General features: G+C 34.6%; 1 protein-coding gene across 3 annotated transcripts; it reads right to left on the bottom strand.

Annotated features, from left to right (window-relative positions):
* Nucleotides 1–7202: 7202 nt before the first annotated feature.
* Nucleotides 7203–59956, bottom strand: LOC127549918 (cholesterol 24-hydroxylase). 3 transcript variants are annotated; one of them, XM_051978398.1, is made up of 15 exons: nt 59757–59956; nt 57889–57969; nt 54868–54949; nt 53306–53379; nt 48764–48850; nt 44163–44301; nt 36742–36852; nt 35132–35288; nt 29124–29183; nt 26882–26954; nt 24668–24752; nt 20318–20428; nt 18620–18708; nt 14435–14501; nt 7203–7301 (listed from the first exon to the last, which is right to left on the bottom strand). In XM_051978398.1, exons 1-15 carry the CDS (start codon nt 59897–59899, stop codon nt 7266–7268), a joined length of 1395 nt encoding a protein of 464 aa, XP_051834358.1. In that variant the 5' UTR covers nt 59900–59956; the 3' UTR covers nt 7203–7265. The 3 variants fall into 3 exon arrangements, with proteins under 3 accessions (XP_051834358.1, XP_051834357.1, XP_051834359.1); XM_051978397.1 differs by lacking the exon at nt 7203–7301 and adding an exon at nt 9367–12848 and having other exon boundaries at nt 59757–59955; XM_051978399.1 differs by lacking the exons at nt 7203–7301; nt 14435–14501 and adding an exon at nt 16384–16792.
* Nucleotides 59957–72089: the final 12133 nt, after the last annotated feature.

Here is a 72089-nt window from a genome sequence, read left to right on the forward strand (position 1 = left end):
GAGATAGAAGCAGAAGTAAATGGTGAAAAATGCAGAGACATTTCTGATGCATGTAAAGAAACAATTCCTTAATATCAGAAGTATTCAGAAGCGGTATGGATTGCTTTAGGAGACAATAAGTTCCTCCTCCTTACAGTGTTTCAATTAAAGACTGGTTGAGCACATGCCATATATGTTGTAGTAGCAATTTTTGGGGGGGTGGGGGAGGGTCATAGGCTAGACCAAATGACTGCTGAGTTCCATTCCACCTCTGAAATGCTGTGAGTCATGGGATCATAGGATCATAGAATTGGAGCTAGAAGGAATTTTCCAGGTCATCAACTACAACTCCTTCATTTTGTAGATAAGAAAACTAAGTCATTGGGGAAAAAGAGGCAAATCATGATAATTTTATCATATATTTAAAAGAAATAGCAAGTTAAACATAGTAGATTTGCAGTTTCATATGCAATCTTTTTTATTCTGTTATAGAAATACTTGTTTTATTCCAAAAATTGAAAATAAATAAAATTTTAAAGAGTGAAATTTCCCCCCCCAAAACAAGAGAGAAAAGAGATTATGTGATTTTTCCAAGATCACTAAGCTAGTGTTAAAGAAACACCATCCAAATCCAACACTCTCTCTACTACATGATACTAACTCTTGATTCTGTGAATGCCAGATATATAGGACTATTAGAATAATCATACATAAAATGTTTTTAGTGAAAGAGGCCTTACAGATCTTCTGGTCCAACTCCCTTATTTTGTAAAGAAAAACATTAGAAACTGACAAATACAATGACTTATACTGAGTCACACAACTAGCAAACATTTTTAAAAGGTTTCCTAACATTCAGACTGCCTATGGAGCTAGAGCAAATATCCCTGGGGGCTTTCTAAGAATCAGAGAAGAAAAAAAAAACTGAAGGCAAAATGGAAAGAATTAATCCAACCACAAACCACAAGAGCTCTAGGGGGAGGAAGTACCCCCACAATCTTGTGACCACAAGAATGGTTCTAAGAATGTTTTTTTTTTTTTACTAGCTGTGTGACCCTGGGCAAGCCACTTAACCCTATTTGCCTCAGGTTCCTCATCTATGTAGTTCATACTTTATTTCAAAGAGAACTAATGACATCTTGAGTAATGTCTTGACTTGTATGAATTAGATTTAAGTGAGTCAAATTGCACAAAGTTATCAATCTCACTATCTTGTCCAGAGTCACCAAAGACCAGTGCCAAGGTGAAAAATCAAGATGGTTGGTGATGGTCTAGGATGCATAGATGATCTTAGATGTCTTAGGTGTCTTAGACGTCTAACCAAGCTCTAAGGGCTCCATAGTGGGTGGAGGAAGGAAGAAAGGAAGGAAGGAAGGAAGGAAGGAAGGAAGGAAGGAAGGAAGGAAGGAAGGAAGGAAGGAAGGAAGGAAGGAAGGAAGGAAGGAAGGAAGGAAGGAAGGAAGGAAGGAAGGAAGGAAGGAAGAAAAGGTTATTGGAACAAATTATTCTCATCTACCCATTTGTGGGGATGAGGGGAAGTCTTCATATAAGTTAGAAAGGAAAATGGCAAAGCACACTAGTATCTTTGTCATGAAAATCCCAAATGGTGTCACAAGAAATCAGACACACATGAAAATACTGAACAACAATATATGAAGATACCATTGGAAAATGGAGAGGATAACCACATTTCTGTTAGCAAAAGAAAATACAAAACTGAAGAGAAGAGGAGCACTGAAGAGGCAAGAGAAATGTGGAGGCAAGGGGGAAAAGTTGCTAAGTGATAGAGTTCACACTTTCTTGCTCAGATTCTTGTTGCTATAATCTATAGAAATCCAGGTCACTGCTTCTTCTCCAGTATGCTTAACACCTGGGCTCAAAATCTTGTTCTCCCATTTAACTTTTGTCCCATTTGGACAATCTGGCCTCAAAATAATCACCTGTGACCTTTGTACCAACTCTTCCAGAGCCATCTATAAGAATGATCATAATTTAGCCCTCTTCCTTACTCTTCTACTCCCTCTCTCTCCCCCCCTTCTCTCTTTCTCTTTTTCTCTCTCTCTTCCCCCCGCCCTTTCTCTCTCTCTCTCACATTCTAATAAAGTAAAGGGTCCTTAACCTGGGACAGGATCTCTTAAAAGTTCATAAATCTGAGGAGATCTACCAATTTGAATGAGAAAAAACATTATATTTTCATTTCATAGTCATTGGTTTCCTTTGTAAATCTGTACATTTTATTTATGTTTCTAAAAATAGCATTCTTAGAAGAAGTCTATAAACTTTACCAGATTGCCAAAAGAGTCCATGACACACAAAAAACTGAAGAACCTCTGTAATACAGGGATATAACACATATGAGAAGTTTTCAAGGGCAGGGCAGCTTAGTGATTTGTCCATAGTCCAGTTTGGCTAAAGTGTAGAAGGGAAATGTAAACATACAAATATATCTTATTTCATGTATTTCAGTGGATAAAATCATACCAGTTTTTACCTTGAACCTTTTGACAATACTAAGGACTTTGGTGAAGAGATTTCTTTGTAAATCTTCAGGAGTTGTAGTTGGCAAGGAGGTAGTTGGCAGTATCTGTAGAAGCAGTTATCATTGGGTACTATGACTCTGATAATGTTTGAAATACCATTTTTTTTTGCCTGCCACATTTCCCTTTGCTGTTCCCCTAATCTTCACATACTTCTTTAGCTACAAGTTCTCACTGTTAAACTGTTTTCTTTTTAAACCCAAGAGAAGGTCATTATGATTACATATATTAAATTTCATTATTTGATTTGATCCTCATATTCTAGCTTCTCAAAATCTCTTGGATCCTATTGACTGATATATTATCTATCCCTACTGGCTCTATGTCATTTGCAAATAGGATAAGCATGCTGTCCTTGATTTAAAATGTTTAAATTTTAAATTAAATCTTTAAATGTTAAATAGCATAAAATTAGAGATAGATTTCTAAATTCTTTCATTACAAACCTTTAAGATAATACAGAGCCATAATAAATATCTTTTGGGCCCAGTCAGCAATCAGTTTTGAATCCACTTACTTTCACTTTGCCATTTGGAAACAAACTGTTTAATTAAATGTAACTAATCTAAACCATAATCGATCTTGTTCACAAGGATAAATTGTCAGTTGATAAAATAATTGTAGTAATACCAGAAGTAAGAACTTCTGAAAGTAACCACACTGAATTTGGAGCCAGAAAATCTTGTTCAAATCCTAACTCCTATAAAACTTGGAAAAGTTTATCAATTTCAGCTCAGTCACTGAACTCAGCAATACCTCAGTTCAAATCCTGCCTCAGTCACTTATTAGCTGTATGACCTTGAACAAATTACTTAACAGTTTTGTCTTACTTCCATCTCTCAAGTAGCTAGATGGTATAATGGATAGAGTGCTGGATTTTAAGTCAGGAAGGTCTGAGTTCATACATAACTCAGGTACTTACTAATTATGTCTTGTACCATATCAGCTATATAATCACATGATCAAAACATTATGAATACTTTCATTCTTAATGTGAAATTGTTAGAAAATGATGATTACTTGGGAGGAGAATGGGAGGAGGATGTGCCTTTACAAGCCACACTTTGAAATCATCAAGTACCATTGCAAGTATCATTACAAGTGGAAAAGAATTCAGATTATCTAATAGAAATCAACTTCATATTACCTTTTATTTCAACATTAAGGCTGTTTTCTTATTAAAATTTTGTCTTCCAATTATGTTTCTGTTGTTCTCTCTGGAAAATATAACTAGTGTGAAAATATAACTAGTGTGTGTTACATTGTTGGTGGAATTATGAATACATCCAGCCATTCTGGAGAGCGATTAGGAACTATGCTCAAAAAGTTATTAAACTGTGCCCTTTGATCCAGCAGTGTTATTACTGGGCTTATACCCCAAAGAGATCTGAAAGAAGGGAAAGGGACCTGTATGTGCAAGAATGTTTGTGGCAGCCCTCTTTGTAGTGGCCAGAAACTGGAAACTGAATGGATGCCCATCAACTGGAGAATGGTTGAATAAATTGTAATATATGAATGTTATGGAATATTACTGTTCTATAAGAAATGACCAGCAGGATGATTTCAGAAAGGCCTGGAGAGACTTACATGAACTGATGCTGAGTGAAATGAGCAGAACCAGAAGATCATTATATACTTCAACAGCAATACTGATGATCAATTCTGATGGACATGGCCCTATTCAACAATGAGATGAACCAAATCAGTTCCAATAGAGCAGTAAGGAATTGAATCAGCTATACCCAGCGAAAGAACTCAGGGAAATGAGTGTGAACCACTACATAGAATTCCCAATCCCTCTATTTTTGTCCGCCTGCATTTTTGATTTCCTTCACAGGTTAATTGTACATTATTTCAAAGTCCGATTCTTTTTGTGCAGCAAAGTAACTGTATGGACATGTATACATAGATTGTATTTAACATATACTTTAACATATTTTTTTAAAAACAGTTAAAAAAAAAGAAAAAAAGAAACTATAACTAGTGTGACAGTAATGGAAAAGTAGAAAGTCATGATTTAAGAGAATCTTTCCTTACAAAGTGTAAGTTGCATGTAAACACTGTTGTTGTTTTTTTAAGTAGTAAATGCAATTGTATTTAAGTTCATTTAATACAGTGTTTTTCATTAGCCAGGAAAAAAAGTAAATATTTTATATCATAACTAAATATTAACTTTCATCAATTGGTTAGAGAGCTAAAAATGAAAAATGATTTTCCATTTCTCAGCAAGAGATCTTGTAAAATTCTCATAATATTTTCTATTATATATTTGTGTGAGAGAACATTTTTGCCTCATTCCTATTTTAAATCAAAATACAGAAATAAATATTTTATATCATAACTAAATATTCATTTTCATCAATTGGTTAGGAGGCTAAAAATGAAAAATTAATTTCCATTTCCCAATGAGATAGCTTATAAAATTTCATAACACTTTTTACAATATATTTGTGTGAGAGAGCATTTTCATCTCATTCCTATTTTAAATCAAAATACAGAAATAAGTTTAATAAAGAACTATATTTAAGACTATTTTTGTCAGGTCTTGAACCTCATATTGTAAAACCATCCAAATTAGAGTCTAACATTGAAATGAAACATATGTATCTGCTAAATATATATATATATGTAATACATATTTATTACATACCCATATAATTAGTGGAATTTTCCACATAAGATAATTATAAGTATTTATAATTTTAGCTTGTAAGTTTAAATTTAGAGTTTTTTGTAATTATGGGCAGAACAAATTTTTATTTTATATATAATGTAATTCTAGAGCTTTTAAAAAGATTACTGTTATCATTATAGTTTTTGTAAGTAGTTAGCAAATACATTAAAAATGATTAATATAACTATGAATAAACTCTGGGGGGTTAAAACACATTTTTATTGTTATTGAAAGAGGTCCATGGAACAAAAAAGGATGGGAACCATTGCAGATGGTGCATGGCTTTTTTTAAAAGTCAACCTGCTAGTCCTTTTCATCTGCAATACCCTCTGCATCTTATACTAAGGGGTCTACCAGCCCACCTTAAGAAATTGTCCAACTCTAGGCTTCCCTGTCATACTTGATGTTTGTATATTTTATTATCCAAAATGGTGCTTTATGCCAGATGCCACTCAGAGGATGATCTAGAATCATAGTATATTAGAGTTGGAGCTGACTTCAGAACACAAAATATTAGAGCTGGAGGAGGTCTTAGAAATAATTTTGCGAAACCCATTCATTTTACAGATATGAATGGGGGCCCAGAGAAGTGACATCAAATAAGTGGGTCAAGGTAAGGAATGTCAAAGTGAAAATTCAAATTTAGGTCTTTTTTTGACTTACCTCACTCTACATAAAGTTTAATTCATTGAACAGTACAACAAGATGATACAATAAAGCAGGATCATGGTAAGAAACCCAATAACATTTCCATTGCAGCATGCTGCCTCCAAAAGAAATAAACTTCTTGATTATTTAGTTTCTCTCAGCATAATGTCATTCCTTGCACATAATATGCAAGTAGTAAATGTTTATTGAAATAGATTGCTTTCTTCTCCTGTAAAATGAGGGAATTAGGAGAGGTGATCTGTATAGTCTCTTCTAAATCTAACATTAGGTGTTAGACAATGCTAATAAGGTCCTTCTAGCTCTAACATTGGAATAGTAATTTAGTGGTTTAGTGTTCAGAGCTCCCAGACTGAAGTCAAGAAAACCTGAGTTCAAATTTAGTCTTAGACACTTCCTACCTGTGTTTCCCTGTTTGATTCACTTAATCCTGTCTGCTCACTTAACTCTATAAATCTATAAAATGAGCTGGAGAAGGAAATGTCAAACAAACCCCCCCAAGTAGTCATGAAGAAGCAGACATGCCTGAAAAATGATTAAACCACTACAATTCTATCCCCCACAGATCATGATTGTCTCCTCAACCAATCCCAAAATATTTCCTGGGTAGCTTCATTTTACTTAATCCAATGGCTTTTGCTTCTTCCAAATTAAGGTGAAGAGAATAGCCCTTTGATTGATTAATTGATTCTGTAGAGGGGTTCTCACCTGACAAATATATGAGGGGGAGGCGGGTGGAGTGATTGATTGATTCAATCAACCCCTTACAGGGATATAACTTTTTCCCTAAGCACTTCTTTGGCCACATTTCAAATGTTTTGGTTTATTGTCTTATTGTTATAATTTTCTTTGATTAAAATAATTTATAATTCTTATGATTTGTTCTTCAATACACACATTCTTTAGTATTGCATTATTTGAGCTGCATTTCAATGTGACTTTTCTTTATTTTTTAAACAAAAGCAATATTGCCTATAACTATAAAGGATGAGTTTAATATTTCTGAATTTTTGTATTTGTTAACAAGTTTTTTGTCTCCTTTTGTAAAGGTGCCATGCAAATCCTATACTGTTTTACTCACTAACTGTCATAAATCTAGCATTTCTGCATTTTAAAAAGTTCTATCTAGGTCCCTAACTTCTTTGTGGCTCATCTTTCTGTTAGATTTGTCTAGGCCTCAAAGGGTCACATTAAACTACCTGTAATTATTAGCTGTCTATTTTTCTCTGTAATTTGGTTAGTTTTTGCTTTAAGTGTTTAGATCCCATGCAATTCAGTGAGTGAATGTAGAATACTGATATTGTTTCATTATTTATGAAGCATATAGTCATAATGTAATTTCCTTGCTCATTTTTTTTGGATATAATTTTATTGGTGTCTTTTGTTTTTAAGTTACATTCATTTCCAGATTATCCATTCCTTAGCCAGTGGGCCTTCCTTTGTAACTAAGACAAAAAGTGAAAAAACAATTAAGAAAAAGAAATCAATAGATCAAACCTTTCTGCCAAAATATAAAATATTCCACACCCATTGTCCCCAACCTTTCTTGTTCAATTCATTTTGGGAAATTATTTGTTATTCCTCCATTTTTGAATTTAGATAATAATAATATTAATAATGATAGCCAACATTTATATAGCCCTCACTGTGTTCCAGGCACCATGTCATGCAGTTTATAATTATTATCTCATTTAATCCTCATAACAATTGTGGGAGGAAAATTCTGTCATTATCTCAATTTTACAAATGAGAAAATTAAGACAAGCAGAGATTATGTGGCTTTCCTAGGGTCACACAGTTAACAAGTTTATGAGGCTGATTTGAACTCTGGAATCTCACTAAAGGCAGTAAAGTAGCACAATGGGTAGGCGGGGCTTAGAATCAGGAGGATTCAAGTTCAAATCTGACCTGAGACACTTCCTAGCTGTGTGACCCTGGGAAAGTCACTTAACCCTTTTTTGCCTCAGGTTCCTCAGTGTAAAATGAGCTGGAGAAGGAAATGGCAAATGACTCCAGTTCTTTTCCAAGAAAAGCCCAAATAGGGTCACAAAGAGTCTGGAATGATTGAACAGCAATGATACTAAAAAACCTTTAAACTGTACAAACCCTATGAACTAGGTACTTACCTCAAGAAAGTCAAAGAATAAATGTCCTTACATACAAAAAGTATGTATGTATGTATGTATGTATGTATATATATATATATGTAATAACAAAGAACTAAAAAAAAGTGAATTTCAATCAATTGGGGTATGGCTGAACAAAAGAGTTGTATATAAATGTAATAGAATATTATTGTACTATAAGAAATGGCAAATATGAATTCAGAAAATTTTGGAAATATGAACTGATGTGGAAATAATAAGACAAGCATTTTTATATACTAGAGTTTGTTTTGCTTGATTGTGCATAGTTGTTACAAAGGTTTTGTTTTTTTTGTTAAGGGAGAGGTGACAGGAAAATAAAAATATTTGCTGGTTGATGAACTAAAATAAAAAATTAATTCCGGGAGGGAAAAAAAAAGAGCAGAATAATTTAGACAATGACCACAATTATGTAAAGGACTACAAAACAAACCAGATGCAGTGATGGCAAATTATATTTCCTGCCTAACAAAAAAGTTTGCTCTCGTTCAGTTGTGTATAACTCTTTGCGACCCCATTTGGGGTTTTCTTGGCAAAGATACTGTAGTAATTTAATCATTTCTACTCCAGTTCATTTTACAGATGAGAAAACTGAGGCAAGCAAGGTTAAGTATCTAGCTCAATGTCACATAGCTATTAAGTATCAAGGTCAGATTTGATTTCAGGGAAATGATTCTTCCTGATTTCAAGCCTGGCAATTTATTCACTATGTCACCTAATTTCATTAAAAAAAAAAATAGATAGTGGACAATAATAAGTCAGGAATAAAACATGTATTTTCAAACATGGTTAATACATTGATTTGTTTTGCTAGGTTTTGTTTTGCTACTGCATTGTTATTAGGAAGGTTCTATTGTGTGAGTAATCATTAGAAAGTGACAATGATGCTTAAAAATAAAAGAGCAATAATAAAATATTTTAAAAGTTAATTTAAAAAACAAATACCAGCAACAGGAAGCAAAAGTGAAAAAATGCTGCCACTATGTGGTGTCATGAGGTACCTCATATTGAGCCTACAAACAAGAAAAAGTGAATCACAAGTCACTGGTAACTTTAGTGAATTCCAAATAAAACCCAAAAGAAAGAAAAAGCCAATACTATGCTCATGCCTCCTTCAGTGATTCCCAGGCAGGCAGGAAGAATTATGCTGATTGTAAAGCGATTTACAGTTATATTTCATCATAAGGATTCCAATGAAGTCTTTCTTTGGTGTTTCCACATTGGGATAGAAGTGATCATGAGAACTTGAAGACCCTAATACCAGAGATCAAAATCTTGTTGACATACTAAGCTGGAAAGGCTTTGAGTCTAGGCCATGTGCCTCACTAAATTCAGAAAGATACAGCACGAGATTGACCACAGAGTATTAGATTTTTAAAGACAGAATTCAATTTATTAACAAAATTCACACAATAATTATAAAATAACTTCTTAAGTTATTATTATTTTTATACAATGTCAGAACTGTTTTAAATTCATTCTTATAAATATATTGTAGCATTATATCCAACCTGAATACTACTCTTCAAAATAATGTATTTTTACTTGTATCAATTCTGCATCATGGTTAAATCCTATGTCATGGTATTCTAGTTCTACATCCTAAATTTTAAAAATATATACTTCTCTGGATCTTCCTAACCTTGTTATAATGAAATAGCAGGAACTATATACTAGATTATGGGGGTGTTGCAATTTGTAGCAAAAATAGAGGGGTTGCAATTTGTAGCAATAAAATACTTATACCAGTGAAATTATACATCTTTCAATTATTGGAAAATAGTAACTAGTATTATTTCATAGAATCATAGATATATTTTATATGTGAAGAACTCAGAAATCTTTATAGAAAACACATGTACAAATAGATAGGAACAAGAATACTTTGAAAGTCTTTCCTCCAAGTAGAATCTTCCAAATCTACCTGAAGTAATCAACAAACTATGAGAAATATAGAAATATAAGTCCAAAAAGAATGCAGAAATATATAGAAAGAAGTCAAATCGAGAGGCTTGAATTTTTTTTGAATCTCTATGGATAGTTAAAATGCTACAAATATAGCTAAAGGATTAAAATATTATCACCAGAAACTACCATGTTTTGTGTCTTACAGCTACATAAGAACACTAAGAGAATATCATTATTTTAAAAATAATTTATTTTTGTTTCTGGAAGAAATTTGGAGTCATTAAATGAGCTCTAAAATGTGCCTATCTTCTTCTGTGATAGAGAGCATCATTGATTCATGCCTGCTCATCCTCTGACTCTTGTCTATTCCCTCCTGGAGACAGGAGTTGTCAGGGGAGATGTTTGTGAAAGGATCCACCAAATGTTTTGGAATCTTTTCTCACTTTTGTCTGTCATCGCAAGGGTGTTAGAGGATCACACAGCTACTCTCAGCCTTGCTACATGAACAGACCAACTCCCTTTTCTATCATACATTTTATTCATAATCTTCTTTGAAGTTGCTCACTTGTTATATGTTGCATTCTATTCATAACTACAATGTGCTTTTTTCACTATTCTCTGTATGAAATGTCTATTCATTTCTTTGGAGACAGCTGTGTTCTGTGCCTCACAGCTATATAAGAACATTGGTAGAATACCATTATTTTTTTAAATGTGCCTTTGCTTCTGAGAGAAATTTGGGGTCATTAAATGAGTTTTACAGTTTCCTGGAGGCAATCCAGACATTCTCCTCTTTTCGTTTAATTGTGGGCATGACTCATTGTTTATATTGTTTGTCTCAGATAAACTGATGGATAAGTCATATAGCTTGTCTCTTCAACTGCATGCCATATTCAGGGCAATAGACATTCTTCATGTATTTGATTTGTCCTGTGTGGATGTTTAGGTCAGACTCTATTGAGTGATTATGGATCTCTTCCACAATGCTTTGTAATGTTTCAGGGTTTGATGCAACAAGTATAAACTGAATCACAAACAGAAGCATCTGGAAGACTTAACCATCCATAAAGAGTCTCACTTCAAATTACATTCTTTATAGGATTTCTTTTAGCAAAGGAGGAGCAAAGGAGCTTTGTAAGCATACATCTTTCTGTTATACATTTTACCTGAATTATCTCTTGCTACCTTTCTTACCAAATTCCTTCACTATCAATCTGTTCACTTTTGCTAATTAGCCAGAGGAAACAAATAATTAAAAATAAAGGCATTTAATTAAATAGCATGGTATAGAAAATTGCAACAACATGTTTCTCCTACAAACCTGGGAAACAATATACATTAATATCCATACCATTAGTGGAAAGAATAGACACATGTAGGGAATACTAGTAATTCTTCTGGTAATATACTTATAGTTCTTCTGCTAAGTATACACTTGCCTGACCTCACATCATGGATTCTGACAACTATGGGTTACTATGGGATAAGTGAAACTATAGAGAACTTTCTTTGAGAAATAAGAGGTTTTTAATTAATTTTAAATTATCCTACTGGGAAGATTTTGGATTAATCTGTCTTCATTATAGATTCCTAAACCATGTCCCATTCCTTCTCTCCAGTCCAGAAATTGTCTTTCCTGAATTAAGATCCAAATTCCCATGTTTAATTATGGGAAAGTAGGCACTTAGGGCAGAGCCCTACATATCAGTAGATGCTCCAGTCCCATCTTGGAGATTCTGTGATTATGAAGGATTAAGATGCTATGATTTATTCAATGAGCAATTATGAGTACAGAGCAAAATGGGTTCCAATTCCCTTTAGCAGCCTCCACCAACATGGTCACTCCCCACAAATGTCCTCAGTGGTAATGGAGAATTGAGGCATGGTTAATTTTTCAGAGGTCTTGATAACAAATGTGAAAGAAAATTCACTCTCCACACTTCTTTTAGAAATAACAGGTTTTTAATGAATTTTAAAGTATCTTAGTAGGAAGATTTTGGATTAATCCTTCTTTACTATAGATTCCTAAACCATGTCCCAGTCCCCTCTCTCCAGTCCATCCCAGGAACAGTCTTCCTTGATTTAATAAGTTCAGTGATTGAAGTAGGGTAGGAGGTCTTCAATTGAACTCCTTTAATTAAATTACTCTGACTCAGATAACCAGATTCATATTTAGTCTGAGTAATCCTCAAACTAAAAGAAGGAAAAAGCTTCACAGATTATTTTAGGCTCTGATTACTTCATGTTTTGAGTTCATCTTTGATCAATTCTTTGCCTTGCACCATGACCCTTCTCAATCATGATGTAGGTAAAGATTATTATTTTCTCATGAATCCCCCAAAACTTACTTAATTCTCCATCATGATTGGCATTTATATAGCATTTTAAGTTCTGCAAAATGCTTTTCTCACAATAAGCCTAGGAAATAAATGTTATTATTATTTTTATTTTACATACAAGGAAACAGACAGAGAAGATTTCAGTGATTTGCCCAGCATTACATGGCTACTAAGCACCTGGGGCAGGATTGGCCCCCACATTTTCCAAGCTCCAAATCTAGCACTGACCACTACATCATACTGTCTCTATTCGTTAGAAGTGAGAATAAATATTCTCAGCTTTAGATGGCAGATAGCCTATTATTGCAAGCTGGCCCTTCAAGATTTAATATTTTAGCTGTCTAAATCAGAAGGCTCCTGATACTGAATTCCATTCTGGGAAAAATCCATAATGTCTGAAGAAGCTAATACTTAAGAAGGTAAACCAGAGACATCCTTCATGACCAGAGAAATCTTTCTACCTTCCCCGGGGCTTAAGAGTGCAGATCATGCTATCCTTGGGCTTCAGAGTCACAGATTCCAAAATTCCAAAGCTCTGTCCTGGGACCATCTGAAACTCCAGCCTCTGAAACATTTTGGCCATCAGCACTTTCACCTCCATCTATACTCAAATGAAAAACAACGGCTCATTAACAGCATATTATCCAGAAATCTGCCATGGTGGGGATAGCCCACTGTGATGATATCAGGCTGGGGAAAGATTCTAGTTAATATCTATTCTCTTTCCCCAACTACCCTTTCAAATCTTTCCTGGAATGTTCTTTGTGTCTCTCACTTGAGGTAGCTAGTGGCAGTTCAGAACACTGGTAGGGGGTGAAGGGAAGGATGGAATTAGCAATACTTGAGTTCATGTACACCCTCAGACTCAAGTCATTTAGGTTCACCTCGGTTTCTTCAATTGTAAAATGAGTGTAATAATAGCACCTATCTCCAACAATTGTTGTGAGGATCAAATGAGATATTTGTAAAAGTGCTTAGCATGGTGCTGGGTACTATATAAATGCTTACTCCTTTATTCTTCCTTTATCCCAAGTATGAATTAATAGTGACAGAGTGAAACAATCACTGAAATTGGACCCAGAACACAGGTGTAAGCCCCAGTTCTACTACTTTCTCATTGGATGATGCTGAAGAAGCAAATTCAGCTAGCCTCAGTTTCTTCATCTGTAAAATGGGGACTCATGGCCTATCATACAGAACAAACACAAGGAGATCATGTAGGTAAAGTGCTTAATAAAGTACAATATAAAGGTCAATGAGGACAGCTAGATGGTGCAATGGTTGGAACATTGGCCCTGAAGCCAGGAGGATCTAAGTTCAAATCTGGCCTTAAACATGTAATACTAACTATGACTGTGGACAAATCACATAATCACACACATATATGTCGGCTATATATATATATAATATATACACACATATATGTTGGCTATATATATATATAATATATACACACATATATGTCGGATATATATATATATATATATATATATATTATATACACACATATATGTCGGCTAGTATAGTTATATGGATCCCTGTCTTCTCTGTCCTGTAGGTAGAGACTTCTTCAGAGCAATGATTATGTTTTATTCATCTTTATATCTCCAACTATTCATAACATGGAACTTTACATACAGCAAATGTTTAATATGTGCTTACTGACTCTAAACCTTGGACAATTAAAGTTATATTATTCAGAAGATGTCAAACTAGAGCATTATCTATTAAGTATTCCCATTTAGCAGAAGAAACTAAAGTCCATGCCAAGGTTACATAGCCAAGTAGATTCTCTACAAGAAGCATAAATTCTTTCCTACTATAAAATCCCTGACCAGTTATTCTTTGACTTCTATTTAAAGAGTTCTCCCAAGAAAATGGGTCATTTTAAACATAACAGAATGACTTTATGTAGTATGATAAGATTTGCAGAACACTTTACATGCATAATCTCAGTGGATTCTCACAACAGCTTCAGGAGGTAGGTGCTACTATTATTTTTATTTTACAGTTGAGGAAACTGAGAGAGAAGTTAAATAACTTGCTTGGGATCACACAAATAAATAAATGTTAGAGGCTGGATTTGAACTCAGTTCTTCCTAGTTCAGATCCAGAATTCTATTCATTGTATTACATAGATGCCTAACTGTTCTGGAGGTAAGATAATAAATGACAGTCATCTGTTACCTGTGATAAGTATTGTCCAATGCAGGATCTTGGCCCCAAAGAAAATGGAAAGTAGGTAAAATTAGGTCTGTAAAATGAAAAGATTGGTTAACCATACATTTGATACAGAGACCTCATTCTGGCACTCATATTAGGGGCCACTTGCATATCACAAAACATACATATTGTTATGCCAGAAAGTTGTTTTCATAAGTAACAGATACCCAGGGTGTATAAATGACTCTCAGAACCTTATAGTTGGAAGGAAACCCAATAAGGATCAATAATAAAGTAATAGTCTCTATAATACTTCTGTAAGGTGATCAACCATACTTTACTTGAACCTATAGTTTCTAAAAAGGCAGCAGATTAATATTATGGCCATTATATTGTTATGAATTCTTCCTTATCTTGACTCACAATCTACTTTCTGTTGCTGCTGATCTTTCAATCTGATTTTACAATCATTTGGTTTTAATTCTATCTTCTACAATAAGCCATATTAATATTGTTTTATATCCATGTTATATATGTGTAAAAGCAAATGTATATATGTGTGTGCACATAAGTGTATATAGATATATGTATGTGTGTGTATATATATATATATATATATATATATATATATATATATATATGCTTAATTAAGCCTGCTTGGGAGAGATGGGAGAGATGAAAGGGAAAATAATTTAAATTAAAAATTGCATAGCAGAGGAAAAAAGAATAACCTACAAGAAACAAAGAAAAGATGGACAATCATCAATATAATGTCTTCTATTATTATATATGCTTTCTTGAAATGGAAATTTGTTGTTACATATTCTGAATCTTCCCTGATCTTCTGTTGGCTACCTGACAATGTTTAATAGAAAGAAAAAAATGCAAAGAACTAAAAAAAGGTAAAATATAAAATCTAATCCACCTTCTGGAACTATGCAGACTGAATCTATACCTCTTTCCACATGCCAACCTTTCAGATACTTGAAAAAGAGGATGATCATGTCTTATCCATTTGCTCCTCCCTTCTCTCCCAAGATTTCTTTGTGTTGATCACCATGATCTCTTCCTAACTTGGACCACTGAGGGGTCTGTCTTGAGAAGGAAACTACAAATAGTAACTCTTCCCTTCTTCACATATCTTCCCAAATGCCATATCCACAAATCCTCCAGCCCCCTCATCCAATCCAGTGGTGCAATTATGCCTCGGATACATTCAATACCTGTAGAAGCATCTTAAAACCAGATTTCTGATGAAGGGGCTGATTTACAAGATGTTTCATACTTGATCCTTTCTAAGACTATCTAATAACTATAATGTCCCCCTTATTCCTGTGAGTCAGAGTTATTGTTCTTTGACGTAAAAAAGTCCTTTCTCTAGCAATTCTTCCCCAACTTTCATTCCTATCTAGCTCAGCCTTACCCCTTCCCTAAAACCTATTCTATTTTTTTCTCTCCCTTTTTATTATGCTTTCTGGATCCCTCAAAATATCATTATCATGATCCTAAATTTCTTCCTGTTGTATTTCTTAACTTCTTGAATTTACAGAAATCTTATCAAAGCATTTCCCTGTCATTTTCTACAATATTGGTCACAGTGACTTAAATCAAATCTCCCAACAAACTTGGCCAGAAGTGGCAGACATATTCCTTATTTCACACCTTATTTCGCACACTTCTAGATCCTCCCTGTCGTCATCTTGAAGTTCATTCCATTTGTCTACATAGCCCTGCCCAGACCTCGTTGCCACCATTTACCAGACTCCAGGTCACTTTCCCACCTTTTTTAAGGAATTAAGAATGTGACTCACAATCTCCCTGACATTTAATGAATTTACTTGCTGGAATCATTTTGAATAGGTCCCCCACACTTTACACACACACACACACACACACACACACACACACACACACACACACCCCACACCAGATCTAAACATCTGGGAAAATATTAATTGCTAATGGATAGACTGAGTCAATAAACAAACAACGATAATTCTATCTCCATTAATTTACTTGTCAAACTAGCAGAAAAACCTGAAAATATCTATATGAATCCATGTAAAATGAAGTGAGAAGAAGCAGTAGAACATTGTACACAGTAACAGCAATATTGTAAAGATGATTAATTGAGAAACACTTATCTACAGTGATCCAAAATAATTACACAGGACTCATCATGAAAAATGCTATTCACCCCTAAAGAGAGAGCTGATGAACTCTGAATACAGATTAAAACATACTTTTTTACTTCCTTTATTTTTATTGTTTTATTTTGTTTGTATTTTCTTTTGTAACATGGTTCATATGAAAATGTTTGGCATGATGCTACATGTTTAATCAAAATCAAAATGTTTGCCTTCTCAAAGATGGGGGGAAGGCCTAAAGAGAGAGAGAATTAATTTTTTTTAATAACATTAGCAATTTTTTACATGTAATTGGGAAATAGATAACAAAAATAAAAATAAATTTTAAAAGATTACAAACAACCTAATTATTGTTAAATATTAATCAAACAAACATTTATTATATACCTACTATGTGCGGGATATTGTATTAAAACACTAGGAATATACAAAAAGGGCAAAGAAAGTGCCTGACTTAAAAGAGTTTACAATCTAATGCTATAAATAATGAATATAATAATTTTTTCCCAATCTTTAGGCTTCTTGATATTTTGGTTACTTGTCAATACTATCCACTTCTTCCTACATATTCTTTTCTCTGAGTTTTTATATTGCTGCACCTTCCAAGTCTTCTTCTCTGGATCATTATTCACAAGAACCCTAATTATGGATACAATCCAAGGTTCTAACCTAGACCTAATTTTCTTCTACACATTTATGGAAGTGTATATATATGCATGTATGTACATACATACATATATATATATATATATATATATATATATATACTCTCCCTTGTGACCTAATCAGCTTCCAAGGGTTATTCTTTATGATTCCCACATCTTCATATTTTACTTCTAGTATCACTCCTGAGCTTTAGACCCACATTACAAACTATTTATTAAATATTTCCTACTGGATGTCTGAATGTAGACATCCCAAATCAACTTATCCAAAACAAAACTCATTAATTTTCCCACCAAGCAAAACTTCTGAACTTTCCTAAGATTGGAAAGATTACTACTATTGTTCCAGTCACCCAGGTTCAAAACCTCAATGCTACTTGTGACTTCTAGCATTTATTCACCCCTAACCAACTGCTAACTTTTCACAATTATACCTTCTCTTACATTTGTCCTTTTCCCCCCTAATACTTTCAAGCCCTAATAATCTCTTATATAGAATATTAAAATAGCCTTCTAATTGGTATCTTTCTCTTACATCTCTCCCCTAATGACACATGGATGTCAAGTCAATATTCCTAGATAAGTCTTACCATGTTGTTCTTATATTCAAAAACTCTGGTGACTGTACTACTTCTAGGGTGTGTGTGTGTGTGTGTGTGTGTGTGTGCATTTTTCTGTTCAGTATTTAAGGCCCTTCATAAGAATGGGATAAGCCTTCGTTAGCATTTTGATAGACACTGGTAAAGAAGCCAGGAAAAGGGGAAAAAAACTGAAGATTTTGTGGAGACACACAGAGAAAGAGAGAGAGATATAAAGAGAGAGACAGAGACAGACAGAGAGACAGAGACAGAGACAGAGACAGAGACAGAGAGAATGAATATGAATTATTTCAGGGACAAGTTCCTGGAGGATATGAGATGGAATAGAATAGATGACATGGGTAGGGGATTGTCCCTTAGAATGGAAAAAAAGCCAAATCATCCTTTGAGATTGGAGCAAAGGAAGGAAGGAATAGGATAAGATCTTTCTTTTCTTTTCCTTTCTATTTATTTTCTCTCTCCTCCCTCTACCTTCTAAAAATAAGAAAAAAGAAGGCTTCAAGGAACTAAGCAGACAAAGATGGAAGAGATCATTGCAAAATTAAGAGAATATAGAGGGGTCATGACAAGATGGAAGGAAAAAAGGTGATACGGTTTGGCTAAACATGGAGTGAACTGAAGGAGATAAGACTAGAAAGCTAAATAAAATCCCCTGAAATTCAATTTAATGACTTTCCAAGTCACACAAAAATTTATTTTTTATCATCTGTCATTGCCCCATCATTATGTAAGCGTCAAGTGAAATCATGCCTTATTTCAATAGGGATTCTTCTTTTAATGATTTTTAGATGTACTTACTTGAAAACTTCAGGACTGAACCGCTCTGGATTAAAAGTCAAGGGATCCTCAAAGTATATCTCCAACCTGCCCATTACATAGGTACTGAACTGTTGACAAAACAAGTAGTCTTTGTTACTTTCTTTTTTTTGTTTTGTTGTTATCTGTTATTTTCTGTTCACAAAAATTCACAGTCTACATATAATGACTACCATCCAAAAACTTCCCCCCAGTAGACCCCATCACAGTCAGAAGAAATGCCAAATCTTAAATGGGGTATGAGTCTCTCTCTGAACAAAAATCTCTTTGGGTGTAGGGAAATATGGTTAATATTTCTGAGAGGAGCTGGGAAGCCATTAGCTAGAACTTAGAAATCTATTCACAACCTAAAGTTTCCTCTCAAACCTGTTGCTGTTTGGATGATCCCAAGTAGGGTTTTCCTGGCAAAGATACTGGAGTGATTTGCTGTTTCCTTCTCCAGGTTATTTTTCAAATGAAGAAATGGAGGCAAATAGGATTAAATGACTTGTCCAAGGTCACACAGCTAGTAAGTATCTGAGGCTGGATTTGAACTCAGGTCTTTCTGCCTCCAGAGCTGATGCTCTAATCTAATTCTATTACTGATTGATCTATGAGCTGATGCAATGAGTGGCAACTAGAAGAACTTTAGTTCTTGAGGGGGGTCACACTATTGGTAACTTGCTAGAATTATTCCAAGGTAGGTCTTTGCTGAAGTGCCAGGCCTGGAGTCAGGAAGTGCTGAGTTAGAATTCACTCTCAGACACGTACTAGCTCATAGATCAATCATAGAACCATAGGATGCCAAAGTGGAAAGGAGTTTTAGAATCACTGAATGAATGTGAGAAGTGAAAGGAATCTTGAAGTGAATTGTGGTTTAGTGGAAAGAGTTCTGGCTCTAGAATCAGAGGATCTGGGTTCAAGTCCCTCTCCTGACACATTCAACTTATGTGACTTTGGACAAGGTGCTTAATATCTCTTTTCTTCAATTCTAAGATCCCATCCAATTACAGATCTATGATGTTGGGTTCCAGGCAGAAAGGGGTGGGGAGGATTTTGGGTATATTAGTTCCTTTAGGGTGAAGCAAGGCCATCAAAGGAGTGCTGATATAAGACAGTCAATGTGGCATATGAGAGATAATGTCACAGAAAGAGTATTAATCTATGCTAGATTAATTTGTCATTAATTTCACCTTAAACAAGCTCTTTCTCTTCTTTTGATCTTAGCTTACTTATCTGTAAAATGAAAGAACTTAACTAGCTATTCTACAAGATTCCTCTAAACTCAGATAATCTATGTTCTAGAATTGTACAGCCCCTTCCACTTTTGACTGTACTATGGAGAGTACTATATACACTAAAAATGTCACACAAATTTGCAGCAGCACCATTTCTAAACAGGGAGGTGAGAAGGCATAGAAGATCAATTTGACTTTCTTTTTGTCACTCCAAGTTTATCCTGATCACAATAAATATCTGATCCGAATGTTACTTTTTATAGGTGAACATTTTGGAAGTGGAGAACCCCAAAGAGACTCCCATTTCCCAAAGTAGCATCAGGACCAGTACTTAAAAGGGAGGTACTGGAACTTTGGAAATTTGATACCTTCTTTCCCCTTCATTACTATAATTTATCTCTAACCCAAATCTTTTCTGTTGTCAATTTTACACTGAGAGTCAATTATGAAAAGACAAGCATACAAACAATGAGGTACATCCTGGAATCAGAAGGCCATCGACTACAGTGTCCTTTTCCAGCCACCGTACTGTTCCTGTGACAGGAGGGTATAACCTGAGAATTTCTTTGAGAACCTGGAGAAATGCATTGAGAGTAATTAGTCCTCTATACAGAAAAATACAGACAAGAAGGACACAAATCATGTAATTTTGAGTCTACTCTCTCCCAACTCTCATATCAAAGCAGTTGCCAAGTTCTGTCCTTTCTACTTCCAGCATAGTGAACTAGGAAACAGGAAGTCCTGTGTTTGAATCCTAACTCAGATCCTTACTTATTGTGTGATCTTAGAAAAGACATTTAACCTCTCTGGGTCTGTTTCCTCATTTGTAAAATAAGGAAATTGAATTTAATGACTTTAAGGTTCCCTTTTAGCTCTAATTTGTTATCCTATGATCCTCTTCTCTAATGGCACTGGACATCAATCAGCTTAGCCTATTATCCCCACCTGTACAATTTTAACAACCTCCTAACCAGCCCATGCTGCTTCCATTCTCTGCTTCTTCCAAGCCATCCACCACACATTGTCAGTCTCATCTTCCTTGTTCATGAAAATAATTTCAGACTTCCTCATAATCACATTGCTAGCAAGTGGAAAGAGGTGGGAGTAAATCATTCTTTTTTCAGTATATCACACTTCCTCATGCTATTTTTTTTTTTTTTTTGATGGTTGTTCAGTAGTTTCCTATCCAACTCCAATCCCTTTTAGTTCTTCCTGGCAGAGATACTGGAGTAGTTTTGTCATTTCCTTCTCCAGCTCATTTTGCACATGAGGAAACTGAGGCAAAACCGGGTAAAGTGATTTGTCCAGGGTCAAACAGCTAGTAAATGTCTGAGGCTGGAGTTGAACTCAGGGAGATGAGTTTTCCTGATTCCAGGACAAGTGCTCTATCCTCCGAGCCACCTATCTGATCCCCAGATATCAGTTCTTGTATCAATTCTTCCTACTAGGCTATCAGTTCCATGAGGACAGAGCTCAATACATAATACCATAGAGTAAAAAGAGGTCTGCCTCAAATAAAGACACTTGTTTCAAACCTTGGCAAATAAATTATTGGTTTTATGAGTAATTACAATTTTATTACTAATTATTATTTCTATTATTATTAATTTCCAATTTTATTACTAATTGTAAGACTACAAATCTAGAGAAGGAATTTAGAGTCCCAAGTTGCTCATTTTACAGAGAAGGAAATTGAAGCTTGAAAAGATTAACTGATTTGCCCAAGGTCATACAGATAACAAGTCTTCCTCCCCCCAAACCTTCTCTTCTTCCTATCTTCTTCTGTTAAGGACATCACTTCTGTTACTTCTTCTTCTGTTAAGGACATCACTATTCTTCCAAAGCTTCAAATGGAGGTGTCATCCTCAACTCCTCATCTCTCTTCAATCACTTGCCAAATCCTATTGATTAAACCCGCAAAACTTATGCACATTCTCCTTTCTCTCCTGATTCTGCCACCACTTGGTACAAACCCTTCTCACCTCACACCTGAATTATTTTAAAAATCTTCTAATTGATCTCTCTGTCCCAACTTTCTCTCTGTTCTAAGTCTATTGTTCCTTCAGTTGTCAAATTAATCTTCCAAAAGTGAAGGCCTGACCATATCATTTTCCTTTCAATAAATTTCCATTACTTCCAATTTACCTTTGGAAACAACAAAAAAAAAATCTTCTGTTTGGCTTTTATAGCCTTTCATAATCTGGACCTCCCACCTTTCCAGTCTACTTTAAAATGTATTCTTCCACACTCTTTAATCTAGTAATACTGGTCTTCTTGCTCCCATTTGCACAAGAGAGTTTATTTTCTGACTGGGCATTTTAATGCCTCCCGATACCCGGAATTCTTTCTTTCCTCATCTCCACCTTCTGGTTCCTTTACTGCCTTTAAGAATTAGCTAAAATCTCCCCTTCTATATGAAGTCTTTGCCCTCAGTTCTAGTGCCTTGCCTTTGTAATTATATTCAATTCATCTAATTTGTACATGTGAATCTCCTGAAAGAAGACTTTTTTTTTTTACTTTTTTTATCCCTCATCACTTAGCACAGTGTCTAGCATATAACAGGTGTTTAATAAATGATTGTTGACTATATTTGTCATTGTTCTAGTTCTTAGGTTATGCTTGGTCATTGCCACTTCTACTCTGCCCAAGCAATCCATAGCTTTTAATCCTACCCAATCCTACCCAAAAGGTCCCTGATTCCTTAGGAATCATTTGTCCACAAATGAAGATGTTAGCTGACAACTTTTCTATTCAGGAATACAAACAAGGGGAAGTATGGCAAAGGATTCTAGGCTCTTCTTTTCTTTTGAATTCCTTGAGCTTGATATTATAATAAAGGCCTATAGGTAGGCTAGATGTTGCTATCCTGAAGATTGATAAGAAATTTATTTTGCCAGTGAAAGCAGAACAATGAAAAGTATTAGATCCACTTGTAGCAATCACTTTATCTGTTAAAGTTTAATTGTTCCTCAAATGTTCTAGTCACAATCTATATGCCGTGCCTGGTTAACTGAATTTTATATCTATACCCTGTTTATTTCTCAATTTTGTGCAGCTTCATTTAGCTTATCTATTACTCTCATTTGATTTTTTTGTTAGCTTTTTCCAATGCTATAAAACTTTGTACAGTTTGAAAAAGAGATTCTTCGTGGCAGTAACATTTTCTATTTGTGTTTGAAATACTTCTTCCTCTATAGCTCTAAGTTATAAAGAAAGCCTTGATCAAACTGAAATGAAAATGCACAGGAAGTAAGGGACCTTAAAGATTATTTAGTCCAACTCTCTAATTTTATAAATGTAAACCTGTCCTGGATGTAGTGTGATCAGTCGACTCTCAATAGGATAAGGGAGATCTACCCTCAAAGAATCTGTCCTGCAACTCCATTTCTCATTTGGAAGGAGAAATTTGGAGGTAATTAAGAATGGATGCAGTGATTCTAGAAAGTAATTTGATACAATACCCAAAAAGTTACCAATTGGCCATGACCCAGTGATACCCCAAAGAAATAAACATACATATGTGTGTACATATATACATATACACACACATATATATGTGTGTGTGTATAGTAGCTTTTCTTGTAATGGCAAAGATCTAGAAATTGAATGGATTTCCATCAACTGGGGAATGGCTAAATAAGTTATAGTATATATATATATATATATATATATATATATATATATATATATATATGTGTGTGTGTGTGTGTGTGTGTGTGTGTGTGTGTGTGTGTGTGTGTGTGTGTGTGTGTAATGAATATATGAGTTATAATATATGAGAATATTACTATTCTGTAAGAAATGGTGAAAAGCATGCCTTCAGAGAAATTTGAGACTTAGATGAATCAATAAACAGTAAAAGAGGAACAATTTATACAAAATTAACATTGCAAAAAACACTTTGAAGAATTCAAGAATTCTGATTAACACAATGACCAACCACAATTCCAGAGGACTAATTCATGATGAAACAACTACCTCCTGATAGAGAAGTGATGGACTCAGAGTGTAGCTTAAGGCAATATTTTTTGACATGGCTAATGTGGAATTTTTTTTGTTTGACTATATATATATTTGTTACAATGGCTTTTATTTTCTTTTTCAATGGGGATGAGGCAGAGAAGGAAGGGAAAGAAGACATATCTTGAGTAATTGAAAAAATTTTAATTTAAAAGATAAATGTAAAGAGAATGGAAGTAGCAAGCAGGGATATGGAAGCAATTATTTCTCTGAATCCTGGAATACAGCAAAAATATAAAATGGTAGGTTGAAGCAGATGAGGTAGGTAAACCACTCAGCCCCACAGGAGGGGCAGGTTGGCTATGGGATCATTCGGAATGTCAGCTCAAATCGTTAGAAAGAGAACAAGAATAGTCATGACAGGGATGGAAGAAGCAATAATGAAGAGATACCAGAGAACTATCAGAAAGAGGAAAGAGAGTCCATAGATGTTGTCTACCTATCAGTTTTTTCTAACTTGATAAAGAGATACAAATGTCCTAAATACCTTCTAAGTTGAAAGGGAGAAAGGGAGAAAGATCTGATTGCCATACCTTAGTTTTTATTTTGTGTTTAAATGAGTTTCATTAGAACGGGTTTGCTGAATTTGGTTATTGGGTATAAAGTGTAGGTTCTATGATTTGTGAATTACTAGCACATTTGGGAAAGGCAAAAATACTCTCATCAGCTAAGGTCTCAAAGCAAGACAGAAGCCCTTACAGTCCAGCTATAATACCAAGTCAGAAGTACAACTCCCAAATTCAGGAGCTGTTTTTTTTTCATCACTTTGAGCAGTGTTGGTAGGTTTCAATACCTGTGAGAGATACTGCAACTTTCCAAGGTCTTGATATTCAATATTTTTTTTGGTGCCAATAACTTCATCCACCTCAGCACGAAGCCTGTTGGAGAAATCAAAAAGGATGAATCAGAAAGTGTTCTCCAAGAAGTTTTTCCACATTCAGGGACTACCACGGAGGTTATAATTGGGCTTTCCTGTTCAAGATGGACAGGGCCTAGGAGCTTCTGGGGTCCATCCCTCTTGGAGACTCTTTTATTCTATTCCTCATCTGACATGGTATTCAGTCCTCTGACTATTCTGTTTACTCCACCTCTGGTGAGGAGACTCAAATCTTTATCTTAGAGAGTAATTAAAGGAACCAAAGATATTTAACCTGAAGGAAAACAAACATAGCAAAGGAACGATGGCTCTTTTTGACTATTAAAAAAGTTGTCATGGGAAAAATACCACTTTGGTGCTTCATCTTGGATTAGGTTGACTTTGGGTTCTCAAAGACTGTGTAGAACAAGTTCTCACAATTGCTACCAATCTGGAAAGGCTTTGACTACTGTCACTATGACAGACTGTGTTAAATAATAATAGCTAATATTTATATAAGGCTTATTGTGTGCTAAGCACTTGACAATTATTATCTTATTTGATCTTCACAACAACTCTGGGAAATAGATGCTATTATTATGCCCATTTTACAATTGAGGAAACTGAGGCAAATAGAAATTAATTAATTTATCCAAGGTCACAGAGCTAGGAAGGGTTTAAAGTATTTTTGTCTTCTTAATTCCAGGCCCAGCACTATAATTACTGTGAACTCTGGTTGCCCAGAGAGACTAGAAAAAGCCTCCTGTAGTAGCTGAGCTGAGTCCTGATAGAAATTAAGTATTTCACAAGGGTAAAGTGAGCAAGGAGGGTTGCATAAAAAGAGAAGATGGAAAGCCATGTGTGAAAAAGGTCAGTAACTAGACTCTAGAGATCATGGAGAAGAGTAATATATAGGAAGACTGAAAAGGTAGGAAGGGATCAAGTTTTAAATGCAAGAGAAGTTTTTGTTTGATCTTAGATATAACAGGAAGTTGTCTAAGCTCCCTGAGTTAAGAAGTGACATGGTCAGAACTTTGCTTTTAAAAAATCACTTAGTATATACATAAATACACATATGCATATATATATATGTATACACACACACACACATTTATCATAGGAATGTTTTTTTTTTAAGTTAGGAAAGTGAAGGGGAAAGAATGAGGATTTGAAAAGATAAAATTTAATTTAAAAAAAATCACTTTGGCAACTGAGCGGAGGACAATGGAAAGATAAGAGATGAGGCAGAAGGAGAAATTTATTAAAAATAGCCCAGTTGATAAGAGCCTGAACAAGTGTGGTGGTTGTATGAAGATTAAAAAGGGGGTTTAACTGAGTGACAATGTGGGGGTATGAATGAAAGGAATTGTTTAGGGAATGAGAAGTCAAAAATAATGCTGAGCTTCATTGGATGTTTGAAAGAAATAGGGAAGTTTTGAAAAGGAGAGGGTTTATGGAGAAATACAGCAAACAGTATTCTACATGGACAGTTTGAGATATCTATGTAATCTCCAATACATCTAATTTTGACAGACACACAGAAAGACAATCTGCTGGGGCTAGAACTGAAAAGAAGAAGAGCAGGTAAATTGGACTTGGGAAAGAATACACACCTATAATTTTTAGCTTTTATTCAACCCCAAATTTTATTTTTTACTTCCAGTGTTCTGCCAATGATGCTTTATAGTTTAGTCAAGAAAACTCTCTGAAGAACCAAAATTGTGGTAATCTGAAAGGCAATCACAAGATGTATGGTACCCCCATTTAGGGTTTTCTTGGCAAAGATACTAGAGAAGTCTGCCATTTCATTCTACAATTTATTATACAGGTGAGGAAATTGTAGTTCACAAAGCTAAATGACTTGCTCAGGCTTACATAGCTAGTAAATGTCTGAGGTTAGATATGAATTCAGGTCCTCTTGACTCCAGGCCTGGCACTCCAAGTGGCACTCTACCACCACCTAACTGCACCCATCAAGAGCTGCTCAATACCAATTTCAACAACTTAACAAATTAGAGGAAACAGAGTCCATACTTTATATAAACATTATGAACATCATATAACACAGAATCTGCAAGGCCTGAGCAATAAATTAACAAGCTGGGTAGATAATATTTTAAGAAACATCAAACTTAAGTGCCAATGACTTACCGCTCTACTATTTTTGGATGTCGTTGCAGTTCCATTAATGTAAGTAATACTTGATTGCAAGAAGTTTCAGATCCTGCAACAACAGCAAAAATTTTATAAATAAATAGTTAGCATTTATATAGTGCCTTATGGTTTGCAAAGCATCTTACAAATACTGTCTTACTTGAGCTTCACAATAACCCTGAGGTAGGTGCTATTATTATCCCTATTTTACAAGTCAAGAAATTGAAGCTGAGAGTAGTTAAGTGACTTGGCCCAGGGTCACACAGTCAATAAGTGTTTATGTTGGTACTTAATTCAAGACTTTCTGACTTGAGATGCAATGCACAAACCACATCTAGAAGCCCAAGTTAACATATCTCCCATACATTGTCAGAAGTTGTTGGGACATTAAGAGTCACTGACACATACTGCTTGTAAGTACTATGAGCACAAAGACTAGGTCCAAATTACTTATTAAATGACCCCCCCTCCACAAAACAAGCACTTAATAAATTCTTGTTGAATGAATAAAAGCAATTTTAGAGGTAAACAAATATTACCATTGAACTTAAAATATTGCAACTTGAAGTATATTTACATCATAAAATCTTAGACTATCAGAATAGGAAAGACTCTAGAATCATTGAATTATCAAGTATTACAGCTAAATAGTTCTAATATCATTGATTCACAGAATGTTCAAGATGGAAGAGAGCTGAGAAATCAAGCCTTCCAAAATTCTCATTTCTCTTCAACTAGTGACCCCTCTTGCTTTCCTTTAATCAGTAAAATGAGAATGATGATAATTGCACTATTCACCCTCATAAGTTTATCATGCAGTTTAAATGAGATCATGTATATAAAATATTATGTAAACCACAAAGCACTAAATAATTATGAAATTTCATAATTGTTATGATTATCACTCTGAAAAGCTTATTTATATTATTAAATTGGTTCTTAGCTAGAATAAGTCTCAGCTTCAGCTCAACCTCTATTTCCCCCACAAAGGGACATTTATTTAGAAGAGAATACAGACAAAATGAAGAGGATAAAATAGGTACCAGGAATGGTAAATATGAAATAAATTTGGGAGAGCAATAGGGTTACCAAAAAGGGAGAGAGAGAATATCTCATTTTATAGGGAAAATATAACCTCCTCAGGGGAGGAGAAATAAAGGCAGAAACAAGGATGTATATCAAGATTCAACTGCTATCTTAATCACCAAAAATTCCTGATAGGGAAACCTAAGTTAAGAAGACTTACCAAAATTAGAAAAATAAAATGGAAAGTCATTCATTGCTCTCATAAACTAATATCTTGACCTGTATATAATAAGAAATACTGGACACCTGCTTTTGAGTTGAGCTCAGCTCTGTTAATAACTTGCAGTGACGACTAGGATAAGCCATTTCCCCTTATCTGGTCCACAATTACCTCACCTTCAAAATGAGAAGGATTATTGAGAAAAGGATTATTGAGTAAAGTCATTGTTTGGCCAGATAAGGTTAGTGTTCAATTTCTCAGCTGCAAGGGCCATGTGACTAAGTGTAAATCCAGTTATGTAGCACTGGGCTAGAAGATTATATCCTGTTTAGCTTCTGCCATTTGTAATTCTCAACCAAAGATGCTTTCCTCATCCAACATTCTTTGGTCTAAGATTCTAGCTCTTAAATTTGAAGGCTCTACTTTCTAAGACCTTTTTTAGCATTCACATTCTATGGAAAAATGATTTGCAAAATATCTGCAGAGGCTCACATTAGTCCTGTCTGAAAATGAACTTTAGTTGCTCAATTCTTATAGAGAGTAAGAGAAAAACTCCCTTACAGCAAAGCTTCTTAAACCCCATCCAAAAAGAGTCATATAATTAAATGTGGAGGGTCATGAAAAAGTTGGCAACAGTAAAAGATTTCTAAGTACTCTACACACTACAGAATCAAATATTCTGCCAAAATTTAATTCTTTATGTAAAATTAAACAAATACATACATTTCATTAGTATGCAAATTTGCTTTGTTCTGTAATGTTATATGTATACCAAAGAATTATTTTAAAATAAGTTTCTTTATGATTTAATATCATTAAATATTTGTTTTATATACTATGTACCCAAGGTGGAGGAAAGATTTCTTGGAGGAAAAAAAAGGTTGTGAGTGAAAAAGTTTCAGAAATCTGCCTTAAAGGGTCAAAGACTAAAATGACAGGTTTTTTTTTTCATTTTTTTTAAATTGCCCCGAGTCATTATAAGGAATTACAAACCAGCAATAAGAAAAGTGACAAAATTATCCACCAGAAACTCATCATTTGTATCTTCTTCAGCTGCAAAAGAGAACAGAAAGAAAATATAACATTAAGATCATTAGTGCTTAGTCCAGGAGAATAACAATATACAGAAAAAAATAATTTTAAAATGTTTCAGAATTCTGACCAACCATGATTCTAAAAACTGATGCATTCTACCTGCCTCCTGAAAGACAGACACTGAAATCAGGATAGAGAATGAGACATGTTTTAGTACATGGTTAATATAATAATTTGTTTTGTTTGACTGTTTATATTTGCTGTGAGGATTTGATTCTTCTTTTTGATATGTTCAATGGGAGGGAGAGAAAATAAATTAATTAAGAAAGTAATAAAATCAAAATTTAGCAAAAGTATTTTTGTTTAACATAATCAAATAATTACATATTAATGGTTCAGGCCACTGCCAAACTAAAACAACCTTTCTCATCTCTCCGCTTACTGACATTCTACTCATTCTTCAAAGGCAAGATCCAATGTCACTTAAATCATGAAGCCTCCTTAAACCCCAGCTCCAGTCAGAAATATTCTTAGTCCCTGCCTGGAAATCCTATAGCAATTTGCTCACATTTATCTACCTGAAAATTTCAAGGATTTGTGATTTCTGTGATATGAATACCTCTTCACTAATGATGACAGCAATCCTCTATACATTGGTAAATGGTCTGAGAAGTGCTGTGATTCTAAGATTCCTCACCAAACTCGTGTTATAAACTTATATTAACCTCTTCTTCTTCTTCCTCAAGTAAGGAAGGGAAAGAGTCAAGGAAGATATTTTCCTGCACTGATATTGAAGCTGGGCTTACAGAATATAAGGAAATGAATTATCTAGAGGAAGAGGAACACAAAAATCTGTTTCATATCTTCGTTGAGAATGGAAAAGGTAAGAACAATCAGCTCATGAATTGTCATGAGCAGTCATAATTGTCATAAGAACAATCAGTTCATGAATTTTAATACTTTATAGATCATTAAAGAAAAATAAAGATTTCTTTACAATGAATGGAAAAATCACTTTGTATTGCCTTGTCACAAATTTTAAAACAAACTAATTGCTTATTATGTTATTATATGTGTTGGGGTCCTATTGGTTAAACAGAGATTAGTGCAATTCCTTGATGTAATAAAATGAAAAAAGCCCAGAAGAAAAAAATAAAAATGGGAAGTGACCTAAACAGAAATGGAGAGATACATGCTCAATGCAAGTAGGCTGTATTACATTATCAGCAATGAATTTCTTGTAGGAGGTGACATAAAAAATACATTGCCAGGAAAAAAGGGATCAGAAAAGGAGGTGAAATGATCAGAGATTACAGCTGGGTATTTAAGGTGTTATCTTGATTCCCATGAAACAATAAAAGATGAATGAGGATTCTGGGAAGATGGCAGAGTAGGTGAGAAAATCTCAAATTCTCTAGATTTCCCCCACAAATAGAACAAATTTGCATCTCAGGAAGAACACAGACTGGTTAAAAAAAAAAAAAAAAAAAAAACAAGACTTGGGGAAGGACAGAGGTCCTCCCTGGTTCAGACAGGTTCAGACCACACAGAGAAGACCAGAAGAAAGACCCCAGTTCCAGGATTTAACCAGTATGAAATGCAAACACAAAGGCTAGTTCTGCAGAAACAGCTAGTGGGAGCCCCGGGGCTAGCTGGGTTTAGCTGGGACCTCAGCCAGAACCATAGGAACTTTCACCTCCTGAACAGGATGTGGGGTGAGGGGCTGAATCCAGGAAGACACAGGGAACTTCTGCGGATTAGGAACATAACAGCACATTTATGGGTACAAAAAAGTGGGGTAGGGACACTGCTAACTGGAAGCACTTGCAGAAGCAGGGAGCTCTTGGTTTCAGTTCCGGGTATACTCCTCATGAGGAGGAAAAAGAGGAGGTAGAGGAAGAAGAAGAAAGAACCCAACCATAGAAACTTACTATGGGAATAGGGAAGACCAGGATTCATCTTCAGAGGAGGACAAGGACATAAAAAAAAGTCTCTTCTACTACAAAGAGTAACATTAAGTGGCTCCCTGCCCAGAGAGAATGTATAGAATTCAAAAAAGACTTTAAAAATCAAGTGAGACTATTTGACAAAAACTGTTGGGAAAATTGGAAATTAGTATAGCAGAAACTAGGCATTGACCCACATTTAACACCGTACCCTAAGACAAGATCAAAAAGATCATGATCTAGGCATAAAGAATGAGATTATAAATAAATTAGAAGAACATAGGATAGTTTACCTCTCAGACCTGTGGAGGAGGAAGGAATTTGTGGCCAAAGAAGAACTAGAGATCATTACTGACCACAAAATAGAAGATTTTGATTATATCAAGTTAAAAAGCTTTTGTACAAACAAAACTAATGCAGACAAGATTAGAAGGGAAGCAATAAACTGGGAAAATATCTTTACAGTTAAAGGTACTGATAAAGTCCTCATTTCTAAAATATTGAGAGAATTGATTCAAATTTACAAGAAATCAAGCAATTCTCCAATTGATAAATAGTCAAAAGATAGGAACAGACAATTTTCAGATGATGAAATTAAAACTATTTTTACCCATATGAAAAGGTGTTCTAAATCATTATTGATCAGAGAAATGCAAATTAAGACAACTCTGAGATACCACTACACATCTCTCAGATTGGCTAAGATGATAGGAAAAGATAATGACGAATGTTGGAGGGAATGTGGGGAAACTGGGACACTGATGCATTGTTGGTGGAGTTGTGAACAGAATAGATCCAACCATTCTGGAGAGCAATTTGGAACTATGCTCAAAAAGTTGTCAAACTGGGCATACCCTTTGATCCAGCAGTGTTACTACTGGGCTTATATCCCAAAAAGATACTAAAGAAGGGAAAAGGACCTATATGTGCAAAAATGTTTGTGGCAGGTCTCTTTGTAGTGGCTAGAAATTGGAAATAGAAATGGATGGCCATCAATTGGAGAATGGCTGAGTAAATTATGGAATATGAATATTATGGAATATTAATTGTTTTGTAAGAAATGACCAGCAGAATGAATACAGAAATGCTTGGAGAGACTTACGTGAACTGATACTAAGTGAAATGAGCAGAACCAGGAGATCATTATACACTTCAACAACAATATTATATGAAGATCAATTCTGATGGAAGTGGCTATCTTCAACAATGAGAGGATCCAAATCAGGTTCCAACTGATCAATAATGAACAGAACCAGCTACACCCAGCAAAAGAACACTGGAAAATGAATGTGGACCACAATATAGCATTTACATTCTTTCTATTACTGTTTGCTTGCATTTTTGTTTTTCTTCCCAGGTTATTTTTTATCTTCTTTCTAAATCCGATTTTTCTTATGTAATAAGATAACTGTATAACTATGTATACATATATTGTATTTAACATATACTTTAACATGTATGGAACTACCTGCCATCTAGGGGAGAGGGTAGAGAGAAGGGGAAAAGTTGGAATAGAAGTTTTTGCAAGGATCAATGTTGAAAAATTACCCATGCATATGTTTTGTCAATAAAAAGCTATAATAAAAAAAATCAAGTGAGAAAGATTGAGGAAAAACCTGAAGATTATGAAAATAGTGAACCAACTAGAAAAGGAGATACAGTCTTAAAGAAGAAAATAATTCTTTGAAAAATTAGAATCGAGCAAGGGGAATCCAGTAAAGCTATCAGAGACAAAGAAATAACAAAATAGATTTAAAAGAATGAAAAAATAAAAAAGAATGTGAAATATTTATAAGAAAAACAGCAGACCTGAAAGGTGTGACTAAAAAAAAAAAAAAAGAAGCCTGACACAATAATGCAAGAAATAATCTAAGAAAATTGTCCTGGAATGATAGAACATTAGGGGAAATTAGAAAAAATCAACTGATCACCACATCTCAAAGAGATCCTTTGTGGAAAAGGAATAGTATTGCCAATTTTCAAAATCTCCATATCAAAGAGAAAATTTTTACAAACAACAACAACAATTACAACAACCACAACAACAAAACTACAACTCCAATATGCTGGAGCTACAATTAGAATTATACAGAGTTTTATCAGTAGTTATAATAAAAGTCTATAGGTCCCGGAATGATAAATACTAGCAATCAAAAGAAGTAGGCTATAGACAAAAATATCATATCCAGAAAAATTATCCATAATATTGAATGAAAAAAGGACATTCAACAAACTTTCAGTTTTTCAGGATTTTATCTCAACCAAACCTGAACTTAGTAGGAAATTTAACATGTAAGAATCAATATCAAAGGTTAATTTCTTTTCTTTTTTTTTTAATTTAAATTTTATTTTATTCAATAATAACTTTGTATTGACAGAATCCATGCCAGGGTAATTTTTTTACAACATTATCCCTTGCACTCGCTTATGTCAAAGGTTAATTTCAAGGAACTTAACATGGACAAATTGTTTAATTTTTTTTTTACATAGAAATGGATATGTTTAAGATTAACATCCATAACTGGGTAGTTAAAAGAAAAATTGGGGCAGAATTGAATATGATCTGATTATAAAAAGTAAAACTGTCTAAGCAAAGTAAAAATAGTAATTATATTATACAAATGAGGTGTAAGGAAGAATAGACAGAGGAAGGGATCATTGTTCTGAAAATCTACTCACATCAGGAATGGGTTAATTAGGCAATACTACGTATACACCATGAAGGGGTATAACACTTTACAAAATTTATAAAGAAATAATATAGGGGAGAATAGGATAAGGTAAAATATAGAAGGATATATAGATTTATGGTAATGGAACAAGGTATGTAGATTAATGAACAGGATAAAGGATAAGGTGGGGTATAGAAGGGTTGTAGACTTATGGTAGTGGAATAAGGTGTATAGGCTAATGGGAAAGGGATAAAGGGGGGAGGTGGCATAGGAAAAGAGGGATACAGATGGGTATTTAAATTAACAAGAGTGGGATAAGGTGTAATTAATAGAAATGGGATGAAAAGGAAAGGAAAGGGGTAGAAAAGGGAAAGATTCATGGGGAAAAGATTAAAGAACAGCAGAGCAAGTTAAAGAAAAGAATTAAAGTGGAAGAGTTAGAAGGGATAGGAAATAAGAGATCTACACAAACACTAGAACAAGGATCAGGAATAGAATTTATTTGGGGGGAAAAAAGTAGGGCTAGTAATCATTGATCTTAGACAAAGTCAAACAAAGAGTCAATCAAGAGAGAAATATATATTATATGGCAGCTATATTAATATTGGTTTAGATTCATGTTTACATATAGGTAAATGTATATGTGTATATATTAATATACACACATATATCTGTGTGTGTCTGAGTTTATGTGAATATGTAAGCATGCAGATGTATATATGTATGCAAGTAGATATATGTATATGTGTGGGTATGAATATGTGTGTATGTGTGTGTGTGAATATAAAAAGTGCACATCAGAGAACAAACTAATAACCTACAAAAAAGCAAAGGAAAGATAGACATTCATGAACATAATCTCTTCTATTATTATATATGCTTTCTTGAAATGGAAATTATTTTTATATATTTTGAATCTTCCCTGATGTTCTGCTAGGCACATGACAATGTTTTGTTTTATTTTGTTTTCATTTTCCTTTCCTGTTTTTCTTTTTTATTCTATCTTTTTCTTATTTTGTATTCAGTAAGTAAAATAAAATTTTAAAAATTAGTAAATGACCTAAGAGCAGACTTTCATGCCACGGGCATATCTCCTATGGAGAATTTTTGACCAGATACAGACAAAAGTTACTCATAAAAAGTTTTGGATAGGTTGTCATGTACACTCGTGGAGGACAAAAAGCCTATAGACTTGAATGAATTGAAATACTAAAATAATAACAATTTTGATTGTAAGCATCATTTTTGCCTCTTTACAAAGCCCATAAAAGAAAATTAAGTTGAAGGTCAAGTTTTCTTTCTCTTTTTTGGGTAAGCTTATAAAGGAAAATGTAACAAATGCATCTACCTGCTCCTTTAAGCAACTGCATGATGACATCTGGAGGGAATTCTTGATTATTCTGGAGAGCTTCCCGCCTGTACTTGATCCACTCTTTTCCCATCTGACGCAGACATCTTATGCTCTCTCGAGTTTTGTTTATCAATTTCCGTTTCCCTAGTGAAAACTTAACAGGATGTTTATTTTATTTCATTATTTCAGAGAACAATTACATTCAGAAAATACATGTTAAGGATTTTCTGTGTACAAAGCCCTATGCTAGGTCATGGGGATGCAAAAACAAATATCAAACAGATCTTTCTCTCAAGGAGATTATAATCTAATGTGTTTGGCAAGGAGGGAGGAAGTGGAGGTGGGGAACAAATATGTGTGTGTGTGTGTGTGTGTGTGTGTGTGTGTGATGAGAAGGAAGATTAAGGAGATAGTAACAGAAGTTTTGAAAGAATGAAGGGACCTCAAAAAAGTTGGTAAGCAGAGGCTCTAGCATGGAAAAACAGATAGAGAAAGACAGAGTCAGATGAGGACAACATAAGGATAGAATACAGAAATTACTCCAGTTTACTTGAGACACAGCATATTGACAAAATCTTTGAATTGGAAGAAATTTCACGGTCAACTAGAACAACTCACATTTTGGCTGGAACACCTTTGGTAGCATTCTGAATAAGTAGTAAAGAAAATGGGAGCAATATTCAAGAAGCATGGAGAAATAAAGTGAAGCCTACTTATAAAGGACCTTGATTGCCAGGATCAAAAGGCAATGGAGAGTCAGGGGCTAAGCAAATAAAGGATTCTGATATGAGTGGAGTAAGCAATGTGGAAGAGATAAGACAACAGCACATAATATGTAGAAAGTAGTTTTAGTTTTAAATTACAGATCAAAAAGAAAAAAAATCCCAAAATTTAGACTCCAGAATTTTTTTCCCCTGGGTTTTGCCTCTCCTAATCTGCTATGGAGGCTCTTCCATCCCATCCCAGCCCTTGTTCAATGAATCCATGCTATCATATAGACCAGAACTTGAGTGTTATACCACTATTTAATCAATTACTAGGTATAAAGATGTAGTCTCCAAGCAGTTAATAAAAAAGGGCAGAGACCTGCTTAAGAGGACTTCTTAATCAAAAACTTACTGTATTCATTCAAGAAAAGACTGGTTGACCAACTATTCAAGGCAGTTCTTGCCTAGAAGACACTGTGAGGTGCTAAAAACACTGAAAATTTGGAGGGTGGAACTTAGGGCTACTGTATTCAGTTACTCACTGGATAAATTATTTTCCTTCCCTGGACGTCAATTTCTTCTCCTTTAAAATAAGAGAACTAGGGGAGTGGAGGGGGGGTGCAGCTAGGTGGCAAAGTCGACAGAACAAGGGTCCTGAAGTCAGGAGGACCTGAGTTCAAATCTCGCCTCAAACACTTAACACTTCCTAAGCTGTATGACCCTGGGCAAGTCGCTTAAAATAAAATCAAATAAAATGAGAGAACGGGACTAAATAAAATTTAGGTTCTTTCCAGATATCTAGTCTATGTTCTATGATTTTAAGGTCCCTCTCACTTTAATTTGCCCTAAAATCAGTGATGACCTTAAGAGCATATTCATTTCAGAATGCTACATTAGTACCTTTGCAAAGGGGTTATTCATCAGAGCCATGCCTTCCATGATGCTTTGTATTTCAAGGAGAAATGGGCTCTGTCCATCAACTGAAGAGTTTGACTCCATTCCAAAAAGTATCTGCAAATAAAAAAGAGGAAAAATATTGTTAATCAAATCATTTCTCAGTGGGAAGCGATGAGATCAATTTGAAAGGTAAAGTGCCTAAACTGAGTCAAGAGAATTATTTTGCAACCTAGGTGAGCTACTGACTCTCTGTGGTGATCAATTTCTGCATCTGTAAAATGCAGGAGTTGGGTTAGAATCTCTAAAAGATTTGTTTTCACTTCTTTCATTGTAAGAATATATAACACTTAAAGGATTAATGATTGATTAATTGCTGGTCATCTTACAGATTCATGACTTTTTAGAAAGTCTGTAGAAAATGTATGTTTTAGATTGAAATTTTCATTAAAGGGGAGAAAATTAAGTTTAATACTGTCCTAGACAAGACAGAATTCTGCCATAAGGGATCTATATAAGACAGTCCTACTGATACATTGTTGGTGGAACTGTGAACACATCCAGCCATTCTGGAGAGCAATTTGGAACTATGCTCAAAAAGTTATCAAACTATGCACACCCTTTGATCCAGCAGTATTTCTACTGGACTTATACCCCAAAGAGATACTAAAGAAGGGAAAGGGACCTGTATGTGACAAAATGTTTGTGGCAGCCCTGTTTGTAGTGGCTAGAAGCTGGAAAATGAAAGGATGTCCATCAATTGGAGAATGGTTGAGTAAATTGTGGTATATGAACATTATGGAATATTATTGTTCTGTAAGGAATGACCAGCAGGATGAATACAAAGAGGACTGGCGAGACTTACATGAACTGATGCTAAGTGAAATGAGCAGAAACAGGAGATCATTATATACCTCAACAATGATACTGTTTGAGGATGTATTCTGATGGAAGTGGATCTTTTCGATAAAGAGAGCTAATTCAGTTTCAATTGATCAAAGATGGACAGAAGCAGCTACACCCAAAGAAAGAACACTGGGAAATGAATATAAACTGCTTGCATTTTTGTTTTTCTTCCCGGGTTATTATACCTTCTGAATTCAATTCTCCCTGTGCAACAAGAAAACTATTTGGTTCTGCACACATACATTATATCTAGGATATACTGTAACCTATTCAACATGTAAAGGATTGTTTGCCATCTGGGGGAGGGGGTGGAGGGAGGGAGGGGAAAAATCGGAACAGAAGTGAATGCAAGGGATAATGCTGTAAAAAATTACCCTGGCATGGGTTCTATCAATAAAAAGTTATTTAAAAAATATATATATATATATCTCCACATGTTAGGGTTTAGAGGTTCTATCAACAAAAAGTTATTTAAAATATATATATGTATATATATATATATATCCACATGTCAGGGTTTAGAGTTCCACAATGGAAACATAAGTTTTAAAAGGTGCAATGAACATGGTTGCATTCCCAACGTAAGAACCTCTAGGTATAACTCCATGGCCATATGTCAGAAGGAATTCCTGGTTTTTTGTAGCCAACATTCATTCCAAGATATCCTAGATCTTTGAGTATTCTAAGGTCTAAGGTCTAAGACTCATGTGTCAACTTACTGGACTCTCATTCATTAATAAAAAGAGGAGTGTTTTCATAAGGTTGCCCAGTGAAGAAAGGATGTGATTTTCCAAACTCACCTGAAGCTAATTCAACTAAGCTCTTATTATCTTTTCTATTTGCACAAACTAGGGTTTTTGTCCTAGGTCTTTATATGCATTCTAAGCTGAGATTGCAGAGTTGACTCTATCCCAGAGGAATTCAATTAAATTTTACTTACTTTTCTGAGGCAAACAGGACATTCAGATGCTAGTCAATGTTCTGAGTTGTGCCATAGGATAATTGGCACAGACTTTCAAAGAGCCTATGGATAAATTTCAAGGGGTCTGTGAAATTGACAAGTCAACAGAAGGAATTTTTTCTAAACATTATAAGGAAATCTTCACTTTTCTTCAATCATTTATAATCCCTTGAAGTCCAATGAACTTTAAAGTGATCTTATCCTGTTCATTCCCATTGAAGACATCAAACAAATTTTAGTATTGGTCCCCTTGTAGATGATTTCCTCATATACCATAAGTGCAATTACAAACCATTGCAAGCAAATGCTTTTTTTTTATTCTCTCCCATTCTTCTTTTGTTCTTTCTCCTTCTCAAAACAAAGTGTCTTTTTAAAAGAAAATCATTATTGAAAAAAATGCTAAATTTTATAATAAAATCAATAAAAATAAAGATGTATTTTTTTTGTTGTATTCAACTTCATAAGATTCCTTGAAATCTCAGTTTAGAATGAGATAAGAGTATGCTCTAAGATCTGGGATTTCATGGAATGAATATTGGCCTGGGATTCTACAAAGAATCGATAATTCCTTCTGACTATGACCATGGAGGTTCTTAAATTAGGAGTACAACCACCCTTGTGGCATTTTCTAACATTTATGGTCACATTATGAAAGTCTGAGCCCTGACATGTAGACTCTGGGGAGGATGTATATGGGATTGAGTTTCTCCATCATACATCATCCCTAAGTCCTAATAAAACTAAATCTGTTCATAAGTGATTGTAAAATAACACTAGATATAGGATATGGAACAGGCATTCAATGGACATTCTGACCATCACAACCATGTAGTTATCATGCTCATAATATTTGAGAGAAAGTGCAGTTATAGTGAGTTTTATTTGTTAAGGTAAACAAAGAATAAGAAGTACATTCTCCAGATGTGAGGTGTATTAGAAGAATATATATATAGAATGATTATTTACTGATAAAGCTATATAGCTAAGAGGATCAGACTACCTATTTGTTTGTGACCCAGTAGAATGCTATTACTTCTAAAGTTTCAATTGTCTTTAAATTGGACCACTTTGATTCCAAAAAGTATTACCAGTTTTAATAATTTTCTGTTTAGGAAACTAAAGGACTAATTCCTCACATTTGTCTAATGTTGGATTTTTGTCTCTACTCCTTACTGAATAACTTTTTGTACTTCAAACGATATAACCTGCCAAATGATGACCTCCACCTTATTATGATACTCGAAATATCGTAGAATGGTTTTTATTGTTTCTGTGTTAAAATAAATATCAGAATTCTAATAAACCAACTATAGCACTGTGCTTTTCTACCAATTAGCAGGTACACAATGAGATCCTACAATAAACAGATTGTTTCAAAATAGTTTGTGCGGGGCAGGAAATGTAGAGAGCTATTAAGCCTCATCTAGGTAGCCCAGTAGATATACCACTGAGCTTAAAATCTGGAAGACCATTTTAATGAGTTCAATTTCAGCCTCAGATACTTCCTAGCTGTGTGACCCTGGGCAAGTCACTTAACTCTATTTTGCTTTAATTACTCATTTGTCAAATGAGATAGAAAAGGAAATAGCAAATCACTGCAGTATCTTTGTCAAGAAAATCCCAGAATGGAATCATGGAGAGTTGAACATGACTGAAAAATCTGAACAAATTTCTTATTTTGGCAAAAGAGCATTAGAAAGTACTTTAGTTTGAAGTTCTTATTCTAATCTGAAAGAGAAACTCTTATTAGTTTTTATTTAACTATCAATTTCAAAACAATGCACTGAAATCTTTTTTTTAACATCATTCATAGCAAAAACTAACCAGTCTGTGAACAGAGAATTCTTATCAGCCCAGCAAAGATGTATTACTGAATATATATACTGATAATAATTATGGTGAGAGAAAAAAAGAAGCTATTCATTAATTCAATTAATAGAAAGATCTTGGGGGGAGAGGGAAAGATTCTGGAAAGATGGTAAAGTAGGTCAGAAAGACTTGGGGCAGAACAATCTGAGAAGACTGGAAGACCTTAGGACCAGGGTGTAGTTACTATGAAGTATAAGCACTTCTAGTCTCATCAGAAACAGCAAGCAAGGCTTGCTGAGGCTAACTGGGTTTGGAGGGAGCCTCAACCAGAGCCACAAGAAATTTCACCTCCTAAACAGTAACGGGGGTCAGGGATCTGACTGACTCAAGGTAAGACTGAGGGAACCTCTGCTAATAAGAAACACCGGATTCCTTATTTACTGCAGAAATGAGCGGGAATCAGCACACCTAGTGAGTGTGAAAGCAGTGGGCAGGGATGCTTTTGGCTGTGGGCCCTTGCAAGAAGGTGAAGTTTTTGGCTTGGGGTTACAAGCCAGAATGGGGAGCTCAATTGACGAAAAAGGCACTCAATTCTATTAAAGGTGCTTACGCTAATAGTTCTTATTTTTAAAAGTTCCCATAGAAACTTACTATGGGAATAGGGAAGATCAGGGTTTATCTTCAGAGGAGAACATTGAAGTAAAAAAGTCTCTTCTACCCAAAGACTAACTTTAATGGCTACCTGCCCAGAAAGAATTTATAAAAGAACTCAAAAAAAAAAAAAACCCTCCAAAACTTTAAAAATCTAACAAGAAAGATTGAGGAAAAACTAAAAAGAAAAAAAAAACCTGAGAACCATTCAAGAAAAACAAGAAAATTATGAAAAGTCAACCAGCTAAAAAAGATCCAGAACCTTAAAGAAGAAAATAATTCTTTGAAAATTAGAATTGAACAAGGGGAAGCCAGTTATGTTATAAGAGACCAAGAAATAACAAAACAAAATATAAAGAATGAAAAAAATAGAAGAGAAGATACATTTTATAAGAATAACAACAAATCTGTAGAATAGATCAAGAAGAGAAAACATGGGAATAATTGGACTACCTGAAAGCTTAAAAATAATCTTCATACTATCATTATTATAGAAATAGAAAAAAATCTACCCATCACCACCTCAAAGAGATCCTACAAGAAAAATACATATTGCTATATTTCAATAACTCTAGATCAAAAAAAAATTTTATAAGAAACAAATAAAAAAATTCAAATATTCTGGAACAACAATAAGAATTGTACAGGATTATCAGCAGCTACAATTAAAAAACACAAATCCTGGAATATTATATATCAACAATTAAAAAGATGAAGTGGACAAAAATATCATGTCCAGCAAAACTAACCATGATACTGAAGCCCCATGAACTTACAGATTTTGCAGATTTTGTCTCAAGCAAACTTGAATTCAATAGAAAATTTAACATGCACGAGTCAACAATAAAGACCAATTTCAAAGGACTCAACAAGGACAAAGCGTTTATATTTTATACATGGAAATGTAAACCACATGTCTAAGATTGACATCAGTAATTGGGTAGGTAGTTCAAAAAAAACAATTGGGAAAGAGTTGAGTATGATCTGACTCTAAAAACCATAGCTATCAATGAAAAGGTAAAAATAGTAATTATTTTATACAAAAGAGGTACAGAGGAAGAAATGATACAAAGGCATTCAATGGGGGAGAAGCTCTGGTAGTTCTAAAAACCTACTCACATAGCGAATGGGTTAAATAGAGAACAATACATGTATATACCATGAAGAGTATTTATAAATTTATAAAGAAATTCATGAAGAAATTTATAAAATTTAAAAATAAATAAGGGGAGAGGGAATAGGATAAGGTGGAGTTTAGAAGTGTATATACATTAATGGGAATGAGATAACTTGTGTAGATTAATGGGAAAGGGATAAAGAGGGAAAGAAAGAGTAGGGGAGAATATGTGAGGGATCTGTGGATGGAGGGAGGTTAAGTAATAGTAAGGCAAATTAAGCAGTAGAAGAGTTATCAGGAATAGGAAATAAGAGATATACACAAACACAATAACAAAGATAAGGAGTAGAACTTATTAGAAAAAAATAGGGCTAATTGATCTCAAAGTCAAACTTAAACATTTAATCAAGAGAGAAATGAACATTATATGGCAGTCAATTAATATTGTTCTAGAAGCATGTCCACATATATGTAAAATGCATATGTATATGTATAGGTATAGCTATATATGTATGTGGATGGATGGATGTGAATATTTGTATACATACATTTATACATATACATATATATAAATACATACACACACACACACACACACACATATATAAATGTGTTCATGCCTAACTGTAGCCTGCTTGGGGAAGTGGAAGGAGGGATTAAAGGGGCAAAAAGAATAAAGTAAAAATTGTACAGCAGAGAATAACCTACAAGGAAGCAAAGAAAAGAAGGACAATTATGATGTCTTCTATTACTGTATATGCTTTCTTGAAATGGAAATTTACTGTTATATATTTTGAATCCTCCCTAATCTTCTGCTGGGCACTTGACAATGTCTTGTTTTATTTTGTTTTTCCTTTTTCTATATATTTTTTATTTTGTGTTTTCAATTTATGTATTTAGTTTTAAATAAATAAACATAAAAAACTAGTAAAATTTTGCTTTAAAAAAATGAAATATCTCTTCAGTTTATCTTTTTTTTTTGATTAGATAAGGATTTTCTTTCTTTTTTTTTTAATTTAATGATTACTTTATAATGACAACATTATTCCTTGCACTCGTTTCTTTTCCGATTTTTTTTCCCCCTCCCTCCCTCCACCCCCTCCCCTAGATGGCAAGCAGTCCTTTATATGTTGGATATGTTGCAGTATATCCTAGATACAATATATGTTTGCAGAACTGAACAGTTCTCTTGTTGCATAGGGAGAATTGGATTCAGAAGGTTCTTCAGTTTATCTTTAACCAGCTAGAAAAGAAAATCCTTAGAGAAAAGAGTCACTCTTTTTTCTACCAAGGATTCCTTAACAATCTGGGGAAGCCTACAGACCACTTCTCAGAATAATGTTTTAAAATAAAGTGCATAGAATTACAAAGGAAATTAATTGTACTAAAACAGAGTTAAAATATTTAGAAAAGTTAGTGGATCCCTTTCTTAGAGAGGATGGATTAAATGATTAACATACATGGACACATTCTGTTTAATGAATCAAAATTATTAACTAAAGTCTCGCCTGAGTTCTGTGATATTTCTCATATTGTAGAATTTAATCTTTGTGTGAGGATACTACAAATTGTAACTTGAAAATGGTTCAGGTGAGAGAGACAGAGAGAGCCACAGACAAACAGAGAAAAATAAAGATCATTACTGGCAAGATGAATTTGTGTTCCCTTAGATTTTCTCTCTAAGCAGAGCTGTTCAGAATAATTTAATTAACAACTATTTCTCTCTGGCAGGCTTGAATTCAGAACATAAAACACTGAATCTTTTTTTCACATTATTTTGCTAATAAAATAGCAGAGTGATCAAAAATGTAGATATTTCGTATATATTTATATATTGTACATATTGATAAATAAATTTACAATATTCTGACTGTAATGGAGAAATCAGGTTGATTTGGCCAAAATATAAAAATGAAAAGAAAAAAAATTAGGTAAACTGCTTTTTCATTCTCTGCTCACTTGACATAATGATAGAAAAGTTACCTTAGCAGATAAATCATAAATAGTTGAGCATATCACATCTTGCATGCATACTTCAGTCTGCCCATCAGCCTTGGCTTCCAGAATTTCCATCATTTGTTCCACTTTTTCATTAATTGTTCCCATCAAGCTCATCAAATAACTAAAAACATAAGCATAATTATACTATATGATAAAAATATGGCTAATAACATTTGCCAGATAGACAAATAAGAGACATCACAAAATGCTAGTTAGAGAACTAGTGTGAAGAGAAGGAGAAGAAGGAGGAGAAAAAGGAAGAAGGAGAGGGAAGAAGAGGAGAAGGGGAGAGAGAAGAGAAAGAATAGGTAGCAGTTCATAATTCAAAAAGCAGTTTATAATTCAAATAAAACACAGAATGCCCTACTTGAGAGGAACTTTAGAGTTAGAGAACTACACAATATCAAAATTGGAACCATGAAGCAGAGCCACGATAGTGCAGTATAGGCAGCAATTTAACTGAACTCTCTCAATATTTCTCTCCCAACAACTTTAAAATAATGCCCTAAGTTGAATTCTGGAGTGGCAAAACCAAAAAAATAAAATAAAATAAAAAATATTGGAGTAAGATATTTTGACAGCCTAAGACAATTTAAGACATCAGCAGGAAAGGTCTAACACCTTATTGTAACTGGCCAGATTGCAGCTCAGCCACCCCAGCTATAAGTAGCTTTAGAGGCAGCTGCAAGTGGCAGCAGCTTCAGGAGCTCTCAATCCACAGATAAATGGTAAAGGGATTGAACAACTTGTCACTATAATGAACTCTTTGCTGGCACTGTATGCAGAACCCTGTTGCACTGCCTATTTGGGGGCAGGTCTAGGTTGCTATTTCAGGAGAAAAAGGAGCACTAGAATTTGTACCTTCAAGGGAGCAGGTCTCTCTCTGATCAGAATTCCAAGGCAGAAAGGAGAAATAGTATTTTCAGGCACAGGGAAATAAGATCCCTTTCTGGGAACCAGGAAGACCAGATAACAGGCCAGGAATACAGTTACCACACCTTTCCTTGAATTACACTACCTTGAAAGCACCAAAAACTTAGAGACCCCCAAAACTAGCTCTTAAAACAGCAACATAAAAAATTATTTTATAGTTAGAAAAAATAATAAGAAAATTCATCTGGTTAAAGCATGCTATTTTCACTCTTTTCTGTCTTTTCTTTCTCATTATTTTTCCCTTTCATTCTAATTTTCTATCACCAAATGACTAATATGGAAATATGTTTAAAATGATTGTACATATGTAACCTATATCATCAGATTGCTTGCTGTCTTGAGGAGGAGAAAGGAAAAGAAGAAAGGGAGAAAAAATGTGGAACTCAAAAATCCTACAAAAATGAATGTTGATGAACTCATGCTAAGTAAAATGAGTGGAATCAAAAAAAAATAATATTAACCATTGTACACAGCAACAACAAGATCATGTGAAATGATCCAACCATTCTAGAGAACAATTTGGAACTAAAGCTCAAGAGACTATAAAACAGTGATTGCCCTTTGACCCACTAAGTCGCCTTCCCTTCCCCCTTAGTCTTTGTTTGCTATTCCCCAATGGAAGAGAGCCCATTTTCTCCTTTTCCTAGTTGTAATTTCACTTTTGCCTAATTGTAATTGTTAGGAAGTTTTTCATAACCTCAAGCCTAAATTTTCCTTTGTGATTGTCACCAAGGATTATGATGGATGGGGAAGCAAATAAAATATTAATTATCACCATAATTTGCAGATCCATGTGTAGGGGATTTTGAGCATTATGGTTGGTGAAGAAGCAAAGTGTTATCTGATACCTCTATTAGAGGTATTTTTGAGCCGTGGAGAAGGGAAAAAGGGAGGGAGGGTCAAAGTGTGATTCAATCCAAGGCTGATCTTATAATTATTTCCACAGATATAAGTATCTGCTCTTCATATTGCTAACTGAATTCTAAGAAACTACTCCCCACCCCACTCCTGAAGAGATTCTGGGAAGATGGTGGAATAGATCAGAAAATTCCAAATTCTCCAGATTTCCCCCACAAACAAGACAAAATTGTGCGTCAAGGAAAATGTAGAGTGGCTAAAAAGAAATAAGAGTTGGGATAGAATAGTGATCCTCTTGGGACAGTCTGAGAAGATCCAAAGAGAGATTCCAGAATGGAGTTTTGGCCCATATGAAATGTAAATAATCTCCAGCCTAATTCCTTTGAAAGAACAGGAGAGAAGTAGGGAGAGAGGGAGAGAGGAAGAGAGGAAGGGAGGAAGGGAGGAAGGGAGGAAGGGAGGAAGGAAAGAACTACATTTTCTCCCCCTACAAGTATTCTTGAATTGGTGCAGAGAACAAAAGTCCAGACTTTGTTGAAAGCCTGGAGTTTTGAGTTAACTATTAAAGAGTTCTGATCCTAAAATGTGCTATATGTGTAATTATCAGATAACCATTCTTTAGGCCTTTTGTTGAGTACTTTATATGTTGAATATATGTTTATATGTCTTGAAATTATGAGCTGAACGTGAAATGAGCAGAATCAGGAGATTATTATATCCCTCAACAACGATACTATTTGAGGATATATTCTGATGGAAGTGGATCTCTTCGATAAAGAGAGCTAATTCAGTTTCAATTGATCAAGTATGGACAGAAGCAGCTACATCCAAAGAAAGAACACTGGGAAATGAATATAAACTGCTTGCATTTTTGTTTTTCTTCCCAGGTTAGTTATACCTTCTGAATCCAATTCTCCCTGTGCAACAAGAGAAGTTCGGTTCTGCACACATATATTCTATCTAGGATATACTGCAACATATTTAACATGTAAAGGACTGCTTGCCATCTGGGGGAGGGGGTGGAGGGAGGGAGAGGGAAAATCGGAACAGAAGCGAGTGCAAGGGATAATGTTGTAAAAAATTACCCTGGCATGGGTTCTGTCAATAAAAAATTATTAAAAAAAAATTATGAGCTGAGCCAGTGGGCAATTACCCAGGGCACATGTTGCAGTGTTACAGCCAAGCTGGACTGACCAGCCAAATTATCTGTTTCAGGACTTTCCATTCCATCTTCCACCTTTCAACCTTTGCTTAGATTACCTCTTTTATAAAGACTTTTTTGTTTCTTCCTGTTCCTGCTAATTGTTAGTGCTCTTATTCTCCAGAAATTTCCCCATTCTTTATATGTACAGTTTTCACTTTACATATATTTGCAATGTAATTTCCCTTTTATAGAAAGACACTTATGTTAACTTTATTGTATCGTATTATGCTCTTTCTGCTCCTGCCCTTTGACTTGGTACTCTGTGGCCTCATCCTCTAGCCCCCACCCTCCAAAAAACCCAAACAAAGCAAAACCAAACTAAACCAAAAAATATACACTGTATATACTTTTTGAGTTGTAGACAGACTATTTAAGCCAAGTAGGGGCTGAAATTTCAGGAGAGAGAGATTTGATTTGGATATATAGATTTTGAGGTCATCTCCATTGAAATAACTGAACCTGTGGTACTGGATAAAATTACCAGTTCAATGAAATTCAACAAACAAAGGATCTGAAGACAAAATGAAGTCCAAGAAATAGTCATCTTTAGAAGGTGGAAGACAAAAGTAGAGAGTCCATCTTCAGTTATCTTGGTTCATCTCCTTAAAGAAACTAATTTCAGTGATCATGCCATTTATCCCTTAGTATTCCTCATACCATCCATTACATAGTAGATACTTAGAATCATAAAATCTTAGAGCCAAAGGACACCTTAGCAAAAAATACCATCCAACTTCTATTTGGCAGGGAAAGAAAGAGAAATTTAAAGTAGAGAAATTATATTACGATCATATAACCAGTAAGTGTCAGACATAGTAATCAAAAAGGCCTGATATTCCTATTGAATGGCTTGAAACTCCAAGATAAGTATTCTCTTTTCAACTGGAAATCTAGGCCTTGGCGCATTGACAACATTGAAGGAATCTCATTAATGGAAGCCCTAGCCCCAAACCACCAATAAAAGACAATTTTGAACTCCGAATCTCTTCAGAAGTCCGAAGCAGGATAACACCTTGCCAAAGAACCTCTCTTCTTGGCACAGCTGCCTGCCAGGACTCTTTCCTGCTGTGAAGATACCCTCTTCTCAGTGATAACCTCTATTATTTCTCTGACAGGACTTGCCACTGAAGAGTCTGTCTTCCTAACAAAGCTGGCTTCTTAGTGCCAATAAAAATCCCTTTTGCCATTCAGACATTTTGGGTTTGCGAATTTTTTCATGTTGGACCTGTGCTCTGACCAGAGGGGATTCCCCACCCCAATTCTCACAACTGCACTGCCACATCATATACTAGCTCCCAAATTAGTATCATTAATTAAAAGAAACATTTGTTTTTCTTTACATGATCTGATACCCCACTTATCATCTCTGCCTTCTTCTAAGTTAGCAAGTCAGTCTAAGTTAGTCAACTCTTTTCTCTAATAAGAAATTGTTATATCTCCACTATGGCCAGAAATAATAAAAAGATCATTTTAAGGCAAATTAGAAACACTAGATAGTCATTGTAATTCCAGTTACCCTAGTCTTGAACTTCTGTAATTTCAACATAGATATATAAATGATTTATACTATCTTTTACTACCCACTCACCTTCGGTGAAATGCTAGATCCAAAATTCTCCGCTGCTTGCGCCACAATTCATGATCCAATTCTGACACCAAACTTCTCCCTAAAAATCTTAGAAACACAAAGAAAAAAAGAAATATTACAGATCATTACAGATCTGTGTCCCTTGATACATAATCTCGATGAGTTGTTATGGTCCAAAAAAGCCCCCAAAACAAACCAAAGATCCCAAAACCCAACTGAACAATCTATATATGGTTAGGCCAGTCCTTAGACAACAGACATATGACCCACAACTGGACCCAGATTCAAAGTCTTTCTGGATTTTCAAGAGTCAACAAAACCTGGACTTTCTTGGACATTATGTTGGAAAGGCAGATTCAATTCCACCCCAAAAGGAACTTTGGAGAAGGATATCAATGGAGATCTGTTGTTGTTCTTCAGTCATGTCCAGCCCATTTGGAGTTTTCTTGATACTGGCCATATCTTTTTCCAGCTCATTTTCCAAGTTAGGAAAATGAAGCAAGCAGGATGAAATGACTTTCCCAGGGCCACATGGCTTTGTCTGAGGCCAAATTTGAACTCAGGAAAATGAATCTTCCCGACTTCAGTTGCCATTTCATTATTATAATAATGATCATATTTCTAAAGAGCTTTGAAGTTACAAAAATGTTGTGAGTCACACTGTGAAAATAGGTTGTGCAAATAATATTTTTGTTTTACAGATAAGGAAACTGAAATACAATTAACAGAAATTTGGGCAAAAAAGTTTATGACCAAAATTTCAGAGTTAGGAAGTGCTCAAGTCCCACCTTCCCATACTGCTTCTCTTTACCTCTCTCTCATGTTTCATTATTTTCCACTGTAAAAACCATTGTCTAAACTTGCAGCAAGTGAATCACTTTTCTAATCTCAGTAATACAAAGATCCATTTCTATTCAGAAGAATTTAGAAGAAAAATCCTATTCATACCCAGACAAAGAACTGATTATGTCTGAATGCAGATTGAAGCACTTTTTCTGTCTCTGTCTCTCTGTCTCTGTTTCTGTCTCTGCCTCTGTCTCTTTCTTTTTACTTTTTCTTAAGGGTATCTTTAGGGAAGGAGATTTCTGTTTTCTTTCACAATATGATTTTTATGAAATGTTTTACATAGCCTTTCTTTCTTAATATGGGCTGAGGATGGGGATAAGGAAAAGAATTTGGAACCCAAAGATTTTTTAATGTTAAAAATTTATTTTATATGTAACTGGAGAAATAAAAATATTAAATAAATAAAAAGTAAAAAATAAAAAATGCAGCAAAACAATAATAACAACAATCATCACCCTATTCATACAAAGGACATATTGAATGCAGTGCACCTCTAGTCTCAAAAAAAGGAATGATGTTCTCAGCGATTACATGGGAAAACTCCAAAATCTAGAATTCTCAAAGAAAATTAAATTATACTTGTTCTATTATTCTAAGACAGTGAAGGGCACAGTAATATATTTTTTAAAAGAACTGAAAGAAAAAGCTAACCCATTCATCCATCAAGCATTACACTAAACAATCATCTATTTTTTATAAATTGCTTCTGCATTACCTTATTATTATTATTATTTTTTTTTTGCTGAGGCAATTGGGGTTAAGTGATTTGCCCAGGGTCACACAGCTAGAAAGTGTTAAGTGTCTGAGGCCAAATTTGAACTCAGGTCCTCCTGCCTTCAGGTCTGGTGCTCTATCCACTACACCAACTAGCTGCTTCTTGCATTACCTTACTAACCATTCCACATACCCATACTCCTTTTTACAGAAGAAAAAAAAACATTTCCAATTTCTTATGGGGTCTCTCAAACTAGATATCCCCTAAGGCATCAAACTCCAACACAGCTTAAAACAGAACCATTATCTTTCCCTGAAAGTTTGTAACTCTTCCTAATTTTCTTATTTCTTACTTATTTTTAGTGCCACCAAAATCCAGTCATTTAAATTTAAAATTCTAGAATCTTGGACTCTTTCCTTTTACTGACAACATTCAATCAAATAGAAAGTTCTGTTGATTTTATTGCCACCATCTCTACAGGGTGCCCCCAAAATCTTAGTGCAACTTCAAACTTTAATAGTTTAAGTAGTTTTGATAGCTTAAAGCAGTGGTCCTCAAAGTATGGTCTAGAGAATCCTGGGGATCTCTGAAACCCTTTTAGAGGGTCTACAAATTCAAAAATAGTTTTTATTTCCAATATGGTAAATGTCTAAATATAACCCACATAAACAAAAACGCTTTGGAGAAATCCTTAATAATTTTTAATAGGATAAAATACTGAAAACAAAAATTTGAAAACCACTGGCTTAAAGCTTCAGTAAGACATTTAAGAGACCTTGTAGATATAATAAATCTTTAAATGGAGATTTGCTCATTCATCTACTTTCTTCTACTGACTCCTAATAATTTAAGTCCTCATTATGTCTCTTAACTGATCACTCCTGCTTCTCTTGTCTAATCTATTTTGCATATGCTACCAATTAGTTTTCCTAATGCAAAGATTTGACCATGGTATTTCCCTTCTCAGGACTCTTAAGTGGTTCCCAACTACTTCTTAGGAAAAAATATGAATCTATTTAGCTGCACTTTAAGACATTCTACCATCAGGCTCCAAGCTACTTTTCCAGCTTTATAATACTCTACTTTCCAAACTAGATTACTAAATGATCCTCAGTTTCACTGATAGCACCCAGGTGATGCAGTGGCTACAGCATTAGATCTAGAGTTAAAAAATCTTAGATTTATATTCAACCTCATACAAACTTAATAGCTATTGTATAAGTCACTTCATCTTTGTCTGCCTCCATTTCCTCATCTGTAAAAGGAAGCCAATAAAAATACTTGACTCCCCAAATTATTGTGAAGAATCAAATTGATAGGATAAGCTTCTAAGGGAAATATAGCAATAATCCTAAATCCCCTGCCCTTACGGTGCTGTTGTTCTAACAATATGTCAATGATTCTAAAGTCTTCTGGCCTTAAAACAGTCCTATAAACATTACTGTCAGATGGATAATCTGTTGGTCAGTAATAACTAAGTTCCTGGGACAATAGTGAATAGACCACCCCTCAAACTTACCTGTAAACTATAAAATTAGTAAATAAGTAACATGAAGATCTGGTCGCTCTAACTTTGTCCTATAAATTTGTCTTCTTCTCTTGGTTCTTTGCTAAATTCTTTTGGAGCTTAGCCTACTTAAATTAGCATTACAATTACAATAAACTTTATCTCTTGACTTGAAGATGGATTCAAGTGTCCAAATTCTTTTGAGATAGCTTGTGACACTGGTCTGTGACTCCAACTTTTTGGGGTCTCCTTCTGAACATCAACAAAATTAGATAATATTTGTTGTACTTTGAATACATGAATGCATTATATAAATGCTACCAATTATTATATCTAATTTCTTAACACACATTCCATTCCCTATGCTTAGAATCACTGCTTCTAACTTTTATTCTTTACCTATTGAAACCAAGTTTGCTGTAATGAATTTGTTGTCCTAGATTTAAATTGTCAGAATCATCTAAGTTCACATCTATAGCTGCCACTGAATAGTTACATGGCTATGAAGAAGTCATTTAATTGCTCTGAACCTCAGTTTTCATATCTGTAAAATGGGAATGATAATGCCTGTAATACCTATCTTATAAGATTTTTGAAAGGATCAAATGAGATGTTTATAAAATGCTTTGTAAATCTTAAAGCACTATAAAAATGTCAGCCATTATCATTGTTGGTATTATGTCTTTCTCTTAAAGGCCCATCTTTGACACTGACTTTTTCATAAATCTCTCCCAAGTCTCCCCAAATAAAAAAATATATATTTCCTTTTTTGATCTGTTAAACTACTCAAAATCTCCAAGACAGTTTAATTGCAATTTAACTTGTAGCATAAGCCTATATAAGTTGAAACTCTTCAAAAATAGGAGTGGTTTTGTCTTTCAGTGTTTGTTGTTGTTTGTCCTTCATTCTTTGAAGAAGACCATGACATCAGGGAGGTGAAACCATGATATGCAAGTGAGTTGGATTTAAAAGAGGAAGGCTGTGCAAGGTCACCTGTCCCCTTTCCCCTCCAGAGCCATTTGGGTCCAGTGGCCTATAGATCAGGATGATTGGAGATGGGCCTGGGATGCAGGGGGAGACCTTGGCCTTTTTTAAGTTAAGGTCTTCATCAGGTCTCAGTTTGACTGAGGCTGTACCCATTCAGTGATTAAGGCCAGATAGCAATTGAGGCAAAGAATCTCCTCTATCACCTAGTCAAAAAAAAAAAAAAATCTAGATAAATAAATAAAATGGGAGGGGAAGACTTTCAGAATTTCTGGTCAGAGCAGAAATGGCTACTATTCACATTCAATCCGAGTCAATCAGGACTCAAACAATTGTTCAGTACTATATACCTTAAACACAATAGACATTTAAAAACATCTGATGTACCTAAGTGAATTTATTCGACCCTAGGGATATGGTGTCCAGGAAATGACGGAACCATCAGTCTTTTCTACTTGTCCCAAATATATTTTGTTATAATATCTTTTACCTTTCACCATACAGATTCTGTATCTTCGAGTAGATAAGGGGATCCTTTTTGTACTGGGGGTTCATCAGGAATACCTAAAGAACAAATTGATTATTTTTTCTTTTAATAGTATAACATATCTTTCTATCTCTTATTCTTCCTCTAAAGATAGTAAGAGAGTAAAAGCTAATTAATGGACAATCTACTTGCTTCACTATTCACACACTATCAAGAGAGCAAAGGGAAGGCACCTACTAACTAATATTAATGACCTTAGATAACTGCCTCTTGGCAGATTAAAGGGCATCATGGACAAGAATCACATAGAATAACTAGACAAGGAGAAACTGTGATCTGTATCCTTGAAAAGATTATCCACACAGATGAGACTATAGATCCATGTTGGAATACTCATAGATTATGTTTTGCAAAGGAACAATTACATGGGCAGCTTAAAGGGTGCAGTGGAGTTTTGAGTCTGAAGTCAGGAGGACCCAAGCTGTGTGATTCTGGGTAAGTCCCTTAACCCTGCTTGCCTCAGTTTCCTCAGCTGTAAAATAAGCTGGAAAAGGAAATGGCAAACCCTTCAGTATCTTGACCAAGAGCACATAGGGTCATGATTCAAAGTCTGTCATTCTAGCTGCCCTTGAGTAACAAGTGTGTTTGTGTGTGTGTGTGTGTGTGTGTGTGTGTGTGTGTGTGTGTAAGTAGGTAGGTATGTATGTAAATGCAAGTGACAATCTCTTCCTGTGCCTTATCAGGAAATGAAAAAAATCTTGGATCCTCAAAATTTAAACCAACGCAATTCCAATAGATTTGTGATGGAAAGTGCCATCCACATCCAAAGAGAGAACTATGAAAAGTTAATGTGGATCAAAGCATAGTATTTTCACCTTTTTGTTGTTATGTTTGGTTTTTTTCTTTCTCATGTTTTTTTTCTTTTTGAATTGATTTTCTGGGTATGTGCAGAATGACATATATAGAAATATATTTAGAAGAATTGGACATATTTAACTTATATCAGATTGCTTGCTGCCTAGGGGAAGGGAGAAGGGAAAGGAGAGAGAAAAAATATGGAACACAAGGTTTTGCAAAAGTAAATGTTGAGAGCTATCTATGCATGTATTTGGAAAAATAAGATACTATTTTAAAAGATATTAATAGTATGATAATGAAAGTTGCTGATGACAAAGTTTGAAGGAATAGTTAATACAACGAATGATAAGAGTCAAGATCTCAAAATATTTTGACAGATTAGAAGATTGGGCCAAAACCAACAAGATAAAAGTGATTAGGGACAAATGTCAAATTTTATGCTTGGTTAAAAAAATTATATATCCTTTTGTTAACTCCATGTTTTTTCTTTTCAGAAGATGAATTTTTTTTGAGATAATTGAGATTATCTATCCCCTCTTCTTTTGCAGAAAAGGAAACAGAGGCCCAAGAAGGTCAGAAAATTTACTCAAAGTCATACAGATAAAAATAAGTGACAAGCTGAGATTTGAATTTAGTTCTTTTAACTCCAAATGCAGTGCTTTGTTCATTATTACCTAATTGGTGTAGGATGGATTCAATTTAAATACCTTGACTGACTCAGGACTTGTTAAAATCACTGAGGCCCGGTGAAAGACATTTATACGCACAATTGGTCCATATTCTTTGGCCCTGTGGAGCAAAATTAGAGAAAAGGGTTATATTAAAAAAAGAATCCACTTCTTGTGAAAATATTTTTCAAAAATGGAAAGAAACTCCTGTACTTTATTTTCTAAATATCATATTCCTTATTATTGTTCTATAAGAAATGATGAGCAGACTGATTTCAGAAAAGCCTGGAAAGATTTACATGAACTGATGCTGAGTGAAGTGAGCAGAACAAAGAGAACATCGTACATAGTAACAGCAATATTGTACGATGATCAGCTATGATAGACTTAGCTTTTCTCAGCAAATAGGGCTGAATGACTTCTCCAGGATCACACATCTAGTAATGCAAGACAATTCCAATAGACTTGGGATGGAAAATGCCATTTAAATATAAAGAAAGAACTATAGAGACTAAATATAGATTGAAGCATACTATTTTCACTTTGTAGAAAATTTTATCTTTTGTTCCGATTTTTTTTTCACAACATGAGTAAGATAGAAATATGTTTAAAATGATTGTACTTATGTGATATATCAGATTGCTTGGGAAGGGGAAAGATAAAAAAGGAAGGGGGAAAATTTGAAATCCAAAATCTTACAAAAATGAATATTCTTTACATGTAATTGAAAAATATTAAATCTTTTAAAATTATATTCCTTTGATATTACAATACTATCAGATCTTATAAACAATGCTCTAGTTTTTAATCATAATTTAATGTTTTGACAAATCCTTATTAAATATTTATTGATTTCAGAATTTTGCACAAGTCTTTTTTTCAATGCTTTATCATTTCCTGGAAAAGCAATGTCTCATCATACTGGAGCATATAATGCTTGAATAGAGCTTGAATAGGTCCTGAACTTAGGAAGATTCCTTTTCCTGAGTTCAACTCTAGCCTCAGATACTTAATAACTGTGTGACACTGAGCAAATCATTTGACCCTAATTGCCTCAATTTCCCCATCTGTAAAGTGAGCTTGAGAAGGAAACAGAAAACCACTCCAGTATCTTTGCCAAGAATACCCTAAATAGGGTCACAAAGAATTGGACACAACTGAACAATAACAATCAATATACAAGGTGTTCAAAAAATTTTAGTACAATTTCAAGCTTTAATAGCTTAAAATACTATTATTAAACTTAAAATTTCATTAAGCTTTTTAAAAGGGACACTTTAACATTCAATAGCTTAAAACTGATGCTTTTCGGACACCTTATATATGTTGGAATCCAAAGGCAGAAGAAAACCATGACCTAAGCACTAAATTCAATGAGAAAGGAGAATATAGATAATAGTTTTTAGAATCTGGTTGACAAATTTTTTTAGAAGACCTGTTAACAAATTTGTATTGCATCAACTTCAAAACGAAGAGAAAGTACTTGGTAATAATGGTGGAGGGAGAGTCTAGAAGTGCTCTTTGGGAGCAAGATGTATTCTGAATCACACATGCCCAGTGCATTGGGGAGAGAGGGGCATTTAGGGGTTGGAGTTGAAGAATGGAGGACATGAATGAAATTGCAACTAATGCTGGAAAAAGGCACCGGGGATTCTATGTCATCAGAAGGGAGTTTGGTCTCAGTGAACACCAAAAAATAATTAGGAATGAGAAAGAAAAAGGTTTAAGATGAAAACAAATTTGTTTACTATGGCGCAGGCACTCCCTAGAGCCCAGCAGAAGGGGCAGGTAAATTTGGAGCCAGTCACTTTTAGGTTAGAAGTAAAGGAGATAAGAATATGGAAATAAGTAGTGTAAGACGAAGTTTGCTATTTGTACAGTGATAGCCAGAGATTTAGAAACATTGCAAAAGGGAAGTCTTATGGGTTTGGGAATATTCTAACCATTGAGGAAAGAATCCAAGTATTAATGATTAGAAAGAAGTTTGTTGAGGGAGATTAAGGCTACTCAAGGCCCTTCCTCAAAGTCCACAATCAAAGCAGGTGGTGATGTTGAGTCCTGTAGTATCTAGGATGCCAGATTCACAGCCGGCAGGTACAAGCAAAGGTACAGCTTGAAGATTACAGACAGGAGCTAGATACTTGAGGTGGGTCTGATCAAAGAAAGTCCTCCAGAGCACTGGAGAAAGCTCTGAGTGGAGACAGATACCAGAAGTAGCTGAGAGTCTGGTAATATTTGTTTTCTGTTTTCATTTACAGTGAGAATACAGTGAGATGAATTCAATTACTTCTAATAGGTCATTAGATAAAGAACTCATTTTAATAATACCAACAGTTAAATTAATGTTTGAACACAGACTAAAGAATCATTAGAGTCTTCGTATTCTCTCCCACCACTCTTAATATGACCATCAATAATGACATCACTACTGACATGACCATCAAGAACTACAGAAGGAACTGTTTGCATTTTTGTTTTTCTTCCCAGGTTATTTTTACCTTCTGAATCCAATTTTTCCTGTGCAACAAGAGAACTGTACGGTTCTGCACGCATATATTGCATCTAGACTATACTATAATATATTTAACATGTAAAAGACTGCCTGCCATCTAGGGGAGGAGATGGAGGGAAGGAAGGGAAAAGTAGGAACAGAAGTGAGTATAAGGGATAATGTTGTAAAAAAAATTACCCAAGAATGTGTTATAAAAAGTGGAATTATAAAAGTATGTAAAAAGTTATAATAAAAAAAGAACTACAGAAGCACCTTTGTACTTTTACATTTTGTATGTCTTTGGTCCCCATATACATCATCTTGTGGCAAACCTACCAGTGATAATCTCCATCAATTGGCTTGGATTGAAGATAGAATCTATTATCAGACTCTTGTATAAAGACTTTCCCTGAACCAGACAGAACTTTTTCTCCATTGTTATAGCCTTAGAAAACCCAAGGCCACTTCTACACCAATAAGCCAGAGAGGGTTTATGTGGAAATATTTAAACAAAATAAAATTATTTAAAAACACAACACATACACACAACCATACAAATTAGAACTCACCATTCCAAAAATACATCCTGTCGAATTTTACCATTGTCCCATTTTTGTCTTGTGATGTAAGATAAGTGTCCAAATAAGAAACTAAAAAAAAAAATCAAAATTTATTAGAAATTGGAGTCAGAGATGCAGAGAAAATATTCATTTATTTGTTCTTAGAGTAATTTTTTGTCCACAGCCTTCATGGGTAGGTGGTATTTGAAGGTTTAATTCCATCAATAAATCATAAGCCATATATACTGTGCTCAAATAAAACAGATTTTATGTTTTAGCAAATTCAGGAAAATATTTATTTACTTTATTCAGTGAACAACATACAAACAAATGCAGCTAAGTATAAACTATGGGCTCCATTTGACACAATAAAGTGATGTGTCTGTAAAATTGTGTCAAAGAATTAAATATAATCATAACAATTCATATTCCTATAATCTGTTTCACAAAATTAAAACATATTCAAGATATATACAGAACTAATTAAAATGTATGAATCAAGAAGTGAACAGACAGTTTTCACAGGAAAAAATTTAAGCTATCAATAATCACATGAAAAATGCTGCAAAACACTAATATTAGAAAAATGCAAATTAAAGCAATTTTGAGGTTCTATCACATACAGAACAAAAGATGATACAGATGATCAAAAAAGCAAAATTATAGATTTGGAGGAGCTTCAGAAAAATGGACACAATATACTGCTTGGTGAAGTTGTGAAATGATCCAGCCCTTCTTGAAAGCAATTTGGATCTATGCCCCAAAAGTCACTCAACTGCATACCCTTTAGTCCAATTATGTCACTGCCAGACTCATGCCCCAAAGAGATCAAGGAAAGAGAAAAGAGGGTACTTTTTATTTCTAGCAGCTCTTTTCACTGAGGAATGAATCCAGGCATTAATAGCTAGGAAGAAGTTTGTTGGAAGGAAAGATGAAATTAAAGGGATACTCATCTATTAGAGAATAATTAAACAAATTATAGTTTGTGAATATTATTGCAAGAAAATGATGAAAGGGACAATTTCAGAGAATACTGGGAAGACCTTTATAAACTGGTAGAGAGCAAGGTGATCAAAAACAAAACAACTTATATAGTAACACTACAAAAAACAACTTTGAAATGCTTTAAGATTTTGATCAATGTGATGACAAAAAGAAAAAATTTCAGAGCAGAATACCACACATTTGTGGACATAGCTAAGGAGAGAAATTTCTTTGATTGACTATGGATATTTATTAAGAGGTTTTTTTTTTTTTCTGCTTTGTTTAATTGGGAAAGGGGAATAGTGGGAAAGGGAAAAGAAATGTTTGTTAATTAAAAAATAATAAAATTAGAATCAAATATCAAATAAAATTAAACTATATCAAAATTATTGCTCTAAATAATTGAACACCACTGTAAACACTTCCCCCACCCTGGATTTCAGTTAACTACTTTGTAACATTGTTCAGGTGGGAAGAATTTCAAAAGGGCATCTCAGCTTCCTCTTGCCAAGGGTTTCTACAGCAGGCTCTCTCCCTGATTGTTACGTTATGAGTGTAAAATTCAGGGTTTAATTAGTTGTTTTGTTGATTGTCTAGACATCATGAAAATGTTAATAATGCAGATTAGATTTTTAAATGTATTGTGTACATTTTCTCTCCAAGAGCCTAGAGGTTCAATATTTACCCACATTTCTCTTTATTGCTCTATAAACATTTCTTGAGCTCACTGAGGCAGAAGAATGAAGTCTTCACCAGCCAGAGGTTAATTAATAATAATGATGTTTCTGAGATTTGTAAAATACTTCTATTATGTCATTTGATTCCCACAACACCCCATATCTTTGGCCCAAAGTAGCCACTGGGCCTCATGTCTCCCACCTCCCAGCCCTCACCTGGCCCTGGGCGGCCCAGGGATGTGGTCATATCGCAGATGGACGGAGTGCACGTAGGCGCAGTAGAAACCGAAAGCAAGCAGCGGCCCGCAGAGTAAGAGGAAGATCCAGGACTCCCATAGACAGCTAGCCACCAGCTCCATTACTCAACTAAGGCCTTTAAGAAGTCTGAGTCAGAGGAACGGAGGAAACTCCTCTGACCCTGTCCATCAACGGTTGCATCTCTCATTCCCCGCCTCTAACCCCGCCCCAGTCCCCACCTCTGGTCTCCAGCCTTCCCCTCCCCTTCCAAACTAAAGCGGTATTTCGCTCCTCCGTGTCCTCTCCTAATCTCGTCTCCTTTTCTATTCCGCCTCTTGCCTTCCATTGCACCCCTTTGCCTATCCCGCCTGGAGGCAAGTCATTCTAGTTCCCAGTTCAATCTTTGCCCCCTCTCCTCCATTCTTCCTTCCCAACACTTACATCACTCGTCGCTCCCTACTGGTTACAGCTACTCTCTGCCCTTCACGCTTCTCCAGTGATACATATTAGCCTTATTTCCATTCCATCCTCTTCTCGCCCCTCAATCCTTCCCTGTCCCCTCTTTAACTCGGACCCCCCCTTTTACGGCATTCTAGGTACAGATATCTCCATTTCTACCCAGTTCCAATCCTCTCTTTTCTGTCGCTATTTTCGCTCAAATAACCCTCCTCCATACCTCCTTGTCCCCTCCATGTATCGACCTCTGAGTTACCTAACCCTTACCTGTATGTAGGAAAAGTTGGGCGGAGCAGCTAATAGAGCATTGAGTTTGGGATTTCTTCCGGCGCTCGAATCCAGCCTCCGGCAATTATCCGCTAGGCAAATTACTTTAATCCCTCAGTGTGTAGGTCCTTCTGGTCGTTACCCCCTCTTATTCATATATATATATGTAGATATGTGTGTATACACACACAGAGACACACGCGTACACACTCCTCTCCATCTTCACACTTTTCTCAATCATTTATTCCTTCTATTCAGTCTTTTAATGAACATTAAGAACCTACAATGAATCTACAATCATTGTGCTAAGCAAAAGACAGTCCCTGCTCTCAATAGAGAGGGACGGTCTAACATTAAGAGAGTCAAATTCTGTACAAGAATTCACTCAGACCAATTAGGTAATCAGTAAATAAGCTTAGGCGTTTATTCAAGCTGGGGAATTGCAATTTAGGGCAACTTCTGTCTTACTCCGACAGGAGTGCCTCGGGGAGAGATGGGGAGAAGGGATTATTATAGGGTTTACTCGTGAGAAATAAAAAGGACATAAACTGGGATATATAGAAGGGGAAGTTGTGTTGCAGAAGTGTCCTTGCGATTATCTCTCTCCAGGAGCAGGGGTAAATAGAAACTGTTGAGGGGTGTGGGAGTCTTCTCTGGGACAGTTAGAAACTTCTCGTGGGAACAGGGTAGTAGCCCAAACACTCCCAAAGATTCCCAAGGGTTGACAAGGGGAAATAGGAAAGTTGTTATACAAAAGGTGGGATTTTAGCGGGAACTTGAAGGAATCCAGGAAAACCAGGAGGCAAAGATGAGGAAGAAGAGAATTCCAAACATGGAAGACATCCAGTAGGAATGGATAGCGTCTAGAGATGGAATTTCTTGTTCCTGGAGCAAGAAGGCCAATGTCACTGGATCACAGAGGATATAGGATAAAATTGGAGGGCAGGCAGGTGTGGGTGGGAAGGACAGGTCATGACCAGTTTTGAAAGCCAGAGGATTTTATATAGTTTATACATAATATATAAAAATATAATTATATATTAAACACAATTATATCATTATATTATGTATGATTATATAGTATCATTATAAATTATTACATATTATATAATATATCATTATATATCATCTACTATTATGTATTATATAACAGGATATCATTATATATTATATGTGACTATATGTTATATGATTGTTATATAATTCTACATTATTATGATTATTAATATGTTTTATGCATATAGTATATTAATAATTATATTTAACTTAATCAATGGCATGAAATTAGGAACAAATCTCATCAAACGGCATACTAATTAAGACCAAATGGACTGGATCTAGAGCCAGATATCTTAGATCCTAACTCCAGTTCTGCCACTTACTAGCTGCATAAACTGGGATAAATAACTAAACCTCTCTATAATATAGTAATTTCTACAACTGTAAAATGAGCAATCACCCTTATATGATCTTTAAGATCCATTTCAGCTTCAGGTTTTTCTACTATGTTGTAAGGAATCAACTTTATGAAATCAAATTTCTAATTGAGGCACTTATTCAAGATCATATGGCTTGGCCAAGCTAAACTTAAATTCAGATCTCCTGACATTTGATCACTACATAATCAATTTGATCTGACAAATGAGGATTCTGTAAGAATAATACTCTCTGGTAAGAGTAAGGATTCTTCAAGAGTAGTACATCCTCCTCTCACTTTGATTTGGGGAGAGAAGGGTTGGTTATAAATATAGTAGCATTATAGGAATGGATACTCATGTCCTACTGATATTACTACAGTAAGCATGAGAGAAGAAATAGATGATGCATTCAAGAAATGAAAAACAAATCTGGGGGAAAGAGAGGAGATAGGAAGGCTGAAGGACTTAGTTATCCAACCAACTTCTAGAGCTATCTCCATACTCAAAGCAGAATAGTTAATATATTATTTATTGACTCATTTTAATGGTAATTTCATCCTTCAAAATGTGGAAGCAGTAATGAAGAGAACAATTTCAATGAAGGGTTAAAATGGTGGAGTTGTCTGAAGAAACCTTTGTAGCTATGACTGTGCTTCCTTCTTTTTTCACCATATTTCAAGAAAGCATAAATGAAAACTTCCTATAGTCTTGTAGAGCCATAAGGCAAAGTGAAGATAGAATCTACAGATAACTTCCTAAAGAAATCCCAACAGAGATAGTCTTCCTGTCAGATGCTGTGGAGAAGGGAGAAAGTCATGGCCAAAGAACTAGAAAACATAATTTTGCACTATGAATTGCAAAATGCATAATTTTGATTACATTAAATTTAAAAGTTTTTTATCAAATAAAACCAAGCGTATCTCTTTTGCTTTTTAGAATACCATTTGGAAAAAAAAAAAAAACCCTAGAATGTCATCACACACAAAAAAAATATTCCTATGCCATAGAAACACTACCATAAGCACCCAGAAATAAGAAGTTCAAATGCTAGGGAAGCACAATCAATTTAATAATCAATAAATAAATATTTATTAAGACCTACTATGTGCCAAGTATTCTGTTAAACAGTGAGTACATTAAAAAGAGGCAAAAAAAAATAGTCTGTGCCCTCAAGAAGCTAACAATCTAATAAAGGAACTTAAAATCCAATGAAAAGAAATCTTGGAATAACAATATTCTAAAAAGCAAAAGAGATACGCTTATAATCAAAAATAACTTAGCCTTCAAAGAAGAGTATAATATTGGAGGGGAGGGGAGGAAGGAACCTTTAATGCAATTCAGCAGCAATGTAATTCAAATAGAAAGGGATCCCTGTGGGCTGCATATTGACTTAGAAAACAACAAATGAGCATTATATTTATTGTATTTTTATTTATTTTGTTAAACATTTCCCAATTATGTTTTAATCTGTTTGGGCTCCACTTGGGAATTTTTCAGACAGCTTGAGTTGGATACTCCTGAAAGTCCTTTAAAACAGAAGACTTTCAAGCATTCTTGATTGAAATATGATGTCCCAGTCAGTTATATTTTATATCAAGTATCTTACTTTTTCTTCAATTTGTACAATGTTTTGATTTTGGACCATTAGTTCTTGCTGTATAATAGAGTCATTGGTTTCTGTTTAGTCTATTCTGGTTTTCAGGGAATTTTTTATTTAGATAAGGTTTACCACTTTCTAATCTATTTATACTTATTCTCCTTCCAATTCTTTTCCTCAAGAGTTTTTATTTTTAACTTTGAATCTCTATTGGGTATAGTTATAGAATTATTTTCTTCTTCTAGGCTGAGTTTTAGGATATCTCTGGATTTGGCATAATTTTTAGAGTAGTCAGTACTCTATAAAGATTATATTCTTATAAAGATTCATTGTCCAGCCTTAGTTCCTGAATGTGGGATCTGTGCCAGAGCTTAATCTTTTGAGTCAGATGATAGACTTTTCTTGTCTTCACATTGAATTACTTGATTTCTTGTGTTGCATTGAATTTGATATTTCTGCTGTGTTCCATTAAAGATTCATTTTCCTCCCTGTAGGATTATATTCATCTTTGGCGGCTGTTATTTTTGTTGTAAAACAATCTCTTTTGCTTTTTAGAATATTGTATTCTTAATAGGTGAAATGGTCCTCACTAATCTTTGATTTTCTGCATACAGAATGTTCAGGGCACTTTATGTTATCTCAAGGTAGAAAATGAGAGACTTAGGATTCTAGGACCCTGACATGTCCCAACCTGAACATCATTCCACCTGATTGCCATTTCTCTTATTTGCCATTATTTCTGATGACTTCCAAGTTCCCCACTGTGATCTCCCTAGGATTTTCTTAGAAAAGAAAAGAGGAAGAGAAAAAAAGGAAATAAGAATTTATTAAGCTCCCACTGTGTGCCTACTGTGCCCAAAACTTTCACAAATATCACCTCATTTGATCCTGAAACCTTCTAATTTTACTCCTGATGCAGATCCTTGTAGACTCCCCATTATTAAATGTGCTAGTGGTGGTTTTCTTTCCTTTCCTATTGACCATAGGCTTCTTCTAACAAACTTTTTATACAGTTTTGGGATGGAAAAAATAATTAACTATCATTGCTCATTGAGTTTCTTGTTCACTATTTCATTTGGTGTGATTTTTCAGGTTTTTGCTGAAATAAGAATGGGAGAGTCAGCTTTAATTCAAGTGCCTATTTTGGTTGGAAGTCTGGTTATTCCTTTCCAAGCCATGTGACTCAGAAGATAGCCTCTGATCCTTCTGTGGTCCTGCATTTAGAACATCCCAACCTTCAGGGAGAATGTCAGCTCTTACCCCTAGTCAATTTCTCAATAGTCTCATAAATCTGGATACAAAGAGCCAGGTCACTCCAAATGATTGGTGAGGATGTGTGTGTGTGTGTGTGTGTGTGTGTGTGTGTGTGTGTGTGTGTGTATGTGTCTGAAAAGGTAGAGCAAATAAGTTCAAAAACATTTATTATGTGTGTGATAAATAGGAAAAAGGGCTTTTATTATAAAATAACGGTTACCAAGCAATTATATGAGTTAAAGTGATATTAACAATTACTGTATTTTAAAGTACTTCAACAAAGTGCTTCTAATATGAATCTAAAGAGCTGCCATTTCAGATTCAGTTTGGTAGTTTAATTCCATTCAATACTTTAAAAAAAAATCTTTATAAAGACTCTAGGTCTATTTGAATCATTTTCTTTTGATTAGGACTATTTAAAAATACTATTTTCCCCCAGTTACATGTAAAACAATTTTTTATTTGTTTTCAAAAATTTGAGTTCCAGATTCTCTCCCTTCTTCCCACTCCACTCTCTCCCTATTCTCCTCACCATTGAGAAGATACACATGAAGTTATACAAAACATTTCCATAAGAGTCATGTTGTGAAAGAAAACAAATATCTTCTCCCAAAAAAAAAACTCAAGAAAAATAAAGTTTTTTTAAAAAAGTATGCTTCAATCTATATTCAAACACAATCAGTTTTTTTCCCTCTGGGAAAGGATAGTATCTTTTTTTTATCATAATTCTTCAAAATAGGTGTAGCTCACTGAATTGCTGAGAATAGCAAAATCGTTCACAATTGATCATCCCACAATACTGCTATTACTTTGTACACAGTACATTTTACTTTGCATGAGCTTATAGAGAAAATTTCAGATTTTTCTAAAAGTATCCGCCTCATCATTTCTTATAGAAAAGTAGTATTCCATCATAATCACATCTCACAGTTTATTCAGCCATTCCCCAATTGTTAAATATCCTCTTGATTTCCAATTTTTTACTCTAGGAAAGAAACTGTTATAAATATTTTTGTACATAAAAATTTTTCCTTTTAAAAAAAATCTCTTTTGGAAAATTCCTAGTAGTGGTATTGATCTTATAGCCTTTTAGACATAATTCCAAATTGCTCTACAGAATAGTTGAATCAGTTCACAATTCTACCAACAATGCATTAATTCTCTCCACATTAATTTTCTTCCACATTCCCTCCATCATTTGTCATTTTCTACTTTCTGATCCATTTGCCAATCTAATAGGTATAAAGTAGTATCTCAGAATTATTTTAATTTGCATTTCTCTAATTAATAATGTAGAGGGTTTTTTTCCCATATGGCTATAACTAATTTTGATTATTTTATTGGAAAACTGCTTATATCTTTTAATCATTTATCAATTGGGGAATGATTTATTTTTATAAATTTGACTCGGTTCTTTATATATTTGAGAAACGAGGCCTTTACTAGAGAACTTTCTTTTAAAATTTTGTTCAGTTACTATTGCTAACTTTATTTCCCTCCATTCTGTTTTTCCCATTCTCATTTATTTTATTCTCTCTCTTTTCACCTTATCCCTCCTCAAAAGTATTTTGCTTCTGACTATGCCCTCTCCCAAAATATTCTCTCTTCTATCACCCTTCCCTCCACCCTTTTCATATCTCCTTCTCCTCCTACTTTCTTGCAGGATAAGATAAATTCCTATATCCAGATTTAGTGTATATAATATTTCTTCTTTAAGCCAATTCTGATGAGAGTAAGGTTCTCGCACTTTCCATCTCTTTACCCTCTTCCCCTCCACTGCAACAGTGCATCTTTTATGGTAGATAATTTATATCATTCTACCTCTCCCTTTTCATTTCTCCCAGTATATGCCTCTCTCACCCATTAATTTCTTCTTCTTTTTAAAAAAAAGATATTATACCTTCATATTCAATTTAACCTGTAGATACAGATTGTATATACTATATATAACTCTCTCTATATATATATTGTCTATATATACTCCTTCCAACTCCCCTCATGAGAAAGTTCTTGTGAGTCACAGGTATAATCCTCTCAGGTAAGAATATAAACAGATTAACTTTATTAAGTCCTTTATAATTTCCCTTTCCCATTTACCCATTTACCCATTTGTTTCTACTGAGACCTGTATTTGAAAGTCAAACTTTTATTAAGCTTTGGTCTTTGCATCATGAATGCTTGAAAGTCCTCTATTTCATTTTCCCCTGAAGGATTAGATGATTCTCAGTTATAATCCTAGCTCCTTTGCTCTGGAATATCATATTCCAACCTTTCCAATCATTTAATGTAGAAGCTACTACATCCTGGCTAATGACTATGGCTCCACTATACTTCAAATGTTTCTTTCTGGATGATTGAAATATTTTCTCCTTGATATGGGAGTTTTCATTTGAGGATCTCTTTCAAGAAGTGATTAATGGATTTTTTCAATTTCTATTCTGCCATCTAGTTTTAGAATATCAGGACAGTTTTCCTCGATAATTTCTTGAAAGATAATGTCTAAAGTCTTCTTTTGATCATGGTTTTCAGGTAAATCAAAAAATTTAAAATTAACTTTCCTACATCTATTTTCCAGGTCAGTTGTTTTTCCAATGAAATATTTCACATTGTTTGCTATTTTTTTACTTTCAAATTTTTTTATTTCTTATAAAATCATTAGCTTCCATTTGCTCAAATATAATTTTAAATGACTCTTACACTTCCCTTTTCATTTGGCCAATTTTGCTTTTTAAGGCATTCTTCTTCTCATTAGCTTTTTGTACTTCCTTTTATATCACTTTTATTTCTCTGCCCAATTTTTCCTCTACTTCTTTTACTTGATTTTCAAAACCCCTTTGGAGCACTTACTTGGCCTAGGCTTAATTCTTATTTTTCTTGGAAGCTTTAGATGTAAGAGCTTTGATTTTGTTACCTTCTTCTAAGTGTGTGTTTTGGTCTTTCTTGTCACCATAGTAACTTTCTATGGTTAGTTATGGTTCTAGGTTATGGTTTTTCTTTTGTTTGCTCATTTTTCCAGCCTACTACTCAATTTTTAACTGTTTGTTAAAGTACGATTCTATTTCCAGGATAGAGGGTCCAATATCCCAAACTTCAGGTGCTTTGTGCATCTGTTTTCAGAGATCCTTCTAGGGAGCTATGCGTTTTCAGTTCTTCCAAGGTGGTAAGATCCATGGAGAAGTGTGTTTACTATTCTCCTGGCATATGTTTTGGTCTGTGAGTGACCACAAACACTCTTTATTGCCCTGAAATTTTGAGGAGGATCCTCACTCCACTGTGGCTGTAAACACTAGTGAATTATTAGTACTCCTCCTTGCACTGGGACTGTGAGCAAGGACAACATCTGGCACTTGAGTTTGGGCAAAGCAAAGGAATTTTGCCTTAGGGCTAGTAAAGAGACCACTTTCTGACCAGGTCTTTGACTGATTTACCTCCAGAAGTTGCTGCTGCTACTATTGATTCAGTGAATCCTAAGACCTGCTCTTGTTTTGCTGAAGCTCCCTTCACCCTCTAATGAGAGAAAACTTTTCCTGGTGAACTTGCAAGACATCCTTGATAAGAAGTCTGAAAACCTCCACTAGTGTCACTGATTCAGAGGACTCAAGGCCTGCTCCTAGTTTGCTAGGGTGTATTGTACTTACACTTTGGTGCAACAGACCTTTCCTGCTGATCTTCCAAGTTGTCTTTGGCTGGAAAAATTGTTCACCTCTTTTTGTGAGTTCTGATGCAATAAAATTTGTTTGGAGACATTTAAAGGTATTTGGAAAGGTTTGGGGTAAAATTTGGCCAAATCCTTGCCTTTATTCTACTGTCTTGGCTCTGCTTCTCAACAAAAACTTACTAGAAAAACGATTTTTTTTAAGTGCATCTTTCAGATAGTGATTGTGACACTGAAACTTTAATAGAGGTGCTAGTAGAGGATCTTAAAATAGTTAATTTTTAAAACAAGTAGATTTTTTTAAAAATGCACCTACAATAACTCATTTGCAACACAGATGACTTGTTTTACTCTCTCTTGCTCAAATCAAGTGAGAGCTTCTCCAACTCGTGTTCCCCTTCTCCATGCCCTTCTGTCAAACCTTCCTCTCATTATTTTCCTTGACTTGATGTGTTCAGGGCATTTAGTCATTTTTCTCAGCATTTGCATCTCTAGGGGAGTCTAGTGCTGATGATGCACATGTCTCACTAAAAGTTAGACAACATTCAATTCTGACTATGGGAATTGTCTTGAATTTGCCAGAAAAGCAGTCAGGCAAATGCTAATAGTTAGTCCCACAAAGTTGACCTTTCTAGCTCTTTAGATGGAAGCCACTGGCCAAGCAGTTTATCCAAAAGAAACAAGCTCTTTTAAGCAGAGCTATCTGACAAAATATGTCAGTAAGATCATGTGAAACATGGAATTATTGCAAGCAGAGGATATTAACATTAGCAAATTGTGTTTCTTCTAATGTAATTGTCTTAAATACTTGGCCAGCATTTCCATGGGAGCTAAATGGGAAATGTGCACATTTAAGAACAAACAGTTTCAAGATTCAGTGTTCCCAATTAGAGTGAGTCTCTTTGTTCTATATAATTCAACAGGAGGGAGGCAGCAGCCTGGTAGTAATAGCACTGGCCTACTTCTAACCAGAACAGGAAAGACTATTCAATAAATTAACACTGAGAAAGGGACATGAGTACAGAAAAATGAGTAGGGAGAACCTGTCTCATTTACAATTAAAATCAGCTCCTATTTTGAAATATTCAAAAGGAAATTTTCTAAGCTCTAATTTTTATAAATAAAATAAAATTACAGGTTCCAGGAAGCAGGGCTTAAGAATTAATTTCAGTAATCAAAAAGCCCTTAAAAACTAATTAAGGTGTCTTTTTTTTCTAATTGGAAATAACCATAACATTTATATATATGTAAATATGTATATGTATACACATATGTATAGGTACATGTATAAGGATATATTATATATACATTGCATAAATGTCTTTTTTAAGGAATATATGCCTATATAAATATATGTATCTACATAAATAGATACATACAAAGATAAAGACAGAAACGGAGACAGAGAGCTTAGTTCTTAGGAACTGATATGAAGAATTTTATAATGATTGGTTTTGAGATTGAAATGCAACAAAAATTCACTAATTTGGGTTTACTGGAGGCTAATAAAATATTTTTAAAACGAGTGATATTGAACTGCAACTTGCACAGGAACGTAATGGATCTACCTTATATCAGATTGGAAGAACTGATGGTTAAATTTTCGTGTGAACATTTACACTTTAAGAATCAGCAAACACTCGAAACCCGGGCTTGATTTGCTATGTTCTGGACTTAAGAAAATGATAGAGAAATATGTTAATAATGGAGATTAAACTTCAAAGTATGCTTTGCCTTTTTGGAGGGCTGAATGTTAAACATTTACCAATACAGATGTCTAGAAGTGAATTAGTAAAATATTAGCAAGGTAGAGAGGTCTTTTTATGTTCTATTTGACAAATTAAAATAAGGTTCTGATACTTAACTAGTTGTGGGACCATGGGCTAGTCACAACCCCTGAGCCTCAGTTTTCTTATGTTTAAAATGGGAATAATATTGGTACCACCATTATAAAAGTATTGTGAGAAAAGTACTCCTTATATCTTAAAGTCCTGTATAAATAGAAATAATGATTTATATAACTTAATTTATATGATTTATATAATTTAAATTAATTAAACCAAGAAATTTGTAATTGGCCTAAGTAAAAGAGCTCTTCTAGTTGCTAAAAGGAATTTTTTTGAAAACTATGTACTTTAAAATCTTGAGTACATGATTCATTTGTTTATCACTCTTGTGTTGAGGAGTAAGGGTGGAAAAGAGGAAAGATAGATCAGGTCAATCTTGGGAAACCACTTTCTTCTGAATTTGGTTCATTTCTAGCTCTTTTCTAGGGATCCTCATTTGCCCCCAAAGCAGTAACACCTACAAAAGCATAAGACCTACAATTGAGAATACAGAAATATCTGAGCCTGTAGACCAGGGGTCCTCAAACTTTTTAAATAGGGGGCCAGTTCACTGTCCCTCAGACTGTTGGAGGGCCAGACTATCGTAAAAACAAAAACTATGAACAAATTCCTATGCACGCTGCATATATCTTATTTTGAAGTGAAGAAACAAAACAGGAACAAATACAATATTTAAAATGAAATAAAGTTAAATCAACAAACTTACCAGTATTTCAATGGGAACTATGGGCTTGCTTTTGGCTAATGAGATGGTCAGTGTCTGGTTCCATAATTGTCCCTGCTAGTCATAACAAGTGATACAATTGTGCATCCATTCATCTTGATCTGGTTGGAGATTTCAAATGTTTCATTCTAGAAAAAGTCTGTTCACAGACATGTGTTGCAAAGATGGTTGCCATTTTGAGTGAATGGTTCCTGAGATGAGGATATGTCTCAGAGGGGAGAGATGCATAGAAATTATGAAGGCTGCTTGACTTGAATGCGTCTTTCAGAGAATCACAATTCTGAAGTTCAGTCAGTTTCATTTGGTAAATTGTATCCACATTTTCAATGTCAATAGAAAATGGGTTACGGGGAAAAGCTGTATGTCCTGTTCATGGAGATGAAGTTCTTTAAATCTAAATTGGAACTCCTTTTGCAATTTTTCCAGTGAATCCACATATGTTTTGTTTGGGAATAAAATCAGCGGTTTTTTCGCTAACAGATTTTGAGTTGTGGGGAGATGGCAGAAGTTTTTCTCCTTCACTTGTTTGATGAGGAGGCCTAATTTTACTTCAAATGCTTTGACATGTGATTGCATATCACAGATGAGTTTCCTCTTTCCTTGAAGTTGCATATTGAAATTGTTGAGTAGCTCTGTTACATCTGTCAGAAAGGCAAGGTGCCATTTCCACTCTGCATCATTGAGCTCTGGTACTTCTTTGTTTTTTGTTTTTTTTGTTTTTTTTTTTTTTTAATTTTTTATTTAATAATTACATTATATTGACACTCATTTCTGTTCCGATTTTTTTTTCCCCTCCCTCCCTCCACCCCCTCCCCTAGATGGCAAGCAGTCCTTTATATGTTGGATATGTTGCAGTATATCCTATATATATATATATGTTTGCAGAACCGAACATTTCTCTTGTTGCGTAGGGAGAATTGGATTCAGAAGGTATAAATAATCCGGGAAGAAAAACAAAAATGCAGATAGTTCACATTCGTTTCCCAGTGTTCTTTCTTTGGGTGTAGCTGCTTTTGTCCGTCATTTATCAATTGAAACTCAGGTCTCTTTGTCAAAGAAATCCACTTCCATCAAAATATGTCCTCATACAATAT

This window comes from Antechinus flavipes, chromosome 2, assembly GCF_016432865.1.
Source record: "Antechinus flavipes isolate AdamAnt ecotype Samford, QLD, Australia chromosome 2, AdamAnt_v2, whole genome shotgun sequence".
NCBI classification, from domain to species: Eukaryota; Metazoa; Chordata; class Mammalia; order Dasyuromorphia; family Dasyuridae; genus Antechinus; species Antechinus flavipes.

Coding starts and splice junctions, on each gene's coding strand:
- LOC127549918 (XM_051978397.1), bottom strand. CDS start 59,899: ATGGAGCTGGTGGCTAGCTGTCTATGGGAGTCCTGGATCTTCCTCTTA. Junction 36,853..44,162: donor TTTATGATTTATCTGCTAAG/GTAACTTTTCTA, acceptor TTTTATTTGCAG/ATACTTTTTGGAATGGAGTC. Junction 29,184..35,131: donor GCAGTTGCTTAAAGGAGCAG/GTAGATGCATTT, acceptor TCTCTTTTGCAG/CTGAAGAAGATACAAATGAT.